This window comes from Sciurus carolinensis, chromosome 2 (genome assembly GCF_902686445.1).
Source record: "Sciurus carolinensis chromosome 2, mSciCar1.2, whole genome shotgun sequence".
Lineage (NCBI taxonomy): Eukaryota > Metazoa > Chordata > Mammalia > Rodentia > Sciuridae > Sciurus > Sciurus carolinensis.
Window position 1 is genome coordinate 120,495,136 of NC_062214.1, and position 68,510 is coordinate 120,563,645.

At 35.4% G+C, this 68,510-nt stretch overlaps 2 protein-coding genes and 1 pseudogene across 2 annotated transcripts; all 3 read right to left on the reverse strand.

Moving 5' to 3' along the window:
- Positions 1-2,365: 2,365 nt before the first annotated feature.
- Positions 2,366-4,024, reverse strand: LOC124976435 (lysosomal cobalamin transport escort protein LMBD1-like; annotated as a pseudogene).
- A 44,819-nt stretch (positions 4,025-48,843) lies between these two features.
- On the reverse strand, positions 48,844-51,476 carry LOC124977703 (olfactory receptor 4F4). Its single transcript, XM_047541447.1, has 2 exons — positions 51,467-51,476; positions 48,844-49,772 (listed from the first exon to the last, which is right to left on the reverse strand). The coding sequence occupies exons 1-2, from the start codon at positions 51,474-51,476 to the stop codon at positions 48,844-48,846; spliced, it is 939 nt and encodes a 312-aa protein (XP_047397403.1).
- Positions 51,477-54,443: 2,967 nt separating this feature from the next.
- LOC124978199 (olfactory receptor 4F6-like) lies at positions 54,444-55,382 on the reverse strand. Its single transcript, XM_047542347.1, has one exon. It carries the CDS (start codon positions 55,380-55,382, stop codon positions 54,444-54,446), a length of 939 nt encoding a protein of 312 aa, XP_047398303.1.
- Positions 55,383-68,510: the final 13,128 nt, after the last annotated feature.

Below are 68,510 nucleotides of genomic sequence, written 5' to 3' on the forward strand. Positions count from 1 at the left end.
TGTAATTATAGTTTTTTCCATTGGTTCTCTAACAGGCTGAAAAACTTTTTAATTTACTTTTTTTGAAAGATTTTTAAAACAGGAACAAAAGCTGAATTTTGTAATATGCTTTCTTTGTTTTGAATATCAGGTTAATACTGAACTTTTATAATGAGTCTGGAAGTATTTGCTTTTCTTAAATTTTCTGCCAGAGTGCTGGAGAATGGATGTGACTTATTCCTTAAATGGGAAAGCACTTAAATATTTTTTCCAAGTTACCCTTAAGCAAATCTGGACAAAGGTGATATATAAACTTTGATATGTGTAGCCTGCCCCCTGGTGGTGATTCCTGGGTGCTTCCTTATTTTAACAAGCAGGTGTAAAATTTGAGAGTAATGTCAATGCCTCCATGAGTAAGAGGTGTGTAAGAATGCTTTTTGAAAGACAGAAGATAAAGTGTATGGGGGAATCTAATCTATGGAATAAGATGTTGGTGGGATGATGTCAATAACAATGAGTGCAAGAATATTAATAACCTACTGACATATAATCTTCCTTAAATGTGGATGCTTTTAGTGGTGAGGATGGGAACCATAGCTACTAGCATTATTTATTTTGCTGGATACTCAGTTATGTTAGATGTCTTTTTTTTCCTTCACGGTGCTGGTGATCAAACTCAGGGCTTCACACACGCAGAGATGTTAGATGTCTTGCAATGTAAGGAACAGTTCAATAAACAATTTTCCCTGAGGTAAATGCCAATATTACTAGGAGATCACACCATCTATAAAAGAGTTCCATGTTTTCTTTGTCTGTTAGTTGGTAAGAGGATTCTCCCATGAGGTTCTAGGCATAGTAGTGAGCGAAGGTAATGCAGTGGGACCATGAACATGCAGATCAATTGTTAATGAAACTTATGTCTTCAGGATCTCTTCCAGTCCAATCTTGTATGTACCACTTCAATATGATTATGGAACGCTACGGTACACACTCAACTTTATAACTTAGCAATTCACAATACCAAATTAATGTTGGGAAGCTCAGGATGCATGGTATGTTGCTGGCCCTTATTTAAGTGTCCAGTCTATTAGGGTCCAGCATTAAGCCAATAGTTCTTAAAAGTAGATTTGGTATCTGCCAAAGAAGGCAGGTTTGCTAAGACTGAAAAAAATGTCTGGGGTCATGATTCAGTCTTAGGACTCCTCTAACATAGTCCTAGAGCAGCCTCCATGCCACAGATGCTTTTTGGTGTCTCCTGAGCCACATGGAACAAATGTCAGGGCAACTTTCAAGGCAGTCGGAAGCAGGGAAGAACCTTCTTTGGTCTGGGTTTTATTCAAAACTGGAAATATTTTGAGTCACTTGGTAACTAGGTTGGAATACTATGCCAAAATGAAATGCTTTTTGCTTCCAAAATATTAAGTGGTCCAGAAAATTTTGCCTCTTAGTGGTTGATGTGATGCTATAAAGTATAGCAACTTGTCCTTCACTTTGTAGACCTCTTGACTTGTCCAAGACCACTACTCTTCTAGAAATTTCACTGAGGTGACAGGCCCTTGAATATTTTTGAGGTTCATTTTTCACTCTTTGATATGTGTGTGTGTGTGTGTGTGTGTGTGTGTCTTAGCCAGATATTTAGAGTGTTTACTACATATTGCTTGGCAGACCAATTGATATATCAGCAATACAACAAGTGATTGAGGGGTTCTTTGGAATGGAGTAGTAACTAAGTTCACTGCAGATTAGATTATGACATAAGACTTGGAACCTAAGATAGGACAGCAAAGTGTTATTTTTGGTTCTGGCTGCTGAAAATAAGTGTTTATAGTGATCTTTACTAGCAGGAATAGGGGAAAAAACATTTGTCAGGTTAATAGTAACAAACTAGGCATCAAGGAGATTAAATACATCTGGGACCAAAGCTGCAATCAAGTCAGCACTTGTTCAACTGTCTTTCTATGAGATTCATTTGTCTTCTTCACATGCCACTAGGTGATGTGAATAAGGACATAGTAGAAATTACCCGCTATACATCTTTTTTTTTTTTTTACAACCACAAGTGATTTGTTATTATTGTAAAAAAGAAACAAAAGGGAATATAAATTCTGGAAGATTTTTAAATCAATTTAACACTATTATACATTTAAAGAAAAAATTTTCCCACAAACATTCCCTCACAAAGCTAGTAGTTTCATATTTACATAGTATTATTTTAGCACTTTTAAATGTTAATCTGAGATTCAGTAATGTAACTTCAGAAACATAAAAAACATAGTTCCCTTTAATGGCTATGCTTCCATTTTTGATGGAAGCTAGTTTACCCTACATGTATAACTTTAAAACTTTAAAAATGCATAACAAATATTCAGTCAACTTTATAAAACCATTAAGACAGAAGGCTGTCAAACAGACCAGGGGCCTCATCACTTAGGTCTGAATCTTCACCTACTCTTTCCCTTTACAACTGGATGCAATTAATGCAATCAAGAACACTCCAAGAGAGGCCCAATTACCAAAACAGCATCAGCACTGAGGACCCAGAACTTGTGAAGGAATGGGTGTGTCTGGGAGACAGGATACGGATCTTCAGGGGCATCCGCATCACATCTCTTTGGCACAGAGCGTCATGGGAAGTTACATTGCTTTCTATAAGTCATTTGGCTTCCATAGATAACACACTGGGAAGGAAGATTATAAGTCAAGTAGCTAGTATGAAGGACAGTAAGCAGAAGTATCACACTGAGAAATGAGGGTGCGTGAGGCCCACTTCTCTCTCTTCTGATTTTATAATTAAAAAGAACCATCTGCCAACATTTCTAATCCCTGCCATTGAAACAAAAATAAAGTACACAATAATAATTGTTATAAGAATATAATCAAGAGGGAAAACTAGTAAAGACAAAAGCATATTCAGTGGATTACTTGGGTGTGCTCCAAAAACTGTGAAACCAGAATCTTCCAATTGGACCAAAAGCTTTATTTAAATTTGACAGGAAGAGCAAAGTTACAAACAGCAAGGCAATCAAGACGAAAAACATTTCAGGGAACACAGCACCACAAAATTTCATTCACCAGCTGTTTTCAATGAACTCTAAGTGCCTCTCTTTTCTACCTGATGGTAAGCTTTCTTCAAATTGCTTTTGAATCCCATGTTGGCAAAGGTCGACCAGCTTTACTTTTTGGTTTAATGTTCTGAATATGTTGCTCCACTTCTTCATTGCCTTCTAAGGGTTTGTGAGCAGCTGCTTCTAGTACCTTTTATTAGATTTAAAGGTAATGCTGACGTGCTGTAGGCTGTGTAAGTTATAGCTGCCAACATTACAATCTGGGTCAGAGAACTATGGGGACTGGCGGCGCAGCTAACCCACGACTAAACCTTCCAAGGTTCCAGCAGGAACTTCACTCTTCCCCACGCTGCAGAATTTCTGTTATTGGGAGCATTCAGTGGAACAGAACCACCAACTAAAAGAAGTACACAAATCACAGCGGATCCCAAAGTGCGTTTGAGTGCTGTTTTCATTTGAGTGCGTTTACTAGTATCATCATCATCCTCTCTCCATAGTAGAAGCAGACCAAAGGAGTACTGCAGAACACACAGAACCATACAACGGGACACAAGGGGTTTCCGAGGTCTCAGTCCGTGGACGGCAGCCCCACTCCCCGGGACCCCACCAGCATTTTTCTTTTGTCTTTGTGATAATAGGCATTATACCAGGTGTGAGATGGGGTCTCATTATAGTTTTTTTTTTTCAAGAAATAATAGGAAATTATATTAGAGGATCAGTCAAAACCTGGAATGAAAGGAAGAACAAGAAAAGAACGGAGACCAGATTCTCTACAAAGGGAAATATTTAACACATCGACAATGTATACATGCTATTAAAATTAAATTCCAGGTAGTAGACTGATTTTATTAGTTATTGCAATTTTTTTTGTGTGTGTGGGGTGATTGAACCGAAGGCTTTATGCATGCTAGGCAAGCACTCTCCCAACTAAGCTATACCCCCCGCCCACCTTCACTCCAATTCTTCACCTTTTCCTGCATCTACACAACTTGTCATGAAACTTTGTAATAGATACTGAGATCCTTCTTTTTTAAAATTACTGTATCAAGTCATAACAACATATAATATAAAATAAAATCTACCTATTTTTAAGTGTATCATCTGATAAGCATAATAAATGTATACAGCTGTATTATCACCACCACAATTCAAATATAGAACATTTCCATTGCCTTAAAAAGTATCCTTATGCCCCAATCTCATTTTACCATCTCCAGCCTCAGGCAATGACTACGCTGATTCATGTTACTACAGCTTTGCTTTTTCTAGAATTTCATATAAATAGACATACAGCCTATAGTCTAACACATCTGGCTTCTTTCTCACTTAGAATGCTTCTGAGACTCAACATATGGCATGGTTCACTTCTTTTTTAAAAAAATTTGTTCTAATGAGTTATACATGACAGTAGAAAGCACTTTTGTGGGGGTTCCCGGGAACCCCAGCCTTAGACATGGTCAAGATGGCGCCTGACGCTGAGCCAAAAGCAACCAGCTATACAGTAAACAACCAGCGAATTCCAATGATTGGCTAGTTAACGATGTGATTAGAGCATGCCCCCCCCTCGTGTACCCATCCTGTGCCTGCAGCTGTCCGCGTTTATCTCGTGTACTCTCCCCTGATTGGTTGAAGTGTATATAAGCCTGGTGGGTGGGAGAGTAGGGGGCAGAAGCTGAGGAAGGGACGGAAGAAGCTGCGGCGACGGCGGCGACGGCGGCCGCGGCAGCAGCGGGAGCGGAACTGGAAGGAGGGAGTACGCGGGAAAAGGGAAGCTGAGAGTGCGCAGAAGCTAGGGGTAAGAGAAGCGTAGGAAAGAAACTGTGCACAATAAACTTCCAAAGCTTCAGACGTTTGCCGTGTCTCTCTCTGCGGGCAGAGGGGACGCGACAGCTGGTGCCGAAACCCGGGAGGATAAAAGGGACAAGGTAAGATATCTTAAAATCTTTTAACAAGCTAAACCAGTTATAAAGAAGTCAAAAAAAAAAAAAAAAAAAAAAAAAGGTAAACAGGTAAAGGAGAGGCGCCTCGACATTCGCGGTATAGCGACTATCCGGATACGCGGAATGCGGTCCAGTTAAAGGGTATCAGGACACGCTATCAGCGGTCCTGGGGGCACACGGAATGCGGTCCAATTAAAATAAAAATAAGGACACACGGAAGGTGGTCCGGTATCGGGACACGCCATCAGCGGTCCTGGCACGTGGAACGCTGTCTAATTAAAGTGAAAGTAGAAACACGTTTGGAGCGGTCCAATTAGGTAGTACGTGAAAAGCCGCTATAAAAATTTTAATGCGCACTTGATAGTTTTCCTTTCAGCAATCTCCTTGTTCCTGGCAGCTAGGCCACTGTTTGTTATTGTAATTGCCAAAACTAAAGCTATTCAAATTAGCAACAATAGGGTCTGAATGCAGCAACCCCTCAGGGAAAAACCATGAGATGCCATTAAAGGAAAAAACAGCTAAAGTATTTCTCGATACTATGGAAAGGTTTCCCCTTGAGGGCTTTTTTGAATACCCTACAGTAGAAACACTGGGGAAGGACTAGAAAATAAGGAAACCACTGTATGATTATATGTTCAAACCCTAATAGAATAAGCCCAGAGTTTATAGAAGAAAGGCTGCTCAGTGTGCCACAAGGGGGATCTTCATGAACAGGGCCTAGTAGCAACAGAAAAAAAATGCTTAAAGAGAATAAAGTGAGGAAAAATTGAGTGGTGGTGACCTAGAAAATAATTGCTCAAAAAATCTAAGAACAAGGGAAAAAAGGGAATTAAGTCTAACATAAAGAACCCCCAAAAGGAATAACCAAGTGGTAGTGAAAACTTAAGAACAAGGGAAAAAGGTAGGAGAAACCTAAGCCTAATAAAAAGAGCTTCAAAATTTGTAGAACCTGCCCGTATTTGAGGAGCAAATGGAGATACCATCAACCATTAGAAAAACTTTAAAGATGCAGTTAAGACTATTGGAGACAGGTATGCAGAGCAGTGTTATCTGGAGAACAATGGCTAATTGGAGAGCTCAGCTGTTGAAACTGCTTGCAGAAACATAGTGGCAAGGTTTCCCGATAGAAATGTTAATAGGAGAAGACCAATACGTTTCAATAGATGTACAAAATCAGCAGCAAGGAGATAATGCCCTAACAAAAGATAAGAAATAACTATAGTAAAATCAGTTACACCTTATGCCCCAGGGCTATGTCCAAGATGCAGAAAGGGAAATCATTGGAGCAGTGCCTGTCAGTCTATTAGAGATAGGGAAGGTAATTTTTTAGGTTTAAATCCTAAACTTCAAAAAAACGGAAGACAGGGCCCTCCCCGGGGCCCGCAACAAATATACGGGGTAATTCAACAAGTTCCCTGACGGTGGTATCCTCCCACAGAGAAGGGGAGCGCAGGGCCACCTCAGGGAGTGCAGGATTGGACATCTGTGCCACCTCCAGGCTCATATTAACCCCAGATATGGGGGTGCAGATGATTGATACTGATTGGCATGAAAAAATCCCACAGAACAGTGTAGGACTGTTACTAGGTAGAGGTTCCTCAACACTAAAAGGACTTATAGTACACCCAGGGGTTATTGATCCTGATTTCACTGGACAAATAAAAGCCTTGGTCTCTTCACCAAAAGGAATTACGGTCATCTCTCCAGGGGATCGCATTGCACAAATGCTTATATTGCCCAGTCGACATTCCTTGTGGCCCAGTGAAAATACAAATAAAAGACAAGGAGGTTTTGGATCAACAGGAACCACTTTAATAAACCTTACTATGGATATGGGACAGAGGCCCCTCCTAAAATTAAAAGTGGGAAATATGGAATTTACAGGTTTATTAGATACGGGAGCAGACAAAAGTATTATCAGTGCAATGGTCTGGCCAAAGCACTGGCCATTGATCACAGCAGCTCAGAGCTTGAGAGGCTTAGGAGTAGCAGAAAGCCCCAATCAAAGTGCTTCCTCATTATCGTGGAAAGATACAGAGGGACACACAGGAATATTTCAACCATATGTCTGTAATGTTCCTATTAGCCTATGGGGACGAGATGTCCTGCAGCAAATGGATATGAAACTCACCACTGACCAGATTTACCAAGGGACTCCTGTAAGAAATATGTTACAAAATATGAATTATGATGATAAAAAAGGATTAGGAAGACATAGCCAAGGATCTACCCAACCACTGCCTTTACTTCCACCAAAAAATGATTCTCATGGGTTGGGTTTTTCCTAGGGGCCACTGATAAACCATCAATCCCTATAATATGGAAAGATGATAAGCCTCGCTGGATTCCACAGTGGCCCCTAACAAAAGAAAAGCTAGAGGCAGCTCATAAGTTAGTACAAGAGCAGGTACAAGCAGGTCATTTACAACATTCTACCTCTCCTTGGAATACTCCAATATTCTTAACAAAGAAAAAATCAGGAAAATGGAGGTTATTACATGATTTAAGAGCCATAAATGAACAAATGTACCCTATGGGACCCGTCCAATGTGGACTCCCTCTTGTTACTGCACTACCAAAAAATTGGCCTACTATTATTCTGGATTTAAAAGATTGCTTTTTCTCTATACCCTTGCACAAAAATGATTGTTGGAGATTTGCCTTTACTTTGCCCTCTCTTAATCACACTCAGCCTGACCAGAGATTCGAATGGACTGTGCTGCCTCAAGGTATGGCTAACAGTCCTACTATATGCCAAATATACGTAGATAAAGCGTTAACAACTACTAGACAAAAGTTTAAGAGACTGTTGATTTATCACTATATGGACGATATACTTATTTGCCATCCAGAAAAAGAAGTTTTGTTAGAAGCATTACAATTTATAACTCAAGCATTAGAAAAGAGAGGACTAACGATAGCCCCTGAAAAATTACAATTAGAGGAGATCCAAGAATATCTGGGTACAAGGCTCACTGCTACTACAGTCAGACCAATAAGGTTGACCATCAGGACAGATCAATTGAATACCTTGAACGATTTTCAGAAACTCTTAGGTGACATTAACTGGATCAGATCCTATTTAAAATTGTCCACAGGGGAATTAAAACCTTTATTCGATATATTAAAAGGTAATCCTGACTTGAATTCCCCTAGGAAACTTACTCCTGAAGCACGGATATCCTTACAGCTAGTAGAGAATAGACTTCAGCAGTGTTACGTTGATCGTTGTGATCCTACTCAACCATTAAGTTTAATCATAATCTCAGAGAAGCATACCCCTTTTGGCATAGTTTGGCAAGGAGGACCTCTGCAAAGTATAAATCTCCCTAGCTCTCCGGCTAAAACATTGCAATCATATCCCCAAGCTATTGCTCAGGTAATATTCAAGGGAATAGAATCTTGCATTACTGTTTTTGGAATCCATCCGTCTATTATTATAACTCCTTATTCCACTCAGCAAATTAAATGGTTAATTAATAATGATGATGATTGGTCAGTATTATATTGTTCCACTTCAGCTCAGTTCGATAACCATTATCCCCAACATCCCTGGATTCAATTCTGTAAAAATACTCCCATAGTTTTTCCAAAAGTGACTAGTGTCCAGCCTCTTAAAGACTGTGTAACCATTTTTACTGATGGCTCCAAAAATGGAGTAGGTGCAGTACTTATCGGTAAACAACTTCACACCATAATAGTTCCGCCCAACTCCGCACAGGTTACTGAACTTGCAGCTGTAATATTAGCCTTTAAATTAGCAGATAATCAGCCATTCAATCTTCTATCTGATAGCTTATATATCGTTAACGCTTTACAGGTTCTTGAAACGGTACCTCATATTTCTTCCATGTCCACGGTAGCTTCTTACTTTACTACACTACAAAACCTTATCCTACAGCGTAAACATCTATTCTATGTAGGACATATTAGAGCTCATTCTAATTTACCAGGACCTTTGGCCAATGCTAATGACTTGGTAGATATGGCCACCAAATCAATTTTTGTTTTTTCCATAGAGGAACAGGCAAAACTCTTTCATGAAAAATTTCATGTAAATTCCACTACTTTGAGCAGAAAATTTCCTATATCTAAATGTATGGCTCGACAAATAGTAAAAAATTGTCAACATTGTGCTCCTTTAATCCCAGTACAATCCTTTGGAGTTAACCCTAGGGGACTGCTGCCTGGCCATATTTGGCAGATGGATGTAACCCATATTTCTGAATTTGGTACTGTTAAGTATGTACATGTGTCAGTAGACACTGCTTCAGGGGTCATTATGGCTTCTGCTCATTCTGGAGAAAAGGTGAAAGATGTCATTCAACACTGCCTACAAGCATTTGCTGGCTGGGGCATACCTAAAGTTATTAAAACAGATAATGGTCCTGCTTATACTTCCAAAAGCTTCCAGTTGTTTTTACAAACATTTAACATCCAATCAGTCACTGGCATCCCCTATAATCCTCAGGGACAGGGCATTGTGGAAAGAGCACATCTTACTTTAAAAAATTGTTTAAATAAACAAAAAGGGGGAATAGGAGCCTCCTACAAGTCTCCTAAAGATAAACTTAATTTAGTTCTTTTCATTCTAAATTTCTTAACTCTGGATAGGGACGGCCATTCTGCAGCTGATCGACATCATAATCCCCATAATACTCCTCAAGTATGGGCAAAATGGAAAGATATCCTGACAGGTTGTTGGAAAGGACCGGATCCAGTCCTTCGTTGGGTCCGAGGGTCTGTTTGTATTTTCCCACAGGATCAACTGACTCCGGTCTGCATTCCAGAAAGGCTGGTCAGAGTTTTACAACATGCAAGTGATGCTGTTCCTCCTCGCGGTGACGAGCCTGAGCCTTCCTCCAATAACAGAAACTCAGACGGAGAGGCAAACCCGGAACCTATGGGCCATTGTTAGCCTGGCCATATTTTTCATTTCTGACTAACATATTTTTTATCCTTCCTTTTCTTGCTTTTCACCAATTTCTCTACAAGTCTGTCAATTCTACTGATGATTTTTCAGGTCGTGCTGTTTTTGGTGACAAAGATATTTCTAGCCTTTCTTTGCTTTAACAGGAGGAATTTCTGCACTTTGCCGTTGGAATCATACTACAAATCAGACCCAGAGTAGAGCAACTTGTTCTGCTGACCCTAGCTGTGATATTGCTTTTCCTCCCATGTCAGCTTGTGTATTTTCTCTTTTTTATGTTTCTGCCAACTAACATTTCTAATAATACCTCTTAACTGTTCACTAACTGTATCCTATCTCTCACAATACTGGAATGGTTCTTTTGCCACCTGTGCAATTTGCACATTTCTATCTTCCTACCAGTCCTAGTTTCTGTTGCAGATATAGAATTGCCAGTGCTATTATCAAAAAACAGAAGAGGCTTTGACATTGCAACAGCTGTGATCACTGCCACCACAGTCCTTGCAGTAGCAGCATTGACACAACCACAACAACGATCATTCGGCCGAGAATGCAGTTGCAGCCTTGCAGACCATAGAGACTCTATCAGAGAATGGACTCATTATAAGAACAAGTGGATACCTTGCAAGAACTTTAGGGACTGGGATGCGTTTATTCCCTGAGAGCTGTTTTGTGTTACCCGTATTGTAACTCCATTGGGATGTATATTGTTTCTGTGTTTAATATGGCTATAAGGTTCCCCTTCTGTTTATAGAATTGTCAAACAGTGGACAAACTTAGGAGCTATGGTGGTACTCCTCTGCCTTGGCCTTCTTCTCTTCATTCGTTTTGGCATGCATCTGCAAGCTAGCCAATAGAGAGATCAAATTATTTTTCATCAGGCCATGACCGCCCTAAAGGCCGACAGCCCCCCATTAGTATGGCTCTTGATGCTGGATCGGTAGTCAAGGACGGGTAATGAAGGAGGTGGCTGTGTACCGACCTAAGACAGGAGCTGCAGCATGCTCTGCAGGCTCTGATGACGGGTAAGGACATATGCTGACCACTCAGCCTAAGACAGACACGGTCCCGAGCCTTAGTTTAATATTAAAGAAGGGGGATCTGTGGGGGTTCCCGGGAACCCCAGCCTTAGACATGGTCAAGATGGCGCCTGACGCTGAGCCAAAAGCAGCCAGCTATACAGTAAACAACCAGCGAATTCCAATGATTGGCTAGTTAACGATGTGATTAGAGCATGCCCCCCCCTCGTGTACCCATCCTGTGCCTGCAGCTGTCCGCGTTTATCTCGTGTACTCTCCCCTGATTGGTTGAAGTGTATATAAGCCTGGTGGGTGGGAGAGTAGGGGGCAGAAGCTGAGGAAGGGACGGAAGAAGCTGCGGCGACGGCGGCGACGGCGGCCGCGGCAGCAGCGGGAGCGGAACTGGAAGGAGGGAGTACGCGGGAAAAGGGAAGCTGAGAGTGCGCAGGAGCTAGGGGTAAGAGAGCGTAGGAAAGGAACTGTGTACAATAAACTTCCAAAGCTTCAGACGTTTGCTGTGTCTCTCTCTGCGGGCAGAGGGGACGCGACACACTTTGTCACATCTTACATAAGTAGAGTATGACTTCTCATTCTTCTGGTAGTATATGATATAGAATCACCCTGGTCGAGTAGTCATATATGCACATAGTGTAATAATGTCCTATTCATTCCACTATCTTTCTACCCCCATACCCCCTCCCCTCCCTTCACTTCCCTCTGCCTAATCCACAGTATTGATACTTAACTGATGATGAACATTTTTCCATATACCTGTTTCTCATTTGTATGTTTTCTCTTAAGAACCATATATTTAGGTTATTTGCCCATTTTTTGATTGGATTATTTGTTTCCTTGCTATTGAGTGTGTTTCTTACATATTTTTAGGTATTAGCCTCTTATCAGATGTATTATTTACAAATGATTTCTTTTAGACAGTGGGTTATCTCTTCACTCTGTTGTTTCCTTTGCTGTGCAAAACTTTTTAGTTTGATGAAATTTTGTTTTTGCTTTTGTTGTCTGTCCTTTTGGGTTCATATTCAGGAAAGCATCATCAAAAAATGTTGTGGTATTTCTGCTATGCTTTCATCTAGGAACTTTATAGTTTCAGGGCTTGCATTTAGGTCTTTAATCCATTTTGAGTTTATTTCTGTATCTAGTAAGAGTTAAGAATCCAATTTTATTCTCCTGCATGTCCATTTATTCCACCACCATTTGTGGGTGAGACTATCTTTGCTCCACTGTGTATTCTTGGTATCTTTGTCCAAAATCGACAGTGTGAGTTTGTGTCTGAGTTCTCTGTTTTTTGGTTTATCTTATCTTTCATTGGTTGATTTTTCTGTTTTCATGCCAGTGTCATGCCAGTATGACTTTGTAATAGGTTTGAGATAATTCTTCTTGTTTTGTTCTTTTTGCTTGAGATTCCTTTGGTTCTTAAGGGTCTTTTGTTGAAGAATGACACTGAAAATTTGATAGATATTTCACTGAAACTGTATTTGGTAATATGGACATACTAAAAATATTAATTCTTCTTAATCATAATCATAGAATATCTTACTATTTATTTGGGTTATCTAAAATTTCTTTAATCAATGTTTTGTATTTTTTGGTATACAGATTTTCACTCCTTTGGTTAAATTTACTCCTAAATATTTTTTTATGTTATTGTGAAAGATAATTATTTCCTAAATTCTTTTTTCAGATAGTTCATTGTTAGTGTAAAGAAATATTACTTTTTTTGTATGTTGCTTTTGAATTCTGCAGCCTTATTGAATTTGTTTATGAGTTGTAACATTTTATTATTGTGGTTGGAGACAGGGGTTTTCTAAACTTAAGATCATGTAATCAACAAGCTGACAATTTCTTCTTGCTTTATGACTTGAAGTCTTTTTTCTATTTCTCTTATTTAATTGCTGTAGTACTATGTTGAAAAGAAATGGGGAGAGGAGCACCCCTGTCTTACCCTTGTCTTGTTCCTGATCTAGAGAACAAGCTTTCAGCTTTCACCAGTGGTTAGCCACGGACTTGTCATATGTAGACTTTAAGTATTATAGCACATTCCTTCTATGCATAATTTGTTGAGAGTATGTTGAATTTTGTCAAATGCTTTTCCTGCATTTATTGAGATAAGCATATATATATATATATATATATATATATATATATATATATATATATATATTTGTCTTTCACTCTGCAAATATGGTGAATCACATTTATCAATTTGCACACATTGAACTTTGTATCACAGGGATAATAAATAGAGCACAAAAAAATAATAATAGGGATTTTATTTTGGTACTATGGATTAAACCCAGGATCATTTAACCACTCAGTCACATCCCCAGCCCTTTTTTATTGTATTTTATTTAGAGTCAGGGTCTCACTAAGTTGCTTAGAGTTTGCTAAATTGCTGAGGCTGAACTTGAACTTGAACTCACGATCCTCCTGCCTTAGCCTCCTGAGCTGCTGGGATTACTGGTGTGTACCACCATGCCTGACTCAATAATAGGGAATTTTAATACCCCATTTTCAATAATGACATATCATGTGGACAGAAAATCAGTTAAGAAAACTGGATTTTAAAATAGACCTCACAGACCTGTAAAGAACACTTCTTACAACATCAACAGAATGCACATTTTTTTTTCCACAAGAGCACAGAGGTTATTTTCCAGGGTAGATCACAAGTTGTGACATGAACAAGTCTAAACAAATATAAGAAGCTTGAAATCATAGCCTGTAACTCTCCAACCATAATAATATAAAACTAGAGATTAATAATGGGAGAAATCACAAAAAATTTTACAAATATGCTTCTGGACAACTATTATATAAAAAAAGAAATTAGAAGGAAAATTAAAAAAAATTGATGTAAATGAAAATGGAACCAAAGTATCAAAATATATGGGATGCAACAAAAGTGGCATCAGATTTTATACCCACAAGAATGCTTGATTAGACATAATAACAGATACAATTCATTTCAAGGTTAAAAGCATTACTGCTTTAGTCTCCAAACCATGTGGTGGTGATACAAAGCTGTATAAACCCCTAGATACCCCTTTATTTCTTGCTCTCTTGCATGTGTTTATGTTCTTTCTTTTTGTTTGGAAAGCTCACACAAGTCATTCGTTTTGCTCACTTTCAAGATTCACCTTCCATTGCCCTTGGAAGACTTTCCAGAACCCATTCTTCTGTGATCTTGGATAAATTTTATCTCTTTAATTAGTTTTCCAATTATTAGATTTTATTACTCTCTTTACAGGTCTAACTTCCATTAGAAGGTTTCTGGAGAGCAGAGACTCGTACTTGTCTGTGTATGGGTAGCACCCAGCACAGTTTCTGGTTCCCTGTACCCACTCAGTAAATATATCTTGAATTAAACTCTATTTTGAGGACACTGACTTGATACTGCAGTATCCTTATGTTTATTCTTTTTTATATAGTTAAGAAAAACGTGTTTTAATTACATAATTATGTAATTATCCTGGAGTATAAATGAACTCCATAAATCTTCTTTACATATTTTATCTGCAGTCCTGTCTCAGTCTTGCTCACTGTCTCTCTCTCTCTCTCTCTCTCTCTCTCTCTCTCTCTCTCTCTCTCTCTCTCTCTAAATATGTATGTACACAAAAAATACACAGGGGGCAAGTATGAGCAAAGCTGGTTAGATGTGCAGGCTCTGGATCAGATTTACTGCTGTCAAATGCAGGGTCACCAATTGTAGGGTTAGGGCGAAGATTAAGTGGAAAATATATTGCTTTGCACAGTCAATACATATGAAACACCATATTTGCCTTTATTTTAAACCATGGATTTAAATGATTAGCCAGACATCTTACCTTGTTTGGTTATGTCTCAATATCAGATATTTGTTACCATTTAATTTATATTTCTACTCAATATGCTTTTTCACTCATTATATTCTCATGAACCATTTTAAGTTTTTCCTGATCCAGCATTTTCCTTTAAAACTATTACTACAGTGGAATATTATTCAGTCATAAAGAATAATAAAATTATGGCACTTGCAGGCAAATGGATGAAATTGGAGAATATCATGCTAAGTGAGATAAGCCAATCTCAAAAAACCAAAGGAAGAATGATCTCGCTGATAAGCGGGTGATGACACATAATGGGGGGGAGGGGGCAAGAATGGAGGAAGTAGGGACTGTATAGACGGAAAAGAGGGGTGGGAGGGGTGGGGGGAAGGGAAAAAATAACAGAATGAATCAAACAACATTACCCTATGTAAATGTATGATTGCACAAATGGTATACCTTTACTCCACCTACAGAGAATCAACATGTATCCCATTTGTTTACAATAAAAATTAAAAAAAAAACTGTTACTACAGAAAATTAGCATTTGGATGACTCTGTTCAGACTAAAACTAACATTTCTAAGATATATATTAGTGCAATCACTGGTATTTATATTTTATATCATTGCTAATTAATATTTTTGTGGACAAACAGGTCATGAATATTTCTTCCATTTAGATTTTGGAAATTTTGATTTTATTTATCCCATTGCTTTTTTCCTATTTGCCATGAAATAGTTGATAAGCAGATAGACAAAGCAATAGATTGTTTTGGCAGCTTCCAGCTAAGTGCCTATGATGAGGCCATGGTTTATTTTCTTAATGTACAGCTAGTTTTAAAAGCATAAAATTGTTCAATTTTTTCTTCCTGTTATTTTTTTTTTTTTCAGTTAAAATTTGCTTTCCTTATTATTGGGCTTCATGGCAAAAACCACAAAAGTCTGAGGAGGAGAAAGAAGTGATAATTTACAGAAATAGATGTCACCCCCAAGTGACCCATTAAGCACCTTTCTCCTTAGTTGCCTTGGGAAAACCAGCAGGATGCTAGAAGACAATTCCCATAACAGACTGATTTCTGTCTGGCAATGTCAGGTCTCTGAAGTTCCCCTTGGTCACTACCCAAGTTCAATTAGTGCTCTTAATTAACTACCTTTACTGTAGCAGCATCTTGTGTAATTCTTTACACAGGAGGGTATTATGCAACAGACTGAAACTCTGAGTTCTGACTCCCTGAAGATGCAGTTGCGTATGCCCTGAGTCGGAGGAACAAGTTTTCTCCCTTTTATTGTGTTTCAGTGTTAACAATGTGAGCGCTGATGGGATTTGACTCTGGCACTGGTACTGAATGTTGGCCTCCAGATGAAGGGTGGTTAGAGGTTTTGTGCCACCACTTGTTTATCAAGTTTTGATTTTGATTTTATTTATTTATTATTTTAAAGTTGCAAAATAAAACAGAATTTACTAGCCATCCCAAAGATCTTCAATGTGACTTCCCAATTCCAGTGCATCCACTCTTCCTCTTAGACATCATTACCCTAGGTACATGTATGATTACACGAATGGTATGAATCTGCATCGTGTACAACCATAGAAATGAAACGATGAACCCCATTTGTGTACAATGAATCAAAATGCAGCCTGTAAAAATTTTTTAAAAAGTAACTATGATCCTGATTATACAATTAAAACTTCCTTTCATTTTTACAGCTATATCTTTCTTCCCAGTGTGCATTCTAAAACACTATCATTTAGTTTGCTCATTTTTTCATCTGATGTGTTTTAAAAATCTCTTCTAATGTATAGGATTCCTTCCGTTTTTTTCTTTCCCTTCATTTATTTGTTGAAAACATATCCAAATGGCACTTGGATCCAGAGGTTTGACTAGACACGTTTGTTTCTGTTTATAGGTGGTTTTTGTGTTCATGCATCAGGAAGCATATTTATGAATTTCCTTTTTTATTAGCGGTTGTTAATGTTCAATATAAACACATATGAACATGCATTTAATATACATGAATATGTATATTCATGAATATGAATATATATGTAGGTAAATGTATATACCTGTGTATATTATATATGTAGTCTATAAGTATATTATGTATGTAACACATACATTTGAAAGAGAGTTTGATTTGAACATCAAAGTTAATTCAACCCAGTGAGTGTCTTGCCTTCTATTCCAAATGTGTAACTCTCTCCTTTCATTGTGGTGACCCTGGTTCCTAACATAAATACATTTATTTATTGGATTAATTATATGTTCATATGCACTTGTTTTAGATTTACTATATTAATGCAACTATAAAAGAAAAAACATAATATGAATACAATTTTTTGTAGTTATTTTATGTTTTAATGAAATGCTGTTAACCAGAATGCCAATGAAAGCTCATGTATTGGAAGTGCAGCCTCTAATATAGCAAGATTCAGGCTGCGGGTTTTAGGAGCTGATTGATTTGCTCATTAATTTCTGACCTCAACAGTGCATTGATCGATTTTGGTGGATTAATGATTTGGACTACTAGATGGTAACGGCAGGCAGGCAGGCATGGTGGAGGTAGGTCCCTGGGTGTGTGACCTTGGATTTTCTCTCTCCATGCCCTGTCTTCCCCCCGACCCCTGCTGTTTTCCCCCACCCCCACCCTGTGCTTCCTGGTGGCCCTGAGAGGAGCAACTTTCCTCTGCCACACCCTTCTGTCATGAAGTTCTGCCTCACCTCAGGCCCAGAGCAATGACTGATCACAGGCTGAAACTCTGAAACTATGAGCACAAAATGAACTTTTCCTCCTTGAAGTTGTTCTTTTCAGGCATTTTGGTCACAGGGATGAAAAACTAACACAAATAGTATGTATTCAAATATTATGTTCAAAAGTTAATTGGAAAATAAAATAGGAGCCGTCAAAAATTAATTGGATCAGTTCATATTTTTTTCCTTCAGTTTGGTCATGTCATTTGGTTATTTGAAATGTATATGGATTCATTTGTATCTCTTTGCATTCAGTTTAAGGATTTTTATCATTACGTTTGTTAGCTTAATATTACATTTTGAGTAGGTAAAATATAAAACTGGATTAAGAATTTAAAATCATGAATAAAGGCATTTTTACAGGTATGTTCCATTCTCCTATGTATCTTCTACCATATTCCCTCTCACTTCTTATAGAGTTTGGTACATTTTTGCAGTATTTCATTTTTGAACAAATGAACAAATTAATCTGTTTTTTAAATTCTCTGAATTTTTTCAAACAAAATTTGAGTACTATGCATATTCAGTTGCATTCGTATTTTTCACTTACGAAATAATCCCTTATCGCCTCACATAACCCTCCTTTATTTTTCATTGCTTGACAGTACTCCCTTGTGTGTATGTTTCACAGACTATTCACCCTCTATTGCCAATATTTGCAATTTATGTAGTTTCCAATATACTCCAATCATTCTTGCATATGTATTTTAGTGCTGTCTCTCCAGGGTGCCTGCTAAGGCCTTCCAGTGAACAGTTAACCTAAGACTGTCTGTGAGCTCGCTTGAGCAAATAAAATTCATCATTACCTATGTACATGTATGATTACACCAAAGGTATGAATCTACATTGTGTACAACCATGGTAATGAAATGATGTACCCCATTTGTGTACAATGAATCAAAATGCAGTCTGTAAGAAATAAAAATATAAGTAAATAATTAAACAAGAAAAGAAAAGAAAATGAAAGTCAAAAGAAATATACTAAGAAATACAGACAAAGGACATGAAAATGGAGCAGCAGCAGGATCCAGTGGTGATCCAAACTCTGATGGAGACTTGATCTAACAAAGGAACAAAAGCCCACACATTCATTATATAGGTATGAGCTTTAAAGGCTTTCAATATGAAAAACTTCTTGAGGTAGAAAGGATGAAACTAAGAAAAACAACTTGGTTGGGGCTTAGCATTTTAGACCCATTTCTTCTACCTCTGGGCACCTGGGATTTGAAATCAAGGCTTTTGAACTAGTGAATTTCATGTCAAGCATGGAATTCTCCCTGTCAACAGGAGTCACCTTGCAGATGGATATTCCTCTGGCACTCTTGCACAGCAGAGTTCCCAGATGCAGATCTCAGTGTCCAGGGTTAGACAGTTCAAAGAAATGATTTTATTTACTGCTCACAACACTAGGGTAAACTCTTAACAGTGAGTCAAAGACATACATAGTTTTGTTAGATATTGCTAAATTTCCCCCAAAAGTGTTGAAGTATTTTGCAATCCCAAAGAAACTTTTTCAACACAGTCTCACCAAAATGTTTGAATTTTTGCCCACCTGATATGAGAGAAAGAGCATTTCATTGTGGTTTTAATTTGTATTTGTCTTATTATGGGTGAAGATGAAAATTTTTTGTTTATGAGATATTTTATATCTGTTTCAGGTGTGTATATCTCTCTTGCCGATTTCTTCATTTTTCTTTCAGCTGAGGCAGAATTCACATAACATTAGCCATTTTAAAGTGAACAATTCAGTGCCACCTAGAACATTCACAGTGTTGCAAAATCACCCTCTCTTTAGTTTCAAAACGTATCATCATCCTGGAAGGAAACTGTACCCATTAAATAGTGTCCCTTCCTGTAGCCTCTGCCAACTACCGTCTACTCTCTCTGGATTTACCACATTGCAGAGTATATCAGCACTTCATTCTTTCTCCTAATGCTTGAATAGCCTTTATATATAAACATATACACATATATAGCACATTTTTGTGTATAAATGTATATACATATATATCACATTTTGTCCATTGAACTATTGATGAACATTGGAAAAATTTACTGTTTTTGGCTACTGTGAATGGAGCTGTTAAGGATATATATGGACATGTTTTTGTTTGGGAAACAAGAGTGTGAAGAGAGAGCCTACAGAATGGAAGATCATTTGCTACCTGCTCTTAAGACAGAGGATTAATATACAACATATATAAAGAACTCAAAAACTTAATATCCAAAAAAGCAAATAACCCAATCAATACATGAGTAAAATAATTAAACATACACTTCTCAAAAGAAGAAATACATAATGGCCAACAAACATCTAAAACATGTTCAACATTCCTAGCTATCAGGGAAATGCAAATCAAAACTATATCTCACTCCAGTGAAAAGGGGAATAAACAGGACTACAGATAATAATAAATGCTGGTGAGGATGCAGGGAAAAAGATCTATTCATACATTGTTGGTGGGACTGCAAATTAGTACAACCACTCTGGAAAGCAGTATAGAACTTCCTCAAAAAACTAATAATGGAACCACCATATGACCTAGCTATTCCACTCCTTGGTACTTATCCAAAATATCTAAAATCGCCATACTGCAGTGATACAGCAACATCAATGTTTATAGCAGCACAATTCACAAAAGCCAAATTATGAAATCAACCTAGGTGATTATCAACCGATGAATGGGGTAAAGAAAATGTAGTATATACACAAATGGAGTTTTAATCAGTCAAAAGGAAGAATGAACTTGTGTCATTTGCTGGTAAATGGAAGGAACTGGAGAACGTCATGCTAAGTAAAAGAAACCAGACTCAGCAAGTCAAGAGTCAAATGTTTTCTGTCATATGCAAAAACAAGACTGAAATAGGGAAGGGAAGAAAGGAAGTGGGGAGAATCCTATGAAAATAGAAGATAAATTAGTGGAGTAGAGAAGGGGGATTAAAGGGAAGACAGGAGGGATGGGAAAAAGGAGGAATGATGGAATAAAACTGACCAAACTATTTTAGGTATATATATGAAAATACCACAGTGAACTTCAACTTTATGTATGTCTATAGAGTATTAATTAAAAACTATAAATAAATAGAAGAAAAACTGACAGAATAGACAAAAGGAAATGTGGAGGGAGGAAGGATGGGCAAAGGGAAATATGTACTGTGTACTGGATTGGGACAAATTATATTCTGTGTTTGTATAATTATGTCAAAATGAGCATCAGTATTATGTAGAACTATAATGTACTAATACAAAGTTAAACATATCTCTTTTCAATTCTTTTGCATATACCTAAGAATGGAATTGCTGGGTCCTTTCTTAAATTTCTTTAGTACTTTTTTTTAAATTTAATTTTATTGTAAACTAATGGGATACATGTTGTTTCTGTTTGTACATGGAGTAACAGCATACCATTTGTGTAATCATACATTCACATAGGGTAACCAGGTTTGATTCATTCTGTTATTTTTTCCTTCCCCCCACCCCTCCCACCCCTCTTTTCCCTCTATACAGTCCCTCCTTCCTCCATTCGTGCCCCCTCCCACCCCCCAGTATGTGTCATCATCTGCTTATCAGTGAGATCATTCATCTTTTGGATTTTTGAGATTGGCTTATCTCACTTAGCATGATATTCTCCAATTTCATCCATTTGCCTGCAAATGCCATAATTTTATTATTCTTTATAGCTGAGTAATATTCCATTGTATATATATACCACAGTTTCTTTATCCATTCATCAATTGAAGGATATCTAGGTTGGTTCTACAATCTGGCTATTGTGAATTGAACAGCTATGAACATTGATGTGGCTGTATCTCTGTAGTATGCTGATTTTAAGTCCTTTGGGTATAGGCCGAGGAGTGGGATAGCTGGGTCAAATGGTGGTTCCATTCCAAGTTTTCTAAGGAATCTCCACACTGCTTTCCAGAGTGGCTGCAATAATTTGCAGCCCCACCAGCAATGTATGAGTGTACCTTTTTCCCCACATCCTCGCCAACACCTATTGTTGCTTGTATTCTTGATAATCACCATTCTAATTGGGGTGAGATGTCTTTAGTACTTTTTGAGAAACTGCTGAGTGTTTTCCAAGTAACTGTATCCCTTTATACTCTCACCAGCATTGTGTGGGGAATACAATTTCTTCAGAGCTTTGCCAACACTGGTCACTTTCCATCTTCTTTTATTATGGCCTCATGGTGGGCGTGAGGTGGTATCTTGTGGTTTTAATGTACGTTTTACTGATGACTAATGATGTTCAACATCTTTTCATGTGCTTCTTGGCAAGTTGTATATTTTCTTTGAAGGAATGTTTATTCAAGAATATTCAAGAATGTTTATTCTTCTGTCTTTTTTAACTGGAATACTTGTTTTTTTTGTTGTTTAATCATAAGAATTCTTTATATAATCTATACCCTTATAGGATTTGCAAGTGTTTCTCCTATTCTGTAGGTGCAATTTAATTTGCTTGACAATGTCCTTGTTGCATGTAAGTTTTTAATTAGGATGATGTCCAAGTTATTTTTATTTCATTGCTTTTACTTTTGATGTTTTATCTAAGAACTTATTGACAATCCAAGATTATGATTTATTCTTGTTCTTTCTTCTGCGAGCTTAGGGATCTAGCTCTGATATTTATATCATAGATCCTGTTCAATTTTTGTTGATAGTATGAGGTAGAGGTCCAACTTCATTCTTCTGCAAGTTTCTCCTCAGGTATCTAAATACCTTTTGTTGAAAAGATTATTCTTCTCTATTGAATAATTTTGGCTCCCTTATAAAGAAATCAGTTGATCAGATATGTTTTTACTAGTCTAAATGCAAGTTTGTCAATTTTGTTGATCTTTACAAGAAACCAACTTTTAGTTTTGTTGACTTATGTATTATTTTTCTATATTTCATTGATTTTAATTTTTATTTCTTTTCTTCTGCTAGCTATGCATTTAGTTTGACTTTTTTAATGCTCATGATCAAATAGTTTGCTCTTTGTTTTAGAATTCAATGAGTAAAATTTGGTTATTGGTTTGATATCTTTCTTCCTTCTTTATTGTAGGTGTTATAAATTTTGGTATTTTCTATTTTTTTTATTTATGTCTAAATATTTTCCAATTTCTCTTGTGATTTCTTTTTTGATTCACTGGTTGAATAATAGTGTGCTAATTTTCAAATATTTGTGAATTTTTCAGTTTTCTTTCTATTTTTTTAAAATTTCTTGTTTCATTTCATTCTGATCAGATGAGGTACTTTGCATGAGTTCAGTCCTATAAATTTTACTGGGCATGTTTTATGACCTAACATTTTTATCCTGGAGGATGTTCCATGCTCACTTGAGAACATGCACTCTGCTGCTGATGGGAAGTGTTCTATATAAGACTGTTGGGTTCATTTTGTTTATAGTTTTGTTCATATTCTCTATTTTCTTCCTGAACATGTATAGATGTTCTATTATTTATTGAAAGTGCATTTTGTAGTCTCCAAATGTTTTTGTAGAATTGTAAATCTCTCCCTCTAATTTTTTTCAATGCTTGATTGGAGCTATATGTTGCTTTAATTGTTATATCTTCTAGATTAATTATTTCTATTATGAGTATATAAAGTCTTGTTTCTTGTAATAATTTTTGAGTTAAAATCTATTTTGTTTATTCACTTCAGATATCTTTTGGTTACTGTTTGCATGGAATGTCTTTTCTCATACTTTCACTTTTAAACCACTCGTGTCTTTTGATCTAAAGTATCTTGCAGATCACATAATTAAATAATAAAAAAAAGAATTCTGTAAATCTCTCTTTTAGATTAAAAACTTTAATCCATTTGCAATTACTAATATGGAAGGACTTCTCCCATTTTGTATTTTTTTTTTTGGTTTTCTCATACCTCCTTTGTTTCTAATTTCACCATTACTATCTTATTTTGTGTTTGATAATTTATAATGTATCATTACATTTGCCTTCTTTGTACCTTTTCTATATGTTTTAAAAGACATTTTCTTAGTGGTTTCTGTGGAGATTGACAATTATCATTCTTAATTTAGAATAATTTAGTTTAAATAGAAACTCAACATCCATAACATACAAAATCTTTGCTCTTACCCTGAACTTTGTCATCTTCTTTATGTTGTTAACTTCACAAATTACATCTTTATATATGATGTTCCTATTAACATACTTTTGCAGTTTTTATTTTATGCATTTATCTTTTAAACCATAAAAGACATATAGAACATAACAGGAGTTACAAATACTGGCTTTCATATTTATTTATGGGTTATCTTTACCGAAGGAATTTATTTTTTTCATTTGGCTTTGAGTTACTCTCCAGGGTTTTTTGAAATCTACTTAAAGACCTTTCTTTAGCATATCTTTGAAGTGTGCACTATGTATGAAGTTCTTCAGATTTCTCTCTCTTCTTTCACGTGGAAATGTTTGATTTCTTCTTTATGCTTGAAGGATAGTTTTTCTGGATATAGAATTCTTGGTGGATTTCTTTCCTTTCATCACTTTAAAATGTCTTCTCAAACCTTGCTAGCACCCATAGCTAGCATTAGATAGCATGGATGAGATAACTGTTACTAGTCTTATTGATGACTCTTTGTAAATAATAAATTGTCTCTTCATTTATACTTTCAAAGATTCTCTTTGTCTTTGGATTTTGACAATTTGATTGTAATATGTCTTAATGTGAATATCTTTGCATTTTTCCTTTTTGGAGTTTACTGAGCTTTTTGAATGTGCAGATTTGTGTCTTTGATAATTTGGGAAGTTTTCAACTATATCTCTTCAAATGTTCTTTCTTCCCTTTCCATTCTCTCTATGGTGTCCTCTATATGGGCATTCTTGATGTTGTTACACAGGTCACTAGGTTTGTTCATTTACTTGATTCTTATCATCTCTCTCCTGCTCCCCAGAATAAATGAATTAATTTGACTTATCTTCAACCTCACTGATTATTTTTTTCTATCCACTCAGATCTTCTGCTGACACCTTATAGGGATTGTTTTAATTTGGTTATTGTATTTTTCAATTCTAGAATTTCTGTTTGGATTCTTTTAGTAATTTCCATATCTTTACTTGTATTCTTGATTTGTTTGTGCATCATTTTTTTGGTTTTCTATAGCTCTTTGAACTTATTTAAAACTGTTAATTTAAGGTTTTTGTACAATATCTGATTTTTCAAGTACATTATATATATATATATTTCTTTTGTGAGTGAATGATACTTCAATTTTTGCACGTCTTAATTTTTTTGTTAAAAACTTGACATTTTAGATATTACACCATGATGATTCTAGAAATCTTATCTCAAGAGAAAGAAAGTTCTTTTTAAATTTACTATGGCATGTCAGACTTTTTTTTTAGTAATTTTTATCTCTGTTCTTTTGAGGGCGGGTACTGGGAATCTAACCCAGGAGCACTTACCACTGAGTTACATTCCCCAGGCCTTTTTATTTTTCTTTTGAGACAGGGTCTCACTAAGTTGCTTAGGGACTTGCTGAGTTGCTGAGGTTGACTTTGAACTTGTGATCCTCCAGCTTCATCCTCCCGAGCTGCTGGGGTTACAAGCATGAGTTAACATATCTGGTTCAATATCTGTATTCTTTCTCACATTTTATCTCTGAAGGATCTGTTCAGTTAGCTTGTATTCATTTAGTGTTTTTTAAAAAATCGTTTTGTGGTTTTGGGAATTGGACGCAGGGCTCCATGCATGCTAGGCAAACACTATCACTGAGCAATACCCAACCATTGAAGAAAGAAAGAAAAATCCAGCAAAAAAATCTCATTGGCTGTGTGCTGGGGTACTCCTTCAACACTCAGCCAAGCTATGTATTACTTTGCTTTAGTCTTGACTTTTTATTTTCCCTGAACCTAGAAATCACTGAAGATCAGAGTTTAGTGTCTTCTTGGTCCTTTTCTGAGCATGTGTCCCACTCTGGGCATGCATTTGGCTTTCAAAGTTCTTCAGGATATGTTGGTTCTTTTGAATGCCCTAATTTTCCACAGGAACTATCTTCTTTTTGGTAATGTGTAATTTGCCTCAATTGTGACTTTTTTTTTTTTAACCTCAGAGAGTTGTGGGTTATTCATTTGCCTTACAATATTTTCAAGGAATACTCACTACTCTTTCACTCTGTGTTCTGAATTATGTGGAAGAAAAGCACCTTAGATCAGCCCTTCAAGTTAGAAGATTCTTTCAAGGATAAAGTTTGTGCAGGGGATGGTGGCACATGCCTGTAAGCACAGCGGCTGCAGGAGGCTGAGGCAGGAGACGGCAAGTTCAAAGCCAGCCTCAACAATTTATTGAGGTCCTAAGCAATTTAGCAAAACCCTGTCTCAAAATAAAAACTAAAAAGGGTGAGGGATATGGCTCAGTAGTTAAGTGCCCTGGGTTTAATCCTCAGTTGCTCCCACCCGCCCCTAAAAAAGTTTGTCCTCTGAGTCAAGGACTAGCATATCAAATGCCACAAGTCCTACTACCATTTTATTTTATTTTTTTTAATCTTTTTAAATTTTTTTTTATTGTAAACAAATGGGATACATGTTGTTTCTCTGTTTGTACATGGAGTAAAGGCATACCATTTGTGTAATCATAAATTTACATAGGGTAATGTTGTTTGATTCATTCTGTTATTTTTCCCCTTCTCCCACCACTCCCACCCCTCTTTTCCCTCTATATAGTCCTTCATTCCTCCATTCTTGCCCCCCTCCCTAACCATAACTCTAACCCTAAAACTAACCCCTTCCACCCCCCATTATGTCATCATCCACTTATCAGCGAGATCATTCTTCCTTTGGTTTTTTGAGATTGGCTTATCTCACTTAGCATGATATTCTCCAATTTCATCCATTTGCCTTCAAATGCCATAATTTTATTATTCTTTATGGCTGAGTAATATTCCATTATATATATATATATACCACAGTTTCCTTATCCATTCATCAATTGAAGGGCATCTAGGTTGGTTCCACAATATGGCTATTGTGAATTGAGCAGCTATGAACATTGATGTGGCTGTATCTCTGTAGTATGCTGATTTTAAGTCCTTTGGGTATAGGCCAAGGAGTGGGATAGCTGGGTCAAATGGTGGTTCCATTCCAACTTTTCTAAGGAATCTCCACACTGCTTTCCAGAGTGGCTGCACTAATTTGCAGCCCCACCAGCAATGTATGAATGTACCTTTCTCCCCACATCCTCGCCAACACCTGTTGTTGCTTGTATTCTTGTTAATTGCCATTCTAATTGGGGTGAGATGGAATCTTAGGGTGGTTTTGATTTGCATTTCTCTTATTACTAGAGAAGTTGAACGTTTTTCCATGTTTGTTGATTGCTTGTAGATCTTCTTCTATGAAGTGTCTGTACATTTCCTTAGCCCATTTGTCAATTGGGTTGTTTGTATTCTTGGTGTTGAGTTTTTTGAATTCTTTATAGATTCTGGAGATTAGTGCTCTATCTGAAATATGATTGGCAAAGATTTTCTCTCACTCTGTAGGCTCTTTCTTCACATTGCTGATAGTTTCCTTTGTTGAGAGAAAGCTTTTCAGTTTGAATCTATCCCAGTTATTGATTCTTGCTTTTATTTCTTGCGCTATGGGAGTCCTGTTGAGGAAGTCTGATTCTAAGCTGACATGTTGAGGATTTGGACCTACTTTTTCTTCTATAATCTGCAGGGTCTCTGGTCTGATTCCAAGGTCCTTAATCCATTTTGAGTTTAGTTTCATGCATGGTGAGAGATATGGGTTTAGTTTTATTTTGTTGCATATCGATTTCCAATTTTCCCAGCACCATTTGTTGAAGACGCTATCTTTTCTCCATTGCATATTTTTGGCACCTTTGTCTAGTATGAGAAAATTGTATTTATTTGGGTTTGTGTCCATGTCCTCTATTCTGTACCATTGATCCACCTGTCTATTTTGGTACCAATACCATGCCGTTTTTGTTACTATTGCTTTGTAGTAGAGATGAAGTTCTGGTGATACCTCCAGCTTCATTTTTCCTGCGAAAGATTGCTTAGCTATTCTGGGTTTCTTATTCTTCCAGATGAATTTCATGATTTCTTGTTCTATTTCTGTAAGGTACATCATTGGGATTTTAATTGGAATTGCATTGAATCTGTATAGCACTTTTGGTAGTATGGCCATTTTGACAATATTAATTCTGCCTATCCAAGAACATGGGAGATCTTTCCATCTTCTAAGGTTTTCTTAATTTCTTTCTTTAGTGTTCTGTAGTTCTCATTGTATAGGTCTTTCACCTCTTTTGTTAGATTGATTCCCAAGTACTTTATTTTTTTCGATGCTATTGTGAATGGGGTAGTTTTCCTAACTTCTCTTTCTGAAGATTCATCACTTATGTATAAAAATGCATCAGATTTATGAGCATTGATCTTATATCCTGCTACTTTACTGAATTCACTTATGAGTTCTAAAAGTTTTTTGGTGGAATTTCCTGGTTCCTCCAATATATGATCATATCATCAGCAAATAGGGATATTTTGAGTTCTTCTTTTCCTATTCATATCCCTTTAATTTCTTTGGTCTGTCTAATTACTCTGGCTAGAGTTTCAAGGACAATATTGAATAGAAGTGGTGAAAGAGGGCATCCCTGCCTTGTTCCAGTTTTTAGGGGGAATGCTTTCAGTTTTTCACCATTTAGAATGATACTAGCCATGGGCTTAGCATAGATGGCCTTTACAATGTTAAGGAATTTCCCTACTATCCCTATTTTTTCTAGTGTTTTGAGCATGAAATGGTGCTGTATTTTATCAAATGCTTTTTCTGCATCTATTGAAATAATCATGTGATTTTTGACTTTAAGTCTATTGATATGGTGAATTACATTTATTGATATCCTGATGTTGAACCAACCTTGCATCCCTGGGATGAAACACACTTGATCATGGTGCACTATCTTTTTAATATGTTTTTGAGTGCGATTTGCTAAAATTTTGTTGAGAATTTTTGTATCTATGTTCATTAAGGATATTGGTCTGAAATTTTCTTTCCTTGATGTGTTCTGTCTGGTTTAGGTATCAGGGTGATATTGGCTTCATAGAATGAGTTTGGGAGGCTTCCCTCCTCTTCTATTCCATGGAATACTTTGAAAAGTATGAATGAGCTCTTCTTTAAAGGTTTTGTAGAACTCGGCTGAGAACCCATCTGGTCCTGGACTTTTCTTTGTTGGTAGGCTTTTGATGACTTCTTCTATTTCATTACTTGAAATTGGTCTATTTAAATTGTGTATGTCCTCCTCGTTCAGTTTAGGTAATTCATATGTCTCTAGAAACCTGTTGATGTCTTCGAAATTTTCTATTTTGTTGGAGTATAGATTTTCAAAATAGCTTCTAATTATGTTTTGTATTTCAATCGTGTCTGTTGTGATATTTCCTCATTCATTCTATATTTTAGTGATTTGGGTTTTCTATCATATTGTCTTTGTTAGTGTGGCCAAGGGGTTATCAATTTTGTTTATTTTTTCAAAGAACCAACTATTTATTTTGTCAATTTTTTGTATTGTTTCTTTTGTTTCAATTTTGTTGATTTCAGCTCTGAGTTTAACTATTTCCTGTCTTCTACTACTTTTGGTGTTGTTCTGTTCTTATTTTTCTAGGGCTTTGAGCTGTAGTGTTAGGTCGTTTATTTGTTGAGTTTTACTTCTTTTATTGAATGCGCTCCATGAAATAAATTTTCCTCTAAGTACTGTTTTCATAGTGTCCCAGAGATTTTGATATGATGTTTCTTCGTTCTCATTTACCTCTAAGAATTTTTTAATTTCCTTCCTAATATCTTCTGTTATCCATTCATCATATAATAGCATATTGTTTAATCTCCAGGTGTTGGAGTAATTTCTGTTTTTTACTCTTTCATTTATTTCTAATTTCAATCCATTATGATCTGATAGAATACAAGGTAGTGTCTCTATCTTCTTGTATTTGCTAACATTAGCTTTGTGGCATAATATATGGTCTATTTTAGAGAAGGATCCATGTGCTGCTGAGATGAAAGTGTATTCACTCTTCGTTGGATGGTATATTCTATAAATGTCCATTAAGTCTAAATTATTGATTGTGTTATTGAGTTCTATAGTTTCTTTGTTCAATTTTTGTTTGGAAGATCTGTCCAGTGGTGAGAGAGGTGTGTTAAAATCACCTAGTATTATTGTATTATGGTCTATTTGGTTTCTGAGATTCAGAAGGATTTGTGTGACATACATGGATGTGCCACTGTTTGGGGCATAGATATTTATGATTGTTATGTCTTGCTGATTTATGGTTCCCTTAAGCAGTATGAAATGTCCTTCTTTATCCCTTCTGACTAACTTGGCTTGAAGTCCACATTATCTGAAATGAGGATGGATATCCCAGCTTTTTTGCTGAGTCCATGTGCATGATATGTTTTTCCCCATCCTTTCACCTTTAGTCTATGGGTATCTCTTTCTATGAGGTGAGTCTCTTGCAGGCAACATATTGTTGGATCTTTCTTTTTAATCCAATCTGCCAGTCTATGTCTGTTGATTGATGAATTCAGGTCATTAACATTCAGGGTTATTATTGAGATATGATTTGTATTCCTGGTCATTTGACTCATTTTATTTATTTATTTATTTATTTATTTTTGACACGACTTGGTTCCTCCTTTATTTGACAGTTCCTTTAGGATAATTCCTCCCTTTGCTGATTTGCTTCTTTGTTTTTCATCTCTTCCTCATGGAATATTTTGCTGAGAATGTTCTGTAATGCTGGCTTTCTTTTTGTAAATTCTTTTAGCTTTTGTTTATCATGGAAGGATTTTATTTCATCGTCAAATCTGAAGGTAAGTTTTGCTGGGTATAAGATTCTTGGTTGGCATCCATTTTCTTTCAGGGCTTGAAAAATGTTGTTCCAGGCCCTTCTAGCTTTTAGGGTCTGGATTGAAAAATCTGCTGATATCCATATGGGTTTCCCCCTGAATGTAATTTGGTTCTTTTCTCTCACAGCCTTTAAAATTCTGTCTTTATTTTGTATGTTAGGTATTTTCATTATAATGTGCCTTGGTGTGGGTCTGTTGTGATTTTGTGTATTTGGAGTCCTATAAGCCTCTTGAACTTGATTTTCCATTTCATTCTTCAGATTTGGGAAATTTTCTGAAATTATTTCATTGAATAGATTGTTCATTCATTTGGTTTGTTTCTCTAAGCCTTCCTCAATCCCAATAATTCTTAAATTTGGCCTTTTCATGATATCCCATAGTTCTTGGAGATTCTGTTCATGATTTCTTACCATCTTCTCTGTTTGGTCAACTTTATTTTCAAGGTTAAATATTTTGTCTTCAATATCTGAGGTTCTGTCTTCCAGGTGTTCTATCCTATTGGTTGTGCTTTCTATGGAGTTCTTAATTTGGTTTATTGTTTCCTTCATTTCAAGGATTTCTGTTTGTTTTTTTTTCAATATCTCTAACTCTTTATTGAAATGATCTTTTGCTTCCTGTATTTGCTCTTTTAACTGTCGATTGGTGCGATCATTCAATGCCTGAATTTGCTCTTTCATCTCATCATTCAATGCCTGCATTTGTTCTTTCATCTCATCGTTTGCTTCCCTGATCATTTTAATTATGTACGTTCTGAACTCCCTTTCTTGTCATTTCTTCTACCATGCTGTCGTTGGATTTTATTGATGTAACATCTAGATTTGTTTGGGGTATTTTCTTCCCTTGTTTTCTCATACTGTTCAGGAATCAGTGGATCATTAACATATTGCAGATTTCCTCTATTGACTTATAATGTCCCTGAAAATTGCTAGTATATCCCCTCTTATCCTTCAGTAGCCTGAAGTCTTGGAGGAAGTTGATAATGCGGTGCTCCCCAAGGAAGCTGCCTCTCTAGAGGTGGTGACCCTCAGGTGGGGTATATTTCCTGCTAGTGGGCAGAGGTGCCTCCACTTGTTGACCAATGGTCATCCAAAGGGGAACTAGGCTGCAGGTTGAGGCAAGGCCTGTTTGTGCCTGTGTCTCTGGTTTTACCGTCCTTGTGGGAAAACCTCACCCGGCGGGAATACTCACCCGGTGGGGAGGTCTCGTTGGTCAGTTCCCCTCCTGGTGGTTCCCCACAATCCACAACTACTGCCTGGGCAGGGCAGCCTTCCTAGGCAATGTTCCCAGGGGTCCAGACCTACCTCCTGGGCCTGGGAGCCTCACCCTTCGCAGACGAGTCTCCTTAGGCTGCCTCTCCTTAGAGATGCTGCCCATAGTCCTGGAACCTTCACTCTGCCTCTCAGCTTGTCTCTGTGCAGCTCTTCCACCGAGAAGCTGCCTAGGTCCCGGGACCGTGCTTTGCACCTAATCACCTGGCTATGCAGCCCCTCCTATGAGTAGCCACCTGGAGCCCTGTACAGACGCTCCGAGCCCCAGCGACCCGCCGCCCGCCTCTTCCTCCAGGCAGCCACCCGGTGTTCTGTGTGGTTTCTTCGAGACCAAGCAACTCACTGCGCACCTCCTCCTCCTCCGGGCAGCTTCAGGAGCAGTTGCTCTGAGTTCAAACAGTGCGCCACGCAGCTCCTCCTCTGGGCAGCCGCTGGAGCCCCGGGTGTTGCTCCGAAACCAAGCGCTGTGCTGAGCGGCCTCCTCTACAAAGCTCCCAGTTGTCAGTGTTCTCTGCTCCAGCTGGGGGAGGGGTGTCTCGCCGGGCAACTGTACTTCACAAACTTCTCTGCGTTCCGGTACTACTGCCCTATCTGGGACGTCTCCCCAATGGGAGAGACTCACCTGGTGGCTTTGAGTTGGTCCCAAGTCTCTCAATATCTCCTCTTTTGAATCCTGAGTCCTGGAGCAACATGAAATGTAGCCACCCTCTAGTCCGCCATCTTGAAAATCCCCCCTACTGCCATTTTAAAGTTGCTGTTCTCTTAGTTCAACAGCTGGGTTGCTAAAACACGTTCACTGACAAAGTTGTTTCTGATAGTTTTTTTCTGACTTTTTCAATGTTTCTGTAGATTAGTGGACCTTTGGAGTTACTTTTCCGTCATTTACACTGATTTTATTGCTTGTCCATTTTAAAAAATCTGTTAGATGTCTGGTCATCTTTAATTTAAAGAAATCTATGTTAGTAAAATTGGTTCTTTTTCTGTTATATATGTTGTAAATTTTGCTCTTAATTTGCCTTTTGTATTTTGAATTTGCCTCTGATGGATTTCTAAAAAAATATTTTTGGTAGCAAAACTTGTTATCATTTAATTAGGTAAATTCATTATTAAAAAAATCACATTTTGGTTTAGTGTCACACAATGATTTCCCATATACTCAGTTTTTTTAGGAATTACCCATAATTTCTACTAGTGTTTGTACATTTTTATTTATTTATTTATTTGCTTTATTAATCATTATTTTCATTGTACATATTCATGGAGTACAGTGTGATATTTTGATACCTATATATAATGTGCATGGATAATGTCAGAGTAATTAAGCTTTCCATCTCTTTATCATTATTTTGTGTTTGGAACTTTAAAGTTCTTCCTGGTTGTTCAAAAAATATATGATAGGTTATTGTGAACTACAGTCATCCTGCTGTGTTATAGAGTACTAACCTTATTACCTTGATCTAAATGTATTTTGTAGACATTACCAGTTTCCCTCTATTACTCTCCAACCCATCACTGCCAGCCTCTGATAATCACTGTTCTACATTGATTATTTTAGCATCCATATTTGAAAGAGAACATAATGGTATTTGTCTTTCTGCGTGTGACTTATTTCACTAAATGATCTATTCTCCCATTCCATCCATTTTGTTGCAAATGATAGGATGTCATTCTTTCTTTTTAATGGTTGAACAATATTGCATTATGCATATTTACCACATTTTCTTTATTCATCTGTCAATAGGTATCTAGGTTGATTCCATATCTTAGCTATTATAAAAGTACAGCAATAAACATGGCTGTGCAGGCATTTCTGGATATGCTGATATCATTTCCTTTAGAAAATACACAAACGTGGGATAGCTGGATCATATGAAAGATCTATTCTTAGTTTTTTGAGGAACCTCCATACTGTCTTCTATAATGGGTGTACTATTTTACATTCCCACTAACAGTGTATAGGAATTTCCTTTTCTCCATATTTTTGTCAGGACTTGTTATCTTTTGTCTTTTTGATCATAGCCATTCTAAATGGGGTGAGATAATATATAGTGTTTTAAAAATTTTATTTCCCTGTGACTAATTACATAATTTTTCATAAATTTGTTTGTTCTACTTTTGAAAAGTATCTATTTCCTATTGGGCTACTTGTATTTTTGTTATTGAGATTTTTGAGTTCCTTATATATTCTGGATATGAATCTTTTGTCAAATGAATAGTATGAAAAAATTTTTACCATTCTGTATGTTTTCTATTCATGTTGATTGTTTCCTTTGCTGTGCAGAAATTTTTTCATTTAATATGTTCCCATTTAGCTTTTGTTTCCTATGTCTTCTCCAAAAAAAAAAAAAAATCTTGTCCCTTTCAATATTTCCCCTATTTTCTTCCAAGTTTCCTAGTACCAGGTGTTACATTTAGATGCTTGATACATTTTGATGTATATTTTTTCTGTATAGGGTGAGAAAGATAGGTGTAAAATTTCCATATTTTGCATATGGATATCCAGTTTCCCCACCACCATTCATTTAAGAGGCAATACTTTTCCATTGGGTATTTTTGACAACCTTGTGGGTATCAGTTGGCTGTAAATGCATAGTGTGATTTCTTGGGCACTCTATTCTGTTTCATTGATTTATGGGTCTGTTTTTATGTCAATCCATGCAGTTTTGATTACTATAACTTTACATATTTTGTATATTTTGAAGTTAATGTGTTGACTCCCGATTTATTCTTTTTTTCTCATATTGCAGTGACTATTGAGAGATTTTTTGTCCTTCCATATAATTTTTAGTATTTTTTCTAGTTCTGTTAAAAATGTCATTGGTATTTTGATAAATAGTACATTAAATTTGTAAATTGCATTGGTTACTATAGACCTTTTGACTATATTAATTCTTCCATTCCATGAATGCAGGAAGTCTTTCCACAGTTTTCAATTTCTTTTATCAGTGTTTTGTAATTTGCATTGTGGTGGTTATTAATTTTCTTAATGTATTCTGATGTATTTTATTTTTGTGGCTATTGCAGATGAGCTTGATTTCATGATTTCTTTCTCATTGATAAGATTATTAGTGTATAAAAATGCTATTGATTTATATATACTTACTTTGTATCCTTTGCCTCTACTGAATTTATCAGTTCCAATAACTCTTTGGGGAGTCTTTAGTTTTTTTTTTTTTTTTTGTATATAGAAATCATATCATCTTCTAACAGGATAATTTGGTTTTCTCCTTTATTATTTGTATACTTTTTGTGTCTTTCTCTGGCATAATTGCTCTGGCTAAAACTTCCATCACTATGTTGAATAAGAATGGTGATAATAGACATCCTTGTATTGTTCCAAATCTTAGAGGAAAAACTCTCATCTTCCCTATTCAAGTGGCTGGTTATGGGGTTGTAATACATATATTTTGTTGAGGTATGTTCTTTCACTACTTAATTTGTCTAGAGCTTTTATCATGAAGACATGTTGAAATTTATTGAATAATTTTCTGCATCTCTGGAAGTAATCATGATTCTTCTCTTATTGATATAATGTATTGCATTTATTGATCTGCATATAGTGAAACATTCCTGTGTTTCTGGGGTGAATTTCCTATGATTATGATGAAAGATCTTTATGATATTCTGTTGGAATTGATTTGTCAGTATTTTGCTGAAAAATTTTGCATCTATATTCATTCACCATATTGGTCTACAGTTTTCTTTTTTTTGCTTTATCATTTTGTCTGGTTTTTGTATCAGGGTTGCTCTGGCCTCATAGGATGATTTTGAAAGAATTCCTTCCCTTTCAATTCCTTGGAATAGTTTGGGAAAAATTGATGTTAGTTGTTTAAAAGATTGATAACATCCAGCAGTTGGTCATCAGATTTTCTTTTTAGGATACTTGATTACTGATTCAGTCTCATTGTTACTGGTTTGTTCAGGTTTTCTATGTCTTCATGGTTCAGTTTGGTAGGTTATATGTGTTCAGAATTTTATCTGTTCCTTCTGTGTTTTCAAATTTATTGGCTTAAGCTTATTTCATAATAATCTCTAATGATCCTTTTTATTTCTGTGGTTTCAGTTGTAATGTCTCTGTTTTCATCTCTGATTCTATTTATCTGAGCCTTTTTTTCCTTAGTCTAGCTAAAGATTTGCCAATTTTGTTTATCTTTAAAAAAATTCAAATTTGTTGATATTTTATATATCTTTAGTTTCTATTATCTTCTCTGATCTTTGTTAATTTTTTCTTTCTACCAATTTTGGGCTTGATATTTTCTCATTTTTCTAGTTCCTGAGGTGCAGAAAAAAATCTTTTTATTTCAAGTCTTTCTGAATTTTTCTGATTTAAGTGTTTTCCAATAAGCTTTCCTTTTACAATTGCTTTTACTGTATCCAAAAAGTTTTAATGTGTTGTGTTTCCATTTTCATTTGTTTCAAGAAAACTTTAAAATATTCTCCTTATATCTTTCCTGAGACTGGGTTTTCAAGAATGATTTGTTTAATTTCCACATATATGATTTGAATATTTTCTAAATGTGTCCATTGTTATTTGGTTTAGAAAACACTTTAACTTTGGTGCTGCTTTGTTGATTTTCTGCCTGGATGATTTGTCCATTGCTGAAAGTGGGATGCCCAAAATCCCTTATGGTTAACATATTAGAGTCTATCTCTTCATTTAGGTCTGTTAATCTATGCTTTATATATTTGGATACTCCTTTATGGGTTATATATGTATATATGTATAAATATATGTTACTTCCTGTTGTTGGATAGACTCCTTTATCATTACATAATGACCTTCCTTATCTCTTCTTACTGCTTTTGATTTAAAATCTATTTTATATAAGTATGGCTACTCCTGCATTCTTTTGGGTTTCATTTTCATGGAATATCTTTTCCATCCCTTCCCTTTTAGTTTATGCATCACTGTAGAGGTGAAGTGATATTTTTGGAAACATATATTTGGGTTTTGACTTTTTATCCATTCAGTGACTTTTTTGTTTTTTATTTGGAGAATTTAATTAATTTATAATCAAGGTAATTATCAATAGGTACAGTTTCCTACAGTCATTTTGTAAGTTGTATTCTGTTTTGCCTGCCTCCCTTCCTTCCTTCCTTCCTTCCTTCCTTCCTTCCTTCCTTCCTCTTGTTCCTTTTACTTTGTAGTCTTCCTTTGTGGTTAAGTGATTTATTCTAGTAGTGTGTTTTGATTCTTTGCTTATTGTTTTTGATTTGTTTATTATAGATTTTTGCTTCGTGGTTGTGAGTCTTGCAAACAACATATTGATTTAATACCTTATTTTGGAACGATAGCAACATAACATGATCTTAAAGGTAGGAAGCGAAATGGAGGGAGACAGAGAAGGAGGACACACTGATGCACTCCATTCATTCCTTCATTTTGAATTTTAATATCTCATTTTACATCTTTCTGTATTGCCTATCTCAATATTTTCATGTAGCTATATATTATTTTAATTATTTTGTGTTTTATTTCATATTAAACATGTGAATGGTTTGTACACCATTGTTACATTAAGGTGTTCTGAATTTGTTTGCATACTTTATATTACCAATGATTTTTATGCCTTTCCATGTTTTCTTCTTACCCATTAGTGCTTCTTCCTTTCAGTTTGAAAAACTCCCTTTAGAATTTCTTATAGGACAGTTCTGGAGGAGATACATTCTCGCGTTTTTGCTTCTCTGGGAATGTATTTCTCTCTTCCTTATTTCTAAAGGATAGCTTTACTGGGCACAGTGCTCTCGGTGGACCAATTCCTTCCCCAACCCCCTCAGTACTTGGAAAATTTCATGCCACTCTCCTGGCTTGGAAGATTTCGGCCAAGAAGTCACTTATCAGACCACTTGAGACACACCTACATGTTTTTTCTTTCTTTTTCATTGCACCTTCAAGAATATGCTCTATTTTTCACTTTTGAGAGCTTCATTATAAGCTGTCTTGAGGCAGAGTTAAATTTGACTGATAACCTTAGACCATCTTGTACCAGAAATATGTATCCTCCTCTAGATTTAAAAAGTTTTCTGTTATAATCTTTTTGAATAAACTTTCTACCCCTTTGGCATTCTCAAGTCCCTCTTGAACCCCGATAACCTGAAAACTTGCTCCTTTCATGCTGTCCTAATGTTCCTGAAGTTTCTTCATTCTTCTACATTCTCTTTCTCCTTCTCTGTGTACTTTTGAGCTCAGTTCCTTCTTCTGCTTGATCTATCCTGCTGCTAATGCCTTCAGTCATGTTTTAAATTGTGCTAGTATATTTTTCAGTTTCAAGATTTTGTTTTTTTTTTTGTTCCTTCCATCTCTTTGTGAAGTTTTTCTGTTGTAATATTGAAACATTTTTCTGTGTTCTCTTAAAGTTCACTCAGTTTCCTTAAAACAGTTGCTTTAAATGATCCACACAAGCATTTGCTCATAATAGTTGCTATCTGGTTAGTTTTGGTGTCTTATTTTGACTTTTTGATGAGGCCATGATTCCCTGAAAGTTCTTGCATTCCAGGGCTACCGCCCCATCCGGGACGCCTCCCCAATGGGAGAGACTCCCCCAGCGGCTTTGAGTTGGTCCCAAGTCTCTCACTATCTCCTCTTTTGAATCTTGCGTCCTGGAGCAACATGAAATGCAGCCACCCTCTAGTCTGCCATCTTGAAAACCCCCTGAAAGTTCTTGATGCTTATTAGTGTGCAATTTTGGCTGTGCACTGAAGGATTAGGTCTTTATTCCAGTTTATAATAGGACTCGGTTTGTTTCTATCTTTCCAGAAATTCTAATCAGGTTTCTTATTTCCTTTCATTCTGCAGTCTCTTCCACATTTTAACACTAGATGGTGCCTCAATTCCAAGTTTGCTGTGAATTCATGGTTGGTATGTTGCCACTGTTTTAGTGATTGACTATGATACCATGATATAGTGCATTGCCACAGGCCTGAAAGCAATAGAGTCAATTGATCATGAACTGAAACCTCTAAAACTATAAGCCAAAGCAAATCTTTCCCATTTTAATTTGATTATCTCAGGTATTTTGTTTTAATAAGGAAAATCTGACTAACAGACAACTAAAGAGTAAGCAATAAAAGCAAAATAGACAAGGAGAAGTGCATTAAACTAAAAACTTCTGCATGGTAAACAATCAACAGAGTGAAAATACAACCTAAAAATTGGGAGAGAATACTTTCAAACCATATATCTGATAAGGGGCTTATATTCTAAATTTATAAGGAAATCATGCTACTTAATAGCACATACATGCAAAAACTATAAAATGGGTACAGAACCTAAAAAAATATTTCTCAAAAGATGATACAAATATATAAGCATTATATTAAAAGACACATCACCACTAATAACCAGGGAAATTCAAATAAAAATCACAATGAGATGTTACCTCACACCTGTTAAAATGTTATAAGAAAAGACAAAAGATAAAGATGTTAGTTAAGATGCAGAGAAATGGAAATCTTTGTATGCTGTTGCTGGGACTATATATTGATATAGCTATTATAGAACAAGTATATAGCTCAAAAATTAAAAAGACTTACCATGTGATCCTACACGTTGGTCTATAGTTGAAGGAAATGAAATCAGTATGTCTAAGTGATCTGCATTCCCGTGTTCTGTAGCATTACTCATAATAGCTGAGACATGGAGGAGTCCACTGACAGATGGATTGATAAAGAATACATGACACATATACACAGCAGAGTAATATTCATCCTTAGAAAAGATCTTGCCCTTTGACACATGTGGATGAAACTGGATCCCTTATGCTAAGTGACAATTCAGAGAAAGACTGCATCACCTACTTTTAGATGTGGAATCTAAAATAGTAAAACTCACAGGGGGACCTGAAGTGTTCTCGCTACCTGTGCACATGAAATACTAGTGACTATATAAGATGATGCATATGTTAATTAGTTCAATTGTAGAGGTAATTGTACAGTGTTCACACAAATTGAAACATAAAGCCATACAACTTAAGTATCTACAATTTTTATATCCAATTATTTGTCAATTATACTTCAATAAAGATGACAAAAGCAGCTAGAAAAGGACATGCGGAGTAAACTTAAATCAGCAGAAAGAAAGAAACATGACAGATAAGGGCAGAAATCAATAAAATAGAAAATAGACAAAATATATTAAATTAACATATTAGGGTTCTCCAGAGAGACAAAAACAATAGGGTGTGTGTGTGCTTCTATTTTAAAGAATTGTCTCAAACAAGTGTGGAGGCTGACAAGTGTCAATCCAGCAGGTTGGAGACCCAGGGAAGAACTGATGTTGCCCTGGTGAGTTTGAAAGACAGTCTAGAGGGAGAATTTCATCTTTTTTTCACTTAAGGACTTCAACTGATCGAATGAGGCCTCTCCACACTATAGAAGTTCTTCTATTTTAATCAGTCTACTGATTTAGATGCTAATTTCATCTAACAAGAATACCTTTATAGGAACATCTAGACTGAAGTTTGACAAAATGGTTGGGTATTGTGGCTTAAGTTGACCCATAAAATTAACCACTACAAGAAACTCAACCAAAGGTTGAAAACTTTGAAGTGTTTAGTAATTTTAATAATTCTTTAGTTAGGTTTCTCAATAAAACAGAAAAATAAATGACTGAATTAATGAAAGAGAAAGATATCATTGAAGATACTAATAACATCAAAAACATCATAAAGAAATGTTGAACCAAAATCAGACAAAGACATATCAAGGAAAGAAAACTTCAGACCAATATCCTGATGAACATAGAGGTAAAAATTCTCAATAAAATTCTGGCAAATTGTATACAAAAACATGTTAAAAAGATAGGTCACCACAATCAAGTGGGGTTCATCTCAGGGATGATGCAGGGTTGCTTCAACATATGGAAAACAATAAATGTAATTCATCATATCAATAGACTTAAAAACAAGAATCATATGATCATCTCAATAGATGCAGAAAAAGCATTTGACAAAATACAGCACTCCTTCATGTTCAAAACACTAGAAAAAATAGGGATAGTAGGAACATACCTCAACATCATAAAAGCCATATATGCTAAAACCAAGGCCAACATAATTCTAAATGGAGAAAAATTGAAAGCATTCCCTCTAAAAACTGGAACAAGACAAGGATGCCCTCTTTCACCACTTCTATTCAACATTGTCCTTGAAACTCTAGCCAGATCAATTAGGCAGAAGAATTAAATTAAAGGTGTACAAATAGGTAAAGAAGAACTCAAACTATCACTACTTGTCAATGACATGATTCTATTTTTAGAAGATCCAAAAAATTCCACCAGAAAACTTCTAGAACTAATAAATGAATTCAGCAAAGTAGCAGAGTATAAAGTCAATACCTATAAATCAAATGTATTCCTATACATCAGTAATGAATCCACTGAAAGAGAAATAAAGAACACTACCCCATTCACAACTGCCTCAAAAAAAAAAAAAAAAAAAAAAAAAAAACAACCCTGGGAAGCAATTTTAACAAAAGAGGTGGAAGACCTGCTACACTAAACACTAAAGAAAGAACTTGAAGAAGACCTTAGAAGATGTAAAGACCTCCCATGCTCCTGCATAGACAGAATTAATATTGTCAAAATGACCGTACTACAAAAAATGTTATACAAATTTAATGCAATTTCTATTAAAATTCCAATGACAGTCTTCATAGAACTAGAAAAAGCAATTATGAAATTCATTTGGAAAAATAAGAGACCCAGAATTGCCAAAGCAATCCTTAGCAAGAAGACTGAAGCAGGAGGTATCACAATATCAGACCTCAAACTATACTACAGAGCTATAGTAATAAAAACAGAATGGTATCGGCACCAAAACAGACATATAGACCAATGGTATAGAACAAAAGACACAGAGACAAACCCACATAAATACTGGTATCTCATACTAGACAAAGATGCCAAAAATATACATTGGAGAAAAGATAGCCTATTCAACAAATGGTGCTGGGAAAAATGGAAATCCACATGTAACAAAATGAAATTAAACCTTTATCTCTCACCCTGCATGAAACTCAACTCACAGTGGATCAAAGACTTAGGGACTAGAAAAGAGACCCTGTGACTACTAGAAGAAAAAGTAGGCGCAAGCCTTCACCATGTCAGGCTAGGATCTGACTTCCTTAACAAGACCCCTAAAGCAGAAGAAGTTAAATCAAGAATCAATAAATGGGATGGACTCAAGTTAAAAGCTTCTTTTCAGCAAAGGAAACAATAATGTGAAGAGAGAGCCTACAGAATGGGAGAAAATTTTTACCCACATGCACCTCAGATAAAACATTAATCTCTAGGATATATAAAGAACTCAAAAACTTAACACAAAATAACAAATAACCCAATCAATAAATGGGCCAAGGAACTGAACAGAAATTTCACAGAGGAAGATATACAATTGATCAACAAATACAGGAAAAAATGTTCAACATCTCTAGCAATTAGAAAAATGCAAATCACAACCAAGATTTCATCTTATTCCAACCAGAATGGCAATTATCAAGAATACAAGCAACAATAAATATTGGTGAGGATGTGGGGAAAAAGGTACACTTGTTTATTGCTAGTAGGACTGCAAATTGGTGTAATCATTATGAAAAGCAGTATGGAGTTTCCTCAGAAAACTTGGAATGGAACCACCATTTGACCCAGTTATCCCACTCCTGGGTTTATACTCAAAGGACTTAAAATCAACATACTACAGTGACACAGTCACATTCATGTTTATAGCAGCTCAATTCACAATAGCTAAAGTATGGAACCAACCTAGATGCCCTTCAACAGATGAATGGATAAAGAAAATGTGATACACACACACACACACACACACACACACACACACTCACACACACATACACATGATGGAATATTAATCAGCTTTAAATAAGAGTGAAATTATAGCGTTTGTTGGTAAATGAATGGAGTTAGAGAATACCATGCTAAGTGAAATAAGCCAAACCTAAAAAACCAAAGGTTGAATGTTTTCTCTGATATGTGGATGCTAATTCACAATGGAAGCAGGGGATAGGGAAGAATAGAGTTCCTTTATAATAGTTAGAGGAGAGTGAAGAGAGGGGAGTAGGTGGGTAGGAAGAATAGTAGAATGAAACAGACATTATTATCTCATGTACATATATGTCTGCATGACCTTTGTGATCCTATAATATGTATAGTTAGAAAAATGAGAGATTACACTCCAATCAAAATGTATAAGTGCATTCTACTATCATGTACAACAAATTAGAACAAATAAAAAAAACAATTAAAAATAAAAAAATTAAAAAAGAAATAGTGAAAGGAATTTTTCACCAATACATTAACAGCTTAGATGGGATTAACAAATTTTTCAGAAAGCATGTTTTCCTCTTCAGATTTGGAACAAGGCTAAATATCTTCTCTCCAGAATTCTATTCTTCATTGTACTAGAGATCTTAGGTATTGTAATGAGAGAAGTAAAGTGGCAGAAAAGATAAAAAAATGTAGAATTGTTTTCATTTATAGATGACATCATTGATTATTTCAAAAATAATAAAAAATTCTACAAAGTAACCACCAGATCAAATGTATGAATTTAGTAAACTTATTAGAACATTATATTAATAAAAAAATCATGTATCTGCAGGACTATCTTTTAGGAAATTGTTTAGTGAAAATTACATAACACTGCTGAAAGAAATTAAGGAAGCGCTAAGAAAACAGAGAGACACATATTAGAATACTCAGTGGATCATTATGAGTTTCAATTAGAAAACTGTTTTTCTCTGGTACTAAAGAAAAAAAAAAACCTGTTTCTGATTTCCTTGCTGCCTCAGTAGTACTAAGCTCTGACTTTTTGCTCTGTTAGCTCAGTGAGGTTGTCAGAAGCTTTGTTGTGTTCTTTTTTAGCAGCTTCCCTCTGCCTGCCTTCTCAGCCTTTTGACTACACCAAGAACAGATAAATACTCCACGGGAGAAAATGGTATGCAAAACGTGTGGCTTATCTCAATGAGTTTTTCTTTTCCTAGTTCCTCAATTCCTAGCTAGTTCTGCTATTTTCAAATTTTCCTCCTTATCTTTGAGAATCATATATTTAGATCTTACTCAATTTTTCCTGATTCTGTCAAAAACATTTGTTAAAGTGTGTTTAGGCAGTGTTCCACACTGCTTTGGTTGTTATGTCTTTTCAGTCTGTTGACCTATCTCACTTCCTCACTTCTGCATTTTCACTCCATGAATTTATTTGCTGAATGATCCAGAGTATTTGTCCTGTTAATATTCCATGCTTTGCATTTATTTATTATTTTCCTACATTTTCATTGGTGGGCATAATGATGGGATTTATTGTTACATATTTGTACATGCACACAATATAACAATATAATTTGGCAAAATCATGCCCCAGAACTTTCCATTGCTTCCCTGCCTGCCACCCCTTGGTTGCTTTTCTCTACTGATCTCTCAAAGATCATTCCTTACAGCAGTTCAGTCTCTCAGTGCTGGTGGGGTGTGATGTGATTCAACTATATTTTATTCAGTCATGATCTGGGGAAAGTCACTGTATCCATTTGTAGGAGCTGTCATACCACAGGTCCCCAGAGGTGGTTTTAACAACAGACATTTATTTTATCAGTTATGGAGGCTAGATACGAAGATGTTAACTGGAAGGGTTTCTTCTGAGTATTTTCATCTTGGTTTATAGATTGCTGAGGGTGACTTTGAACTTGTGAACCGCTGACTTGCTGGGATTATGGGTGTGCACCACCATGGCTTGCTGATCCCTGTCAGGGACATGACATAACTGTAGGTGTGGTTTTTACTGGTGCTGGAATCTGGGTTTCCTCTGAGGGGCTGAAGCACATGTCCTTTTTGTCAGGTTGACTTAAGTCATTGCTCTGTAGGTCCACAGGAATCTTGTTCAATCATGGATAATACCTTAGTGGCCTCCAAGATGATTATCTTCATTTCTCAGGACTAATCTCCAGATTTGAAGAAAATGAGTCCATGGTAGGAAATCTTCAAAGGTCAAAGAGCAGAATGAGCAGGTTTTGACAATATCCAAACTTTGTGCCAACGAAATGAATGAAGCTCAGCTTTTGGAATAAACCTTTTGTTCCCTCCTATGGTGAAAATTCTTGGGTTTGATGAGAAGACATATCATTTCCTGGCTTTCAGGTGCCCAACACTCTCCCTATGGTTCTTTCAGTTCCTGTACAGCACAGAAACCCTGAGCTCCAGAGCATAGGAGAGGTTGTCCAAAAACAGATCTGAAGAATCCATGCTTTGTATTGATGTCATTGAATCCATGTAATGTTCTCATATATTTCTCTCTGCTACAGATTTCCTGTAGACTGTCCTTAGAGAGGTTTTATTAGTCAGGTTCATTTATACTTCATGTCATATTTTTTACATATTTCCTCCATGTGATATGAATATTGACCAATGGTTCAGTTATTGTCAGCCTGTTTCTTATGCTTTGTTTCTGACACTGTTAATCATCTTTGTGTCCATTGATTGTTACCTTAGAACCACTAATTCATTATGAGTTGCAAAATACTGATTTTCTAATTCTATATTTCCCATTGCAATTATTATTTGAATTTCCTTACAAATATTTTTCTTCATCAGCAATGTGGTTATCTCCTCTCAAAATTATCATATAGGAAGGGCAGAATATATTACTTGGTTCTTTCTTTTTAGTCATCAAGTTTCAGAATATTTAGTAGACATAGTAATTACCTCTGAAGGATGAAAATATACTATTTTTTATTTTGAGAATCATTGTGATTTTTATGGATACTTTTATGTATTGGTACTTCAATCTGTTGAACTCATCATTATTACTTATGCTCATATGGTTTCATTTCTGGTTAACTATTGACTGTTCCAGATGGTTCCTGTTTTTTTTTTTTTTCTTTTTTCACATTATCCTAATAGTTTTATTTAGCTTCCTTTAATTGTGACCTGAAAAAAATGTTCCAGAACAATCTTGTGTGTTTCTGCTTCAGATCAAGAATGAACTATTTATCAAAGAATCCCTGATTCTTTTTAGTGGGAAATAGTATTTGAAGGCTGTACAAGAGCATTAGAGGAATTCATTGCTACTAGGCTGTCATTGCTTCAAGGTTTTACAGTGGATACAATTAAGAAATACTTAAATTATTAGTACAAGAAAAATAAGTTAATGCTTCATATTCTAAATTCTAATTAAGAAAAACAGATTATTTGACTGCTTTAATTTTTATCTTCTTTAATGCTGAAAATTTTGACTCCTATTGATGTTTACACAATTATTTATTTACTTATCTCAATATTTTTTTAGAGGGGTTACCAGGAATTGAATTCAGGTCACTGAACCACATCTCCAGCCCTATTTTGTATTTTATTTAGGAACAAGGTCTCACTGAATTGCTTACAGCCTCACTTTTGCTGAGTCTGGCGTTGAACTTGTGATCCTTCTGCCTCAAGTCTCCTGAGATGCTTGGATTACAGGTGTGCACCACAGTGCCTAGCTATCTTAATTCATTTCTAAAAGAGTAAAACTAATATTTTTACTAGCAGTAAGTAAGAAGTTTTGGTTCTTCTTATGTTTTCCATTCTCAGGAAGTGTTCCACAGCATTTTGACTATGTGTTAGTGTCTAATGAAATGATTATTTTCTCTGATGTTATACTGATTAAAATACTACTAAATCACTTGTTTTGGTTTAAATGTGATTTTTTTTTGAGATTGAAGTTTCTTTTTTATCTTGATTTAATTTAATTTAAATTATGTAAAATATATATGATTCCAAAGTCAAAACCATAAGATATATTCAGAAAGCCTGGATTTTATCCCTGTGCTTCTCTGTTTCTTTGTCTTACCAGAAGAAAACTTTATTGTTTTCCATTTTCTATTTAAAATGCTTACTTAAATATTTATACATCTATATATACATGTAAATCTAATATATATGTATCTCTGTTTTAACATAAAATCAGCATCATAGAGACACTCTTTAGCACTTTATTATTTTCATTGAAGAAATGTCTTGTGTATTATTCCAGAGAAGGATTTGGAGATATTAGTTGCTTAAAACTGCATTATTTATAATTTATGCAAGGAGTTATTTTTCTTATTGATCTTATTTTAGGTATTTTAGGTATTTTCCATTTCTTGCTATTAAAAACAATGTCTCACAATAGGTGTTGGAAAGGATGTGGGGAAAAAGGTACACTCATACATTGCTGGTGGGGTTGCAAACGAGTGCAGTCACTCTGGAAAGCAGTGTGGAGATTCCTTAGAAAGCTTGGAATGGACCCACCATTTGACCCAGTTATCCCACTCCTTGGCCTATACCCAAAGGACTTAAAATCAGCATACTACCGAGATGCAGTCACATCAAAGTTCATAGCTGTTCAATTCACAATACCCATATTGTGGAACCAACCTAGATGCCCTTCAATTGATGAATGGGTAAAGAAACTGTGGTATATATATATATCCATATATATATATATATATATATATATATATATACAATGGAATATTACTCAGCCATAAAGAATGATAAAATTATGGCATTTGCAGGCAAATGGATGAAATTGGAGAGTATCATGCTAAGTGAGATAAGCCAATCTCAAAAATCCAAAGGAAGAATGATCTTGCTGATAAGCGGATGATGACACATAATGGGGGGTGGGAGGTGGGGAAAGTATGGAGGAAGGTGGGACTCTATAGAGGGAAGAGAGGGATGGGAGGGGTGGAGGGAAGGAAAAAAATAACAGAATGAATCAAAAACTACTACCCTTTGTAAATGTATGGTTACACAAATGGTATGCCTCTACTTCATGTACAGAGAAACAACATGCATCCCATTTAAAAATAAATAAAAAAAAACAATGTCTCAAAGCCTTAAGCCCTATGGTTGGTTGCTTTGTGTTTTTGCTAATATGTTCTTAGAAGTAATATTTCTAGATTAAAAAATAAGTGGAATGATAATTTCTCTACCTACCACTAGGAGGTTGTACCATTTTTCATTCTCACCAACAAGGCATGAGTGCTTCTTTATAGTTTCATCAACAAGTTGTGCTATCACATACTGAGGTCAGTTGGATATTTGATACCTTATAGTCCAGAAGCAGCATTTAAGTATCATTTTACTTTGCATATACCTTAACATAAAGGAGCTTGAACATTTTTTCATGTATTTAAAGATGGTGTTCATCTTCTTATGTATGAACTATAAGTTTATATCACTGTCCATTTTTTTATTATTTTGTTAGGTTTTTGGAAATTCTTTACATATTAGAACTGTTGTTATTCCTTGTGATGTGAATTACAAATACTTTCTCATTATCTTCTTACTTTTTTCAGATGTTCTTATTAAGCATTACAAATTAATTCTGCATAGCCAATATTATCAGTCTTTACCACATTTATAGATTATAAAGAAACAAACTCATGTTTCCTTTTCATATTTTAACAGTTTTTTAAAAAGATTTCTGTCTTGAATCATTTGGAAATTGTCCTGGTACATGATGTGATGAATGGATACAATGTATCTTTCCTCATATTGCTCTACATTTTTTTTCCGCTGTCTCTTTAATAGGTCCTTCCTTCTCTCACTGATTTAAAATGTTGTCATTATCATATCCTGATTTTGTTAGGTGTTTTAAAGATACTTATAAATTTGTTCTATTGCTTTCCTGGAATAGAAATAATCTTAACTCTTTTATCATCCAACTTTCCTTATCTCCTAATTCAAGTCAAACTTTGACAATATATTCCCTTTTCCTTAGGATTCTCACTGGGAAGAGGAGAGAGTTTTCTGGATCACTTGTTAAGTGGTTTTTCTCATCTGATATACATTTATTATTTCATCATCTCTTATAATAGCTATGTGCAACAAGTATTATTATCTCTTTTTTTAGAATGTGGAAACTAAAGCTATCATAGCTAAATAATGTACCTAAAGGCATAGTTAGTAAGAAGGAAGTAGAGTTGAACCTCTGTTCAATTCAAAATTACTCATGAAGGCTCACAGATACTAACGTATTTAAGCCTTCACTGTTGTCAAAATTTGTAATATCTTTTGAATGCATGATATTAATTTTGCATTTGCATCCAAAACACAAAGATGTTGAAAGCTAAATTGATGCAGCATGTGTTTAACAATTATTAAATGATGTGGGAATGGAAGTTACAATTTTCATGAGCTTTACTAAATAACTTACGAAATTTGCTATATATTATGGCATTATATCAAATTGATCTGACAGTTACAGAGGACCTAAGATTTTATCCCTGAATTCACATTCCATTTTTCCAGCCGTCTCATTGCCCTCTTCATGTCTTCGTTCCTCAGCGTGTATATAATTGGGTTCAAGAGAGGAGTGACCACAGAATAAAAAACAGCAAGGAATTTATCTAATGACTTGACAGGGAATGGCCAGGCATAAATAAAGATGCATGGTCCAAAAAACAAAAGAACTACTGTGATGTGAGCAGTCAAAGTGGACAGAGCTTTGGATGACCTATCGGAAGGGCGACGCTGGATGGTCATTAGGATGATGGTGTAGGAGGTGATCAGGAGAACAAAAGAACACACAGTGAGCACTCCACTGTTAGCAATGACCATGACATCCAACCTGTAGGTGTCCGTACAGGCAAGTTTGATTACCCGAGGGAGGTCACAGTAAAAGCTATCCACCTCGTTGGGACCACAGAAGGGTAAGTTCACTGCGAAGGCTAACTGGCTCACCGAGTGGAGGAAACCAATCCCCCACGCAGCAGCCACAATGCCAGCACACATGTGGCGGCACATAATTGTAGTGTAGCGGAGGGGTTTACAGATCGCTGTATATCTGTCAAAGGCCATGGCCATGAGGATCACCAACTCACTTCCACCGAAGAAGTGAACGAGAAATATCTGAGCCAGACAGCCCTTGAAAGAGATGACTTTGCGCGTACTGAAAAAGTCAGCAATCATCTTGGGGGCTGTGGCTGAAGACAGAGACAGGTCGATGAGTGAGAGGTTGGCCAGCAAGAAGTACATGGGGGAGTGAAGGCGTGAGTCGGAAGCCACGGTTACGACAATAAGAAGGTTTCCAAACACAATTGCTATGTAGAAAACAAAAAAGAACAGAAAGAGGAAAATCTGGAGTTCCTGAGAATTGGAGAGTCCGAGGAAAACGAACTCAGTCACCACAGAGTGATTTGCTTCACTTACTGATTCATTCCAGGAGACAGTCCCTGCAGTTCCCTTGGAGAAGAGAATGAAGAGGAAGTCAGAATTGTTATATTCAGTCCAAAGCCTGTGTCATTCTCCTTTCTCATAGAATGAGTGGTTCATTATGTAAAGGTTTTATAATGTAAACACTAAAGTTATAATTTTATCTCACACTACTTCCCTGGTTATACCTCGTAGTTAAATTACCCAAGTCTTCACAGTAGCTCCAACTCATACTGCTTATTTCTAATAAAATACTAGTGACTATGTCACCCTCTCTGCCAGGTTGTCTGTTCTGTTACTTACATTCATCTCCTTTTCCTTTCAACTTCAAAACATTTCAAATTCTCTAGCACACATTTTATATCACTTGATATTAAAGTACTTGAAAGAAAAAGACATATGCCAAAATGAAACAAATGATGAAAAATAGAACAAAAAAAGTAAAAATATAATTTTTTTATAAGTGAGAGAGGATAAAAGAATGGGGAATCCAAAGGTGGAGCATGAAAGAAGAAAATGTGATAAAGTTTACATGAGAGAAAGTGTGAAGTTTAAAATTCACAGATAAAATTTGAAAGGGATTCTGGAAAACATTGAAGGGCTATTGAAGAATAATGAATAATTGTTTAGTAAAGTAACACTCCTCAACATGAACTGGAAGAGGGGGAGACTGGAAGTAAAACTGATGTTTGAAGCCCAACAATAGGTAATAAGTGCAGGTTGTGGTTGTGTGGACAGAAAAAGGGTGAGGGAAGATTTGTGAGGACCCACCAAGCAACACCTTAGGGTGGATAAGATGTGAGCTTGGGTGCTAGGAGGCCTCGCATCAAGTCCAGGCTGCACCTACCAAGTCTCTGGATGACCTTGAACAAGTCACCTAGATGCTAGACAAGAGTCATCTGGACAAGATGAGTGCTACTAGCACGACTTCATAGGAGAGCTAAGAGGATTAGATGAGGCCGTGAATATAAATTTTCCAGCACATAGTAACTGGTCAATATATAGAAGTCATTGTCAAAGGAAAATAATAAAAAGTTTGTCAACAATATGCAGGAGATGATAAAATATTATTCAGATATTTTTATTTTGAGTAACTGGGAACATTGTGATGGGTTTAATTCTGATGATACTTACAATAACTCTAATGTAGCAACATTTAACATAAGGATCGTATTTAGGAGTAGAAATAAATTTGGTAAATGAGGTAAAGGATAATGACAGTTGTTTATACATGTAGAGAAGCTGTTGGGGCACCTTCGTAAGCTGCTCTCTGCTAGGTGAGAGGCCAAACAGTGACTCTTGGACATGAGTTGAGAGAGTCATTTCAATTGTGTATCTAGGAGAGAAAATGAATACTGTTTCAAGAAGTATTTCAGTGAAGTGAAGTAGCAAGTGTAATGTATCCTGGGATGTGAAAAATAGCCATGAGAATACCTGTCAATTAGGTGGAAGTAGTTGTGGCTCAGTGGTAGAGCACTTGCCTAGCATGTGTGACGTACTGGGTTTGATTCTCAGCACCACATACAAACAAGCGAATAAACATAAAGGTCTATCAATATCTAAAAAAATATATATATATATAATTTTTAAAAACTGTAAAAGAGAGAAATGGATGGACAATACTCTATGGGAGACATGAAGATAAACAGAGTTACACTTGCCAAATTTCTCAAAGGAAAACTATTATTCATTATGGATCTTTATTTAATCATAGTTTTCCATTGCCCTTGGAGACGATACTTTTCATTATCCTGAATTCCATTCCTTAATCCTACGCACTCAAACACCACATAACTGTTTATAAAGTCTAATAAAGATTTAATAATTCTAATTTTCCCCATGCATAGAGTATCTAATGATGAAATAAGTCATGAATATTCATTTTAGTTCCTTTCTGCTAACACAACAATAGTTAAAATTGTACTAATTATTGACAATACAAATGGTAAAATTCTGATTATGGGGTCATTTCTGATGTGACTGGTTAGGATGTTTCTTTAGAATCAAAATAAGCAATTTAGAATTGACTTTAGTATTTACTGATGTGAAACTCAATTGTCAGATAAAGAAGTGAATACCTGAAATTATATCTCCACAGGAGATATGCTAAGGATGGTTGGCCTAAGGGTTCTTCTCTGTGGCAAAAATATTTTATAACATAGTAGCAAGTAAGAATTCAGGAATACTATTCAACACAAAAGGAATTTCTTACTCATTTATTTAAAACATCACTTCCCCTAAACTTATGCAGCTCAGAGTAGAGCAATAACAGGGGATCCTCAGTTGTAGGAGACGCTTCACCATAATCCTTTCAAAGCTGATTTATGACTCTTCAGAAGCAATTCATAAAGTTTTAGAAGCAGTGAACTGATTGTAACAGTAAGTCAATTGAAGGAGTTTTTGGAATCTTAATTTTTAAGATAACACTGGTTGTGTTGATCACTAAGAGATAGCCACATTTGAAAGAAAATTCTTCCCCCTATTAGAATTTCATTTTTCTAAAATGTCTTTTAGCCCTCTTTACTGATAAAAACCATATGTCTTTAAAAGGTGTCATTGAGATGAAAGTCAGGAACTGGGTTTCTAATACAAACTCACTGCATGATCTTGGACATGATATTCAAAATCTTTGATCCTTAGTTTTTCTGTTTTTAAAATGAATTCAGTCAATCAAAGCTGTCAAAATCTTACCAGTTTTAGTAGTATGATTTGCATCTTTATTTGAAAGAAATGTCCCAAACCAACTTTCATTGGGATTATAAGGAGGTAGGCAAAAAACAAAACCAAAAACAAAAACCAAAAAAACAAAAACAAAACAACAACAACAAAACAACAAAACAAAACAAAACACCATATGTGTGGAAAATGAGGATAGGAACACCAAGTAAGGAGGATAGAACAGATTAATCCAGAAAAGTTAGGAGAAGGACTCAGCAATTGCTGCCAGTAGAACACCAATATGACAAGAGTTATCTTCCCCAACATTTTTCTTATTAATTCTTCGAAGTGTTTAAGCCAACCCTAGACAATCTTTTCATTTTCATGAATATAAAGACCTGATTAAATTCTGTAGAATGAATTTCTCTAATAGAAGTCTATCATTGTCAATAAATTATTGCAATTTGAGTAGTTCTACTAATACATTTCAGTTTCCTCAATCCACCTACCTCTTTCATAACTGGAAGAGAATACAGCAATTTTCAGAAAAAAAGGAGTGCAAGTTTCATTTTATTTGCACTCTCTTGAAGCATTAAAATTTATGAGGATAACATTTATATGAATTATTTTCCTTAATAAACTATTTGGTTAATTATGATCCCTTTCCAAAAGTGACCAGAATCAGCCAAAAGGATCTGGAAATAGGCTGAGCTTTGAGTACTGAGGCTGACTCTTATATATATGTCTCACAGGTTTTCCCTTGGCCATTAGAGGAAACAGAATCTTCTTGATTAAAGGATATTGATAATTTCTTTGTCCGTATGGATATTTTTACTATCTCACTGAGTCTAAAGGTGATTTTTAAAGAATTAGAGTAAAGCAAATGAGATAAAGTTATGCAATTAAAACATAAATAGGTTAATAAGGTAGTCAATAATAACACTTGGATTCTTTAAAAAGAGAATAGCTTGGAACATTGATGACCAAGTTGTGGAGAATATATAGGAAAAACAGCTTGACCAAAAATAGCCTCACTTCTTATCACTTATTTTGTAACTTTAATTATTATGTTGTAGATTAAAATGAGTGGAGACACAACAATTAATGTTTATTAAATCTGTCTTAGGAATGCATGGTTTAAGTGATGTCTCAATTGTGTTTCTTGACTACCAGGCTTCCCAGGTTTAATCCTCAAGATGTCAATTACCTTCTTTGTCGTAAACAACCTAGCTTAAGAGTAGGCACATTTAGTAAGCTTTTGCGATCTCAATGGGGTATTTTTCTCTAGAAAATAAGTCCCGATGAAGACTCTTAGAATTGAAGAATTTTTTTTGTTGTTGTTGTTTTGTTTTTGTTTTTGTTTGCAAATCAAATAATTCTTTGACGAAGACTTTAAAGGTAATAGAATAGAATTATGCTGTTAAAAAAGTGGAACATACACCAATTTTGCATCATGCATGGTTCTAGTCTATTCTAAAATGACATTGTAGAAAACACATTGAAAATCATTTTGCAAAGAATAATTAAGAGTTGTAACAGTGCTTATCTTCCTACTTATCAAACTTAAAAATCATTTATCCCTCAATTTAAATCTGTTAGTTTATATAAACCCAGGTATTATCCATTGGATCCACATAATTTCCATGAGAAATATATATTGATGGCCAGTGATGCCTATTATTAGCATAAAAATACTGATAAAGTTAATCATATGTATGTATATGTATTTATACAAAGATAAAATAACCGTATGAAAATTAGATATAGTTATTGCTGGTAACTACAATTTAGGTATGCAGGTTAGATGAAAATATATAACACTTAGTTTTTTAAAATAATTAACAAAAGTTGTTATAATTCCACCTGAAATGAAATTATTTGATTTAATACCTTCTGTTCTAAAAGAAAGAAAAAAGTATGCATTCTATAGTGTTAGTAGTTACAATGGGGGATCTTCATGGTCTGTGACATCCATCTTGTGCTCTTGTCAAGGAAATGCACTATGTCATCTCCCTAGAACTTGCAACCTGTCCACTCAGCCTTCTCATTGCCAACTTCATATCTTTATTTCTTAAAGTGTAGATGACAGGATTTAAGACAGGGGTGACAACGAAGTCCACAATAGCAAAAAATGTATCCAATGACCTAGTGGGGAAAGGCCACACATAGAGAAACATGCATGGAGCAAAAAACATCACCACTGCTGTGATGTGAGCTGACAAGGTGAAGGAGGCTTTGGATAAATCACTTGAAGAATGTTGTCGGACAGTGACCAGAATAAAGATGTAGGAAATGATCAAGAAAAAGAAGGTACCCATAGATATGAAGCCACTGTTGGCAGTGACTACAAATTCCAGTCTATAAGTGTCCATGCATGCAAGTTTAATAACCCTGGGAAAATCACAATAAAAGCTCCCCACATCATTGGGATCACAGAAGGGTAAATTTATGACAAAAACAAATTGAGACACAGCGTGAATCACTCCAATGACCCAAGCAGCTATTACCAAAAGTGTGCATGTTTTGGAGTTCATAATGGTGAGGTAGTGGAGAGGCCTGCAGATGGCTGTGTACCTGTCATATGCCATGACTATGAGCAACACCATCTCCACTCCACCCATAATGTGGATAAAGAATATTTGTATCATGCAGTTGTGGAAAGAAATGACTCTATAATCAGTGAAAAGATCAGAGATGATCCTAGGAACTGTGGTAGATGAAAGACCTAAGTCAACAAGTGATAGGTTGGCCAGAAGAATATACATTGGGGAGTGTAAGTGAGGATCGAAAATCACTGTGAACACAATGAAGAGGTTTCCCAGAATAATTCCCATGTAAAATAAAGAGAAGATGAGAAGAAGGAAAAACTGCATTTCCAAGGATTGTGCAAGTCCCAGTAACACAAATTCAGTTATCACAGAGGCATTTACTTGGTCCATCGAATCAGAAAGAAGGGAAGACAGTGAAATGACCTGAAAGAAAAGAAGGAATCAACTTAGAGGCGCTGAAAATAATGTGCTAAAAGTTGATAATTTTAATTTCAGTACTAACAAATTTTTCATTTAGTAGATAGTAGACTATTTACAAAATAATGGGAACCCAGGGCATAAAAGATTTATGTAGCATGGACAAAGCTGACTTAGAGCAAATTTATTGTTGTAAGTGCTCTCATTTGCTCAAATTCAAACTTATCAGTTAATTTAAGAAACTGGAAAGAAGTCAGGTGTGCTTGTTTGACCTGTAATCCTAGCAACTCTGGAGATTGAAGCTGAAGGATTACAAGTTTGAGGCTAACCTGGGAAATTTAGCAAGACCCTGTCCCAAAATAAAAAATAAAAATGACTGTGTATGTAGCTCAGAAGGAGGGTGCCTCTGAGTTTAATTTTCAGTACTGAAAGAGGAGTAAAACAAAGAGGTTGGAAAAATGCATAAAACAAACTCAAGGAATTCTGGGGGAAGAAAAGAATAAAGTCTAAAAAAATTATAAATGAATATACACTCCCAAAGAATTGGAAAATTGTGTATGAACACATAAAAATGGTTTTCAAAAAATGAAAAAATAAACAAATTTTAAAAATACAACAATAATAAATTTAAATAAAAATTGCACATTAGAACATAATTGCTTAATAATAGCTAACACATTTCTGAAAACTGTTTCCTGCCAATACCTGAAAGAATTGACCTCAAACCATTCAGGAAAACATCAAAAACCTAATAGATGAATGAGCAAATGATGCAAAAACATAATTAAGAAATGTAAGCTATAAATATACACATATATAGTATATATCTACATATATGTGTATATGTGTGTCTTAGAAAAGAAATATGATAAAATATACTATTATTTTCTTATTAAATTAGAAAAAAGTTTTATAATTATTAATATAAAAACTGTCAAAGGCTTACTGAAATAGGCATTTTCATACATTGTAGGAGGGGATGGAGACTGATCTCAAACTTTGAAGAAAATTTTGAAATCATTTATCAAGAATGTTGATCCATATTTTTTTAGTGCAATAATATTTCTTCTGGAATTTTATTTGTACAGAAGATGTCTTCAAGACAAAAATGTTCAATGTACTTTATTGACAGTGGTAAAAGTTTGAATCAATACCAAACACTAGGTTTAAGAATGTTATAATATATTCACATGATGAACTATAATACAGCTATAAAACTAAATATTGACAGAATTTATAATAGCATTAGGAAGACTGCTTTAACAATAACCCCAATAAAGATAAACTGCATAGTCCAACTTTTCAAATAATGGTAATTGGTTTTGGTTGTTTAAGAGCTTTAAAAATCTTTTAGATTTTAAAATGTTTTTCAGTGCTTATATTCATGTTTGATGTTTTTTTACAAACACACCCAATGGCAAGGGAAGATGAAGGAATGAATGGTTTATCAAAAATGCTTGAAAAACAGAATTGACTCAGAAGAAGACAAACTGATTGAAGAATAAAGGATTCTAATTCTTTCCTTATGTAAAACCCCATTTTCATGAGTGCTAGAAATTTTTTCAGTCAAGATTATCTAGTGGGTAGATATAGTTAAATAAGTTAAGGGTTTTGTTTAAACTTCTTAAACCTTCTTGGAGTTTCCAAAACATCTCTGCTTTCTGAATGAATTCTGGTAATAATGAAATAAATGTAAGGAAAATGGATGTTCCAGTACTCTCATCAAGTTGAGTGAGGGCAGTTAGTGATGTTGATGGGGGATGTTATATACATGTGTTATATACATTTTAAAGCTATGTTTGCCACCTTCAGTTCATTCGCACTACTTTTCCTGGAGTTCCCACCCATATTTCAATCATTTGGGTCACTGGGGCATGATGACAAAGGATTTGGAGTGGGGGATTAAACCTGGGAAGCATTATAGAGTAAGAAGACCATTGCTGGAAGCATTCATGCAGATTACCCCTACTCTGCTGGGCAGAATGTGTTTGGTGACTTACTAAGATCAATTCTGTATTGTTTGAGAAATGAAGTTGAGGAATTATGTTGACCACTTAAAACCAAATGTTTTATTCTATTAAAGTCAGATACAACATACAAACCAAATACTCTAGGAATCCCATCATGAAAGTGGCCTTTCAGCTTATAAAAGCAATTATAAAGCAAATAAAAATAATCAAAGTGTTTGAATTATTTTGTCAGATTGAACCCAGGGTCTCATGCATACTAGCCAACACTCTACCACTGAGTTACATCTCCAGTCTGGGAAATTGCATTTAGTAATCCTTCTTTGTCAGCTTGTATGTCTTGATGACAATCTAGTTATAAAATAGTGAATATTTAAGTAAGTCAAGAAAGTCTCACTCTTTCTTTTTAAACATTTGGCATATTATATATTATCGGTGAAGGAATCTGATGGCCTCGGAGAGCTCCTTTGGAGGAAAATAGCAGTATTTTGCTTCTCTGCCTTCTCAGGAAACACTGGTGGTTTTGTGAAGCTCCTAGCAGTTCTTCAGAAGCCAAGTACCCATGGAGTTTGTCATCTTTCCTATTGAAGATTTTAAATCTGTCAGTCATTCAGGTTTGGGTAGACATATCTTCAAACAGGAAATGTGGACACATATTAAAGAAAAAGCATCATCAAAATTGTATAGAAGTGGGAAAGACCTTTGAGATGAACTCATCCAATCATTTCATTCTAAAGATAGAGAAATAACCCAGTGTGATTCAATGACTAGCCAGATGTCAGATGTTCTAGACTGTAGTCTGTTGGTCTTCAATAATGCTCTCATCTGCTCAATAGAAACAGTCATGAAAAATAAAAAAGCTAGAATCATTTATATTTGATAGATCACTATAACTTATCGAAAAGACCCCATTCCTTGAATTCTTATTTTGTTTAACATAAAATTAGATTCCATTCCTAATGACTATTTCTGTTTTTTTTTTCCCCCATTGTACATTGTTCTTCCTAATTTCCTTTATTTCAACAATCTGGCATATTCTGGAAAGATTCCATTTTAGAATCCAGAGCCACCAGCATTTCTTTACCATCCCTGGGCATGGGCCATGATATTCCTGAATCTGAGCATAGTCCTTCAGCTTAGCTGTTGTCTGGATCCTTTGAACATGGGGAAAGTGATACCCAGGCAGAGAGAACCAAAATATCAGAGGTCAAGTCTTGAGATTATTTTCCTTTGATTTAAAAAAATAATCTGGCCTTCAAATAGGGAGGGAACATCTAAGACTGGATGTTTTCTTTGCAGGTTGAAAATCATTTTACAATGAGTTGAAGAGTACAAAAGACAGAAGCACATGAATCTGGAAAAATCTTCACACCAAGGATGCAAATAAAAATATCAAAAGGATGTATGTATGGAATTAATTCAATAAGACAATGCAGCTAAATGAAATTTCAAAATAGGAGAGAGAGAGAGAGAATATGGAATAAAAGAACAAAATTAGTTCAGAAAGGAGAAATTATTGACACTAATATTTTACAGAAAAACAAAAATTGAAAGAATGTTGAAAGGGATAGAGAGAGGGAAGCAACTATGGTAAGGGCAATTTTGTAATTTAAAAGCTTCTTTCTTACCAGTCAAATCACAGGAGGTGCATTTTTAGGAGAAGGAAAAATTCAGATAGCTTACCTTTTTGAAAACAATATCCCATAAAGACAAAGCTATATGTAAGTTTTTTATAGTGGGAAAGAAACTAATCAACTGCACACGAGAGTGACCCACTGATGGCACTGAGATGGCCAACACACATCTCATTATTAGTGTCTCCTGGGAACTAGATCTTTGAGTCACACAGGTTTCCCCAAGAGAAAAGCCTCAAAAGAATTACCTGGTTAAGGAACAATGGGATGTGGGAAGATTTTAAGGTAATATGTTGGCTAATATAAAATAATCCCCACTGAGGGTGGGTATTCTTGGAGTTATGAATTACTTAGAATGACTGAGATGAGGGATAGAGAATATATCCAGGATGGACAGACATAACCTCACCCATGATACCATAAATGAAGTTTGAAGAAATAAGCCTAAAACTCCTGATCTGTAAACACAGTGCTTATAACTGATAACAGGGGAATAAACAGATCTTTATCTTGTTTTCAATGATAGCAAATGTTGCCTCTGGATGCCTACCTGCGTTCCCAAACTTCAGGGTGTTGGGGATGAAGTTCTGTTTGAAACCTCTTGCTTGACCTTTATCCTTTTTGAGTTGACTGATCACAAGTAAAGCTTGTAGGTTTGTTGATCATTATTTTTGCATACAAATTTTTATTTACAAATGAAAATTTAACAAGGCATTTACTTGAGTAATTTTCCAGTTGTACCAAATATCTTCTTTCAAATGAGGACTTGCATTTCAGTCTTCTCATCAAAGCTAGTACGGGCAGTGCTGGTGGACAATATTTTAAACTTTATTTTCTCTTTTTCATTAGCACATACTAGTCCATATTTATAAGGTACAGTTTAACATTTCAATACATGTATATAGCATATACTTATATGTGATCAATTATTTTTAGTGATTTTGGGAAAAGAGACAAAAGTGTAAAAGAAGAATATGTAGAGAATTGTTTGCAGTTGCCTGTAACAGAAGTATGGTTACCTGAGAGGAAGATAATCATTCACAAGGACCTGTGTCAAGCTACTCACAAGCCTAGTGGATCTCTCTAGAGAAGCCAGGCTTTATCATTGATGTATATACATAGAAAACTGATCTCTTCATTTAGAATTGTATTCTTTTAGAGTTGCATGTAATTTTTCTCTTGTTCAGAAATGAAGAAAAAGAAATCTTTAGATCAGCAGAAAAATGAGGAATATGGATTAACTGCAAATTAATTTTAGAAAAACAATGATGTTCTTAAAATTTACAAGCAGGACAGAAAGTGGAGAGTAATGTAGGTTGATGTATTAGAAAAATAAGGATGCTTAATGAATTACACATATTTTTGTATATGTAAGATGAAGTAACACAATTTCATTGCTCAAGGGAAGAACAGCTACTCTTAGAGGAAAGGGAAGTTTCTCCTGTTGACCTATAGAAGTCTCTTCTGCAACACAGAGTACAGAGCGCCTTAAATCATTGAGCAGTAAAATCATTGAACCCCTAAAACAGTTCTACCATATAAATATGCTTGTATTCTCATGCATCTTTGTTTCAAGTGGGAGATTGGGATACCTGGAAGAACAGCATATTAGAATGAATGAGGGAGAATTTAGGCAAAAGTAAAGTCCTAGAGAGTTGCCAGACAGGTACAGAGCATACTGTGATGTGAGGGCTATCATCGTGGACATGGATCATGAATTTGCTTGGAAACAAAAGGTTTCTGTATCAACAGTGGAGCAGAAACTGCCAATGTTGAGTTCATGAAACCAAGAAGCAGCAGAGAAATATAGACCAATAATTGAAGACTATTTCAGCTAAGATTGGTTTAATTTTTGAGTTTGACTAATCCTTCAAAAGGAGTTCTTCAGTATTTTGCCCCCAAACTTGAAAAGATAAAGGTAGAGAAAATTAACTGAGAAGAGAAGGAAAAATGAAAAGGGAAGTTCTTTAACATATGGCCATTGATTGAATGTAAGAAAGTCTAAGTATCATTTACTAAATTATTCATGTTGCAAATTTTTTACTCTTTGTCAAGTTTATGATTTTACAACTGTAACAGACACAACTCTTGCTCACATGGAACTTAAAATGTAATGAGGAAGACATATTTTAAGTAACAAATTAAGATTAATGTTACAAAAGTGATTATAGTGTGTCCTAGAGTACAACACAACAAGAAGAGCTCTCCTGAACCCAGGTTTAGGGAAGCCTTCCCTGGTTAAATAATGAAACTGATGATCTGAAGAATGAAGAGATGTCAATCAGGAGGACAAATGTTTCCTAGAGAATGATTAGCCAGTGCAAGCCTCGGAGGAGAAAGTTTGAAGTTTCTGAGCAAGTAAAGGAAAACCTAAGTAGCTCTGGAATTACAGGGAGACTGTATATTGTTCTCTGAAGCTGGGAAACGGGGATGAAAGCTGGGTCCTGAAAAGGAGTTTGTATTTGGATTTGAGGACAACACAAGCATGATAGTGGTCTTAAGCAAAAGAACCATGCTTAGGTTTAAAAAAGTCTCTATTTTGTGAGTGTTCATAATGGAAGTTTAGGAAAACAAGATTGAAAGTAGGAAGATCTTATAGATTATCATATCCTTTTCCAAAAATGACATGTGAAACTTTAGACAAAATGGCAGTATTGCAGATGAATACAAGGGGACCTATTTAAGAGATGTTTAGAAAGTGAATTTAATAGGACTTGATGATTTATTGATTAATTAGCATTCAGGGAGATCCACCATTATTTCCAGACTCTGGTCTTTGCAACTAGGTAAAATTTGGTGCCATTCATTATGATGGGAGACACTGAAAGAAAAGCAGGATTGAGAAGGAGATAGTTAGTTTAGTGTTATACCTGTTGAGTGGGAGATGTCTATGAGACATCCAGTTAAGTAGGTATTTAGATTTGTGGATTAAGAACCCAAGAAAGAGTAACCTGTTCTGGAGCCTGTGAAGGAATTGCCCAAGAGATAGGAAAAACCAGGAGACTCTTGTTCCGGAAGACTGGTAGAGTCCTTGATGGAGGAGAATGTAGAGATAATTAAGAGATGAAAGCACCATACATATAAATAAGAAAGAAATAGAAAGAGTTGTAACTGATTTATTTGCACTGAAAAAGTCAGAGGTATTATTGGATGTTTCCTAGAAAATCAGGACAAGATAACATAGGAATTCAGTTTTTTCAATTAAGTTATTTTAATTGACAGAGGACTAGAAACAATATATGGAAAAGTATCTAAACTTCAAAAAAGTTTTTATTCTACCTGGGCATGATGGTGCAGTCCTATAATCCTAGCAGAAGGATCAAGAGTTCAAAGCCAGCCTCAGCAATTTAGCAGGAGGCCCTAAGCAACTCAGTGAAACCCTGTCTCTAAATAAAATACAGAAAAGGGCTGGGGATGTGGCTCAGTGGTTGAGTGCCCCTGAGTTCAATCTCTTGTACCAAATGTAGAAATTCTCAATTAAATTGAATATGTCTCACAATTTTTGGTTTCATTTGGATCCAAAATGTCAACCACAGATATAGAAACTGTGAGGAATCTTTGTCTGACCAGGAAACCATATAAAAGGAAATCAGGACCTCCAAACACACATACTTGGGTGATTATCTGCCTGTGAATATTTTTAGAATAAACTGGAAGGATTGAATATTGGAAGGTTCTAATTTTTAGAATAACAGAGAGGGAGAAAAACGTGCAAAAGCTCTTTCTCTATCTAAAGCATTGATAATGTTAAAGAAATTCATTCTTCACCTGTAATCACACAAATATGAACACAAAGCGGGAATAGTATCCCAACCAACAGAGTTCAAGATGAAGTAAATCTGAATTTAAGATGTTATGTAGGTTATATGTAGTTGATTTTCTTCTTTTCTTAATTTAAATTGAAGTTAAAATAGAAATTTGAAAATGCTTTGCTGGTTTGCGATTCTTTTAAACTCACATGTGATATATTTGGTTCATAAGTTAATTATGAGATATATTAGTTTCAGGTATTTATTACCAACTGAAAATAATTACCATTAGTATGTCCTAGAAAATGTTATGCAGAAAATGATGTGTAAATATCCTTTAATCTAACAAATCAGCTGTTTTCTATTCCTATCACTTTTCTCAATGGAAGTATATGAAATTATTCTCTGTGATTGGTAAATTGAAGTTACCTTTGACTTGAAAATCAATTTCTATGAGTGGACTTTTGTTGACCTATCTCCCCATATGGTGGTTCTTATCATAGTAATTATGACTGTCACATGACTCTCACTGTTCTTGGTGAAACCAAATAACCTTGTACTCTAGACTTGCACTAGTGGTTATTATTATGAGTTTCTACTGGAATCTGCAATCTATTTGCCCCATTTTCTAATTTTATGTCTTTTTTTCTTAATGTGTAGATGACAGGACTTAAGAGAAGTAATAGCAAAGTAAAAAATGAATATGTTTCCAGAGGTGTAAGGAAAGTCTCCACATAGAGAACTATCCATGGCATAAAAACCAGACCACTAACGTGATGTGAACTAACAAAGTGATAGATGCTCTGGTGAAGTCTCCTGAAGAATGTGTCCAGATGGTTATCAAAGTGAAGACGTAGAATGTGATTAAAAATAAGTAGGTAGCCATGGATATAAGCCCGTTGTTAGAAGAAGTTACAAACACTAGTCTGTAAATGTCTACACAAGAAAGTTTTATGGCCCAAGAAAAATCACAGCAAAATATCATTTTTCTTTTAGATTTTCAAAACGGAAAGTTTATGGCAAGACAAACAGATATACAGCATGGATTATCACCAATGTCCATGTTCCTACTACAAAAGATGCACACATTTTGGGGCCTATGATGAAGGGGATTACAGCTTGTAGTGTCCCTGTCATAGGCCATGGCAAAGAGCAACACCATGTCAACGCCAACCATGATATCGGGTAAAAATATCTGTATCATGAATTTGGGCAAAGAAATGATATCATAATCAATGAAAAGATCGGAGATCTTTTTGAAGAATGTCATTGATATTTTGATAGGAATTGCATTGAATTTTTAAATCACTTTGGTAATAGATACACTTGAACAATGTTGATTCTTTCAATCTTGGAACACAGGATATCTTGCAAAGTTTTGTCTTCTCTTCAATTCCTTTTATCAGTATTTGCTAATTTTCATTGTAGAGATCTTTTAATTACTTGATTGAATGGTATTGATCTCTTGATTTCTACATCAAGTAATTTGTTATTGGCAACACCATTGATTTTTGCATGTTGATTTTGTATTCTTTGCTAAATTCATTTATTAGTTCCCTTAGTCTTTTGGTGAAGTTTTTCAGGTTTTTATATTTAAGATCATGTCATCTACAAATAGTGGTGACATGACTTCTTTTTCATTTTGGATGTCCTTTTTTTCTTTCTCTTGTCTAACTTCTCTGGCTAGGGCTATGTTGAATGAAAGGGTTATCTTTTTCTAGATCTTAGAGCAAATGCTTTCAATTTTTCCCCATTCAGTATAATGTTAGGTGTCGTCTTACTATAAATGGCTTTATTATGTTGAGGTACATTCCTTGTATACCTAATTTGTTCAGTGTTTTTCATCATGAAGGGTGTTAGATTTTATTGAACGCCATTTCTGCAGTAATAGCTGTATGGTTTTGCCATACAGTTATCAATTCTTTGTTTTTTTGTTTCTTTTTATTTTTTTAAATCTTTATTTCTGCTTGGATCTTTATTACTTCTTTCTTTGTACTAATTTTGGGTTTAGTTCATTCTTGTTTTTCTAGTTCTTTGAGATGCAGTGATATGTTCTTTATTTGAAACTTTTATACTTGTTTTTGATATGAGCAATGATTACTTTAAAAAAGCACTGCTTTTGCTGTGTCCTATAGTTTTTACTATGTTATGTCTCCATTTTCATTTGTTTAAGGAGTTTTTAAATTTCCTTCTTCATTTATTTGTTGTTCTTTTGGTTTTTTGGAGGCAAATTGTTTAATTTTCATGAATTTATAGTTTTCAATGTTTTTCTTATTATTGATCTCCAGTTTTATTGCTTTGTGGTCAGAAAAAAATTGAATTAAGAATGGAATGGATGTGGAAAAAAAAGTCACACTCATACATTGCTGGTGGAGTTGCAAATTAGTGTAGTCACTGGAAAGCAGTGTGGAGAATACTCAGAAAACTTGAAATGGACCCACCTTTGGACCCAGTTATCCCACTCCTCAGTTTATACCCAAAGGACTTAAAATTAGCATTCTACAGTAATGTAGTCACATCAATGTTTATAGCAGCTCAATTCACAATAGCTAAACTATGGAACCAACCTAAGTGTCCTTCAGTAGATGAATGGGTAATAAGAAAAATGTGGTGTATATATAAACACAATGGAATATTATTCAGCCTTAAAGAAGAATGCAATGGCATTACCAGTAAATGGATGGAACTGGAGAATATCATGCTAAGTGAAATAAGTCAATCCCAAAAAATCAAAGGCTGAATATTTTCCCTGATAAGTGGAGAATGATATATAATGGGGGTGGGGGAGTGGGGAGTGAGAGAAGAATGGAGGAACTTTAGATTTTGTAGAAGGAAATGAGAGGTAGGGGAGTATGAAAAATGGTGACGCGAGACAGACATCATTACTCTATGTACTTGTATGATTACACAAATGGTATGAATCTACATCATGTAAAATCATAGAAATGAAATGATGTACCCCATTTGTGTACAATGAATCAAAATGCAGTCTATAAAAAATAAAAAAATAAATAATTAAAAAAAATATGTGTGAAGATTGCATCAGATCATTGATTTAATTTCTACCCAGAATATAATTCATTATCATTTCAGAATAATTTGTCCTTGATTTATTACAAAGGCCAAATTTAATTTTCTGTATTTAACCTCAGAATTAACCCCCTCCAGTTTTCCATTTATGTTCTAGTTTTATTTCCAACCAGATCAAGATGTTATTTGTTAGCATTTTTCTGTATGGAAAATAAATATTATATTTAATAAAAAAGGTAATTATCTTATACAGAATATGAATTTATTCTCTTATTTTAAAAATACACCTCACTTAGGAGAGAAAATTTATATCTCTTTCTGGGTTCTTTATTATTCTAACCATTGTTTCCTTATTGCATATGATTTAAGGGGCCACTGATGAGTATACATTCAATAGCATGGAATTTCCTTTCTAATTAGTAGATTCATTTTTGTATCTGATATTTATTTTCTCTATTCCATAGCATATGGGTTAACTTTTCTCTTTTATGTGTTTAAGAAAGGCAAAATAGCAACCAACCTAGAACTTTGCTAGGAGTTATAGAATGATTTTTGTTCATGAAATTTGTTCTTATAATTAGATGTTCTGTGCAGGTCAGTTTTATAATTTTTTTTATTATTATTGTATACAAATGGGATACATGTTGTTTCTCTATTTGTCATGGAGTCAAGGTATACAATTTGTGTAATCATATGTTTACATAGGGCAATGATGTGTGATTCATTACTTTTTTCCATTCCCCCCCAACCCCTCCCACCCCTCTTTTCCTCTGTATACAGTCCTTCTTTCCTTCATTCTTACCACACTCCTTATCCCTAACCCTAAACCTAACCCTAAACCTAATGCTAACCCTTCCCACCCCCCAATATATGTCCTCATCCGCTTATCAGCGAGATCATTTGTCCTTTAGTTTTTTGAGATTGGCTTATCTCACTTAGCATGATATTCTCCAATTTCATCCATTTGCCTGCAAATGCCATAATTTTATCATTCTTCATTGCGGAGTAATATTCCATTGTATATATATGCCACAGTTTCTTTATCCATTCATCAACTGATGGGCATCTAGGTTGGTTCCACAATCTGGCTATGGTGAATTGAGCAGCAATGAACATTGATGTGGCTGTATCTCTGTAGTATGCTGATTTTAAGTCCTTTGGGTATAGGCCAAGGAGTGGGATAGCTGAGTCAAATGGCGTTTCCATTCCGAGCTTTCTGAGGAATCTCCATACTGCTTTCCAGAGTGGCTGCACTAATTTGCAACCTCACCAGCAATGTATGAGTGTTCCTTTTTCACCACATCCTCGCCAACACCTATTGTTGCTTGTGTTCTTGATAATCGCCATTCTAATTGGGGTGAGATGAAATCTTAGGGTAGTTTTGATTTGCATTTCCCTTATTACTAGGGATGTTGAACATTTTTTTCATATATCTGTTGATTACTTGTACATCTTCTTCTGTGAAGTGTCTGTTCATTTCCTTAGCCCATTTGTTGATTGGATTATTTGTATTCTTCGTGTAGAATTTTTTGAGTTCTTTATATATTCTGGAAATTAGCGCTCTATCTGAAGTATGGTTGGCAAAGATATTCTCCCACTCTGTAGGCTCTCTCTTCACATTGCTGATAGTTTCCTTTGCTGAGAGAAAGCTTTTTAGTTTGAATCTATCCCAGTTGTTGATTCGGGGAAAACTGGAAAACCATATGCAACAGAATGAAATTAAACCCCTATCTCTCACCCTACACAAAACTCAACTTAAAATGGATCAAGGACCTTGGAATCAGACCAGAGACTCTGCATCTTATATAAGAAAAAGTAGGTCCAAATCTTCAACTTGTTGGCTTAGGATCAGAATTCCTTAACAGGACTCCCATAGCACAAGAAATAATTTTTGACAACAGTAGATTTTCATTTAAAATGAATTCTGATAATTATAGTTTGAGATGTGACATAATTGGTACATTAGCTGGAGAAAAACAGGATGAACGACATGTGCTTACTAATGTTTTCTCACCTTGTTTTATTCCAAGGGGAGTGCTGAACAGCACAGTTGATAAGCTGACTCATCTACTTCAGTGGTTGCATGATGGACTCATGAATGCAGTAGATGTGAGTGGCAGAGATGAGATCTTTTCATAAGTCTTGGTCATGGTCTCTTCTCATGAAGAGAGTCTATCTATAGCCACTGTTGAAAGAGACATGGTCATCAAAACTCGAAATAATGACTTTTTTAGGAAGTGAAAGCTGGGTCAAGTGATTGTAGTAGGGTAAGACCAGATGTAGAAATTATGTGTGGAGTGAAAAACAAAAAATCTACTGTAATGTGAGCTGATAAAGTGACAAAAACTTTGGATAAGTTCCCTGAAGAACATTCCCAGACAGTGAGCAAACTAAAGACATTGGAAAGTGGAAGCAGAATGAAGGTGCTCAGCTCATGGAGCCACTGTTGGCAGCAACAATGAACTCATGCTGGACTCCATCTATGCATGGAAGTTGTATGGTCTTCAGAGAATCACAATAGAAGTATTCTATTAGGCACACAGAAAAGCACTCTTACAACAAAACCAAATTGAAGCAAACTCTGGATCACTCCACTTACCCAGCCAGTGATTACAAATGAAACACATATTTTAGTATTCACAATTTTCAATGAAGAGGCTTACAGATTGGTGCATACCTGTCTAATGCCATGACTATGAGTTACATCATCATCACATCTTC

Coding starts and splice junctions, on each gene's coding strand:
- LOC124978199 (XM_047542347.1), bottom strand. CDS start 55,382: ATGGACCAAGTAAATGCCTCTGTGATAACTGAATTTGTGTTACTGGGA.